At 36.9% G+C, this 72089-nt stretch overlaps 2 protein-coding genes and 1 long non-coding RNA gene across 6 annotated transcripts; all 3 read left to right on the top strand.

Moving 5' to 3' along the window:
- The first annotated feature begins 30335 nt into the window (after positions 1–30335).
- Positions 30336–33877, top strand: LOC137717381 (transcription factor bHLH143-like). Its single transcript, XM_068456740.1, has 4 exons — positions 30336–30481; positions 30645–31331; positions 31472–31620; positions 31731–33877. The coding sequence occupies exon 4, from the start codon at positions 31748–31750 to the stop codon at positions 32807–32809; it is 1062 nt and encodes a 353-aa protein (XP_068312841.1). The 5' UTR covers positions 30336–30481; positions 30645–31331; positions 31472–31620; positions 31731–31747; the 3' UTR covers positions 32810–33877.
- Positions 33878–34769: 892 nt separating this feature from the next.
- On the top strand, positions 34770–46795 carry LOC137718192 (protein ALTERED SEED GERMINATION 2-like). 4 transcript variants are annotated; one of them, XR_011065854.1, is made up of 21 exons: positions 34770–34983; positions 35097–35165; positions 36064–36141; positions 36656–36790; positions 36878–36985; positions 37134–37262; positions 38876–38991; positions 39085–39202; positions 39772–39877; positions 40193–40338; positions 40467–40634; positions 40730–40840; positions 41740–41851; positions 42554–42906; positions 43681–43771; positions 44912–45007; positions 45098–45168; positions 45269–45396; positions 45688–45793; positions 46264–46313; positions 46456–46795. XR_011065854.1 is itself a non-coding variant. In XM_068457693.1 (20 exons), exons 1-19 carry the CDS (start codon positions 34912–34914, stop codon positions 45767–45769), a joined length of 2289 nt encoding a protein of 762 aa, XP_068313794.1. In that variant the 5' UTR covers positions 34770–34911; the 3' UTR covers positions 45770–45793; positions 46456–46795. The 4 variants fall into 4 exon arrangements, 3 of the variants coding, with proteins under 3 accessions (XP_068313794.1, XP_068313793.1, XP_068313792.1); XM_068457693.1 differs by lacking the exon at positions 46264–46313; XM_068457692.1 differs by having other exon boundaries at positions 46298–46795.
- A 13889-nt stretch (positions 46796–60684) lies between these two features.
- Positions 60685–61753, top strand: LOC137718505 (uncharacterized). The gene is made up of 2 exons (XR_011065886.1): positions 60685–60915; positions 61029–61753. It is a non-coding gene; the product is annotated as an uncharacterized lncRNA (long non-coding RNA).
- Positions 61754–72089: the final 10336 nt, after the last annotated feature.

Genomic DNA, 72089 nt, shown 5'->3' with positions numbered 1-72089 from the left:
ACGAAACTATCACATATAAGAGCAGGCTGAGAAGGGTGATGGGGCTTCTAGTAGTGGGCGAAAAGGCATCCTATTAGGAAAGTAGATTGCCTATGATAAGTCATGGGAGCAAAGAGATGGTCGTTTGAGGAGAGATACAGAAAAAAAAGAGGTAACGTTTTGTGACACGTGAAACGAGAGGTAGAGAGAGGGGTATAGACTCCGAGACATGGAAATTCATCTCCACTATCGGACCTTCAAACCGGATCAACTTGTGAGTTCTTCTTGGAAGAAAAGGTTGTTACTAATACGGTACGAATAAAAAATAAATTGTGTATTCTCCTTTTATACATCTCACAAATCATGTTCCAAACAGTCAAACAGTTAAAATCTAGAGAGAGAGAGAGAGAGAGAGAGAGAGAGAGGACATACCACATAGCACATGTGGACAATGGGTCATTGAATAGTTTCAAGTTGCCTGAACTAAGTCTGAAGTGACAAAAACTCAACTGTCTATAAATATTGACGATACAAGAAAAGTGTATAGGAAGGTGAATTGGCACAAAGAATTATTTCTGATAATATATTTACCAAAAGGGTTAAACCAGTAGAGAGGAGAGCGTGACAGTAACCCTAAACTAAACCAATTCTATTTGATTTTGAGAGGCAAAACAACTGAATCTTATGATTATAGCACATGAACAGTTTTTACATCAATTTCGAAATAATTTAATTTGCTATCAACAATTTATCCATGTAAAAGCAAGTTAAAGACATACTTAATGGAAAAAAAGTACATTGTGAAAGGGTAAGTGGTGGAATTAGTAGTGAATGAGCGTGTGGATGACGAATGGTTAGGATCAACCCCAACACTCATGCGCTTGATTCTAGCATCTCCCTATTGTAAAAAATAGCTTGGGGTTCTTAACATCTTTCGGCCTACACTACACATATTATGTTTTGGGCCCTAAGAATAAACATGTAGGACATCCCTTTACATGTAATTAATGGATAGATCACAAAAGATAGATTATTTGCAAGAACAAAACATTAAAATTTGGTTCTCCCATCACTTGAATTAAGTACCGAATCCGATGAACCTGAATACACATACCATGCTCGCATCAATTTTGTTTTCCTGATTTGATTTTCCTGGAACGAAAGTTTCGATTAAATTGAAAATTGATTATCCATTAGTTTGATTCATATAGTAAATCAAATCCGATGAACTTAATCTGCATACTGACCTTCGTCGTCGATCAAAGAAGAAGCTCCCGGCGATCTCTCTCTCTCTCTCTCTCTCTCTCTCTCTCTCTCTCCCTCCCTCTCTCGTGCGGCGGGGCTCAAAGCTGGATGTGAGCTGGAAATGGCGGTGGAACTTATAAGCGTAAGAAAAGGCGGGACTGGTTATGGTTTGATTTCAAGAGACCTTCTGATGCTGATCTGGCTGCTTAAATTACTATTATGTCCCTGTTATTGGGTCCATGAATCTATTAACTTGGTTACTTGGCCCAAGTTTTGGTGTGGCACCACCATAGGGCCTAGTTTTGGGCTGAAGCCTATCATTCATTAACCATGGTCACGAGCCCATCAGGTCCAAATTTGTTTTGGTACAATCTCACGACTGTTGTAGACCCATTTTATAGACAACAGAATCGAGAGAAACGAGAGAGAGGGGGAGGGGGGAGAGAGGGAGAGAGAGAGAGAGAGAGAAGGTATTCGAGGAATTTTGTGATATGATTCTTCATGTTTTGTGTCTGTATTTATTGTAAATAGCAGACTTACTTATCTACAAGTAATATAAAGTTCAATAAGAAAGATGCAGTCAGTGCATCAAATCTTCAGACAAATGTAGAAGCAGTTGAAGAAGTCGAATTGTCTCATCGGTACAAGTGGTAAATGCGAGTTTATAATGGGGATTGCATGTAGAAGAAAGTCTCACCCAAACCTGGGTATAGTAAAACCTAGTGGGACAAGCTTATAGACATTGGAGAAAATGATGAGTTAATACAATATGTTGATACTTAACATCTTCAAGACGTTAAGTAGTAGAAAATGGTGAGTTAATACAACATGTTGATACTTAACATCTTTGGTCAGTTTTCGTTAGGTATTATTTATATTTAATTTTAAAATTTAAATTTTGAAATGATTTTTTACCGCACAAAGTATGATGAATTATTACAATCACGAAATCCCTATGATCCTTAGAAAAATGATCCGGCGAGGGTCCTTTTCCGATGACTATCACCCTATCATTGTACGTAGTGGTACTTTTAGGTACTTCTCTTCTGACTTGGATGGGTTAACCCCATGCGCAATTTAGCCTTTTCTTTTAAAGCTCATTATTTTTGTCTATTTATTCACTCATGCCCTTGCACTTCACCATTATTCTTTTCAACCGTAAATATTGGTGGGCTTTGCGGTCCATTTTCCCAGTCCTTTTATTTTGGTTTAACCATATAAGTCTTGTTTTCTTGATCACCTGATGACCAAAGGCTCACAGTTACTCACTATTCAGTTTGATATTAATAGTTGAAAATGAAAAATTATAAGTACATTTATTTATTGAGTAAACTGTCGATTTACCTTCTAAACTTTCACTTAGCTTTTGATTCCCCCCTAAACTTTTTTATTGAAAAATTAAAGACTCAAGCTAATTTTTTTAGCCGATTTGCCCCCTACTGTTAGTTTTTCATATATTCCATCCATATTTCTGTTAAGTGAGACCATGTGCACAACATGTGAGAGTAGTTAAGTCATTTCACTCTTAAAAATGATTAAAAAACTAAAACAAAACAAAACAAAACTTTCCCTTTATTTTTTCCCGTTAATTCCTATCCAAAATTTTATTTTTCCCTCTCATTCCTATGCATGAGTCATGACATATGGTATTATTGTCTTCATAAGTAGCTAAGTTAGTCTTTTTCTTGAAGCATGTACTACCTTTTTTATTTTCTCTAACAAATTAATAATTTGACAAATGCTCATGGTGTTATTTTCTCTAAAGCAATGCATTAATATAAGAAACATGTTCATAATACTCTTAAAAAATGCTCAAGATACTTACATACTTTTCATATTGTCATAATAATCCTAATACAATTCCACAAAATGATCTTTAAAAAGTTGGAAAGCATAAGAGATTTTACCATCCATAAGGTATATAACCCATAGAATCTCGATTACAAAATATGGGCATTCCACTTAACCAAACACAAGCAAAATAAGGTTTTAGTTATCAAAACAAGAGCACAAACATTCTTTTAGAGAAAATAAAAATGGTAGTACATGCTTCAAGAAAAAGACTAACTTAGCTACTTAAGAAGACAATAACACCATATGTCATTTCTCATGCATAGGAATGAGAGGGAAAAGTAAAATTGAGGATAGGAATTAGCGGGAAAAAATAGAGGGAAGGTTTCGTTTTTTTTATTTATTTTCACCTTTTTAAACATTTTTAAGAGTGAAAAACTAACCTCACATGTTGTGCACATAGTCTCACTTAACAAAAATATGGATGGAATATATGAAAAACTAGCGGTAGGGGGCAAATCGGCTAAAAAAATTAGTTTGAGTCCTTAATTTTCCAATAGAAAAGTTAGGGGGAAATCGAAAGTTAAGTGAAAGTTCAAGGGATAAATCGACAGTTTACACTTTATTTATTTGTCATCCTTCATATCAAATCTAAGGATCAGTGACCATACATTTTTTGATCACTTGGTGACTGAGAGAATAATTTTGTGAAGGTTTTTTTTTTCTTTTTTTTTAATTTTATATTTATTATTATTATTTTTAATCCAAAATGGTTCCTAAAATTGGTATAACTCCTCACTTTGGTTCTTGAGATTCGAAATCGATAGAAGTGATCCCCGAGTTTGTCAACTATCGATCATTTTGGTCATTCTATGAAAAATCTCTATTAAATATGGACCAAAATGATAACAAATAGTCTTAACTTAATAAACAATGGCCAAAATGATACAACAAAAATTGATGGTATTTTTGTCATTTTATCCTTATTTAATTGATATTTTTCACGGATTGACCAAAATGATTGATGACGGACAAACTTAGAAATCAGTTCAATCGATTCTAAATCTTAGTGACCAAAAGAAAAATTATGTTAATTTTAGAGACCATTTTGATTAAAAAAAAAATTTGTTAACTGCGAACCACGAATATATAGCGAAAGAAAAGGCGGGCCTGGTTGCGGTTTGATTTCAAGGGACCTTCTGATGCTGATCTGGCTGCTTAAATTACTATTGTGTCCCTGCTATTGAGTCCATAAATTTATTAACTTCGTTACTTGGCCCAAGTTTTAGCGTGGCACCACCTTAGGGCCTAGTTTTGGGCTGAAGCCCATCATTCAATATATACCTTATCAAATCCAGGGTCTCGAGCCCATCAGGTCCAAATTTGTTTTGGTGCGATCTCACGACTGTGTAGACCCATTTTATAGACAACAGAATCGAGAGAGAGAGAGAGAGAGAGAGAGAGAGGGAATTGAGGAATTTTATGATATGATTCTTCATGTTTTGTGCCTGTATTTATAGTAAATATAGCAGATTTATTTGTCTACAATAAATATAAAGTTCAGTAAGAAAGACGTAGTCGGTGCATCAAATCTTCAGGCAAATGTAAAATCAGTTGACGAAGTCGTCTTTTATCGTCGACACAATGGCAAACGCGAGTCTCTAATGGGGATAGCATGTAGAAGAAAGTCTCACCCAATCCTGGCTATAGTAAAACCCAATGGGACAAACTCATAGACAAAGGAGAAAATGGTGAGTTAATGCAACATGTTGATACTTAACATCTTCAGGACGTAAGTAGTAGAAAATGCACACAAGGCTATGACCAACTCAAAATAAGTGCCTCGTCAAAATCTCATCAAGTTAGTAAAAACTCGGTGGAAAAAATGTTCCTAATCTAAAAAAAAAAAAAAGAGTACATTTAGGTCAAATAATTATATTTCAGGAGACTTTCCTTGAGTTCGACAAAGGTAATTAAGCTCAATGAGGAAAACACATCTCATAACTGAGAAAACGGTCCATTTTGGCCGGAAACCGATACTAGAAACACATAAACGCTCTCAACTTCATTGTTTCTCAAAACTAAGTAATTATAATTAAAACAAAATTCAAATACGGGTCGAATTTAAAATCTGATAAATGAATAGTAAAATTTAGAAACTAGAAAGCCGAATATACCGAAAATTGCCTTTTGTGTTTTGGCAAGTCCCTATTACCGACTCGAACGAATCGAATGGCATGTCTCGAAACGGCCCACAAACTTTATCTTGATGGGTCTAATTGATCCATAATTTAGAGAAGGAAAGGTAATTAGAATTCCACAAGGGACAATCAAACAAGTTAACACCACAATGTGACACCAATGGACCACGAAACCACATAATTTTCTTTCCATTGGCCTTCTTTGCCTTTTTCTTCTTCAAAATATTATTCCATGCTTGCAAATATGCAATAGAGTGGAGTTTGACGTCTCGATACAAAAACAGAGGGAAATGATGTCTACACACCTTTATAAGCCTTTCATGCATTTTGTTTATATGTTTTAGTCATCAGATTAAATAGTCAAACGAAAATAACGATCTAAATTAAACAAAGATATGTGAGAGGGCAAAATAACGTGTTTATCATTTCTTGTAAGTAAAACATATTTTCCTATGGGTATCAATTTTTTTCCTTTTATAATTTATATTACTATTATAAGATAGATTGAGAAAATTAAGAACGTTTGAACACAATAAGCAATGCGTTGAAGAAAAAAACTTTAACTACCACAACAATCCATTATTTATTTATGGAATCAATTGACCACATTATGATTTCATAACTTAGATGCATTTGTTGTTGTTTCTTCTCACATCTGTCTCGCCTTGAAATCTACCAGTGTGATGATAAGTAGTTTGATTAAGTTGCCCCTTTATGTTTTCTTAATATTCTTTTACATTAAGGACCTTTGGAATGTTATTTCAAATATTAACTTTAATATTTGTATTAATTTTTAATGTTTAAATTTCTTATTGTAAAATATATCATTACACTAAAAGAAAAAAAAATATGACTAAAATTGTTACCATTTCGTCCAAAAAAAAAAAATTTCAAATGACAACATTTTTTTATGTCTCCAAGCAAAAAATAAAAAATAAAGCAAAATTGAACAGGTTATTGAACTCTGGTGTATTAAAAACAAAAAACAAAAAACAATTGATGGCAAGTTAAAGTTACTATTATTTACTCTTTTCGGACTCAAGAGAGGTTATATAAAATTTCATTCTAACCGTAACCACAGTTAAGTAGACTTACCAGCAGAGCATTGAATCCAAAACCTCTCATGTGTCGAACTGGGTTGTTGGGACCAGTGTAAAATACTGAGGTTGAGGATCCAGTACTAGTAGAATCTGATGCATCATGCATCACGGTTAATAAAGCACTTGATCACTATTACTCACCACGTAGTGGTACTTTTAGGTTCTTCTCTTCTGACTTGGATGGGTTGACCCCATGCGCAATTTATCCTTTTCATTTAAAGCTCATTATTTTTGTCTATTTATTCACTCATGCCCTAGCACTTAACCATTATTCTTTTCAACCATAAATATTGGTGGGCTTTGTACTCCATTTTCCCAATCCTTTTATTTTGGTTTAACCGTATAAGTCTCGTTTTCTTGATCATTTGATGATCAAAGGCTTATAATTACACATTATTTAGTTTGGTATTAATAGTTGAAAATTAAACATTAAAAGTACATTTATTTATTCGTCATCCTTCATATCAAATATAAGGATAAGTGATCATACATTTTTTTGATTACTTAGTGACTGAGAGAACAATTTTGTTAAAGCTTTTTTTTTTTTTTTTGGTATCCAAAATGGTTCATAAGGTATAACTCCTCATTTTAGCTCTTGAGATTTGAAATCGATAGAAGTGATCCTTGAGTTTGTCAATCATCGATTATTTTGATCATTCCACGAAAAATCTCTATTAAATATGGACCAAAATGATAAAAATACTCTCAACTTAATAAACAATGGGCCAAAATGAAACAACAAAAATTGATGGTATTTTTGTTATTTTATCCTTATTTAACTAATATTTTTCACGGATTGACCAAAATAATTGATGAAGAACAAACTTAAGAATCAGTTCTATCAATTCTAAATCTTAGTAACCAAAATGAAAATTATGTTAATTTTAGAGACTATTTTGACTAAAAATTTTTTGTTAACTGTGAACTAGGATATAAGATATTAATGTGGTAGAGAAGTTGAATAGCAGTTGTCAATGGAATGACTTGTTGGTATATTTATATAAAATTGCAGTTTCACTTTCAAGGTTGATCTCATTTTTCATGTTATAATTAGGGTTTAGCATTGCATAGATATGGTACCTGACAAACAATCATCAAGCTTAGTGGGAGAAAAAGAACAAAATATGTAAAAAAAAAAAAAAGTCAATAACAAGTACCTAATTAGTTTGTTTGGGTTCACAGATTCATGAATTAAACATGCATGCGTGCCTAATATGAACACGTGGCCTAAGGAATGTGAATATGTGGAGCTACTTAACTATAAAGCCTGGGTGTACTATATTCTAACAATTTGGCAACAACTAGTCATTAGGAATTTTTAAAATATAGTTAAAACTTTTGACCTAAAAGTATTTTGATTTAGGTAAATTTTGGCTTTTGATGAAGATTAAAAAAGGGTTTAGGAGAAGATGTACTAGAATTTAGTTTTGTGATATATGTTATAGTTGTTTACTAGTTTTTGTTTTTGTTTTTTGTTTTTTTTTCTGATGAAGATAGTTTAGAATCATTTTTCCGTACATACGAAGTCGTAAGATAAATTATGCATGCATCGTATGTGCAATTACTACAAACCATAGATATTGAACCACTTAAATGTTTAGATCCGTGAAGAACGTTCAATAAAAATCATGGTGTTTGTAGAAAGGACATTAATTTGGAAACCGTGCTGGGTGAAAATAGAGAAAACCTAGGAGCTCTTAGGGGTGAAAATGAAAAATCCCAAAAAAAAAGCAGACCAGGGGTCAAAACGCGAAATTCCAAAACACAAGGCACTAAACCCAAAAATAATAAAAAATTACCGCAAAACATGCAAAGAGGGTAGAAACTCACACGCTAGAAAGCACGCTTAACTGGCGGCTAACGCGTCCGCAATAATTCCCGCTGATGCGGTGGGTCCCGTTTCCGGAAATCCCATTCTCCACGCCACGTGGCGGGCATCCGACCAACTCCCCGTGCGGGCCCCCTGCGGAACATAAAAAAACAGACGGCAGAGCAGAGGCTCGCGTGCATGGGCTGAAAAGCCCATTTAACTATGGTTTGACCAAAAAACCCTCCTCCCCTTGTTGTGGAACCACGAGCCCAAAGCATGCGCCTATTTAATTTTCTTCTCCCCATGCGCCCAATGCGACTAGATCCCGACGCTGATACGGTGCGTATCGTACAGCACCCTCCTGCTTTTCACGCTCATCATTTCCTCTCGCTGTCACCTTAATCCTCACCCACCCGTAACGTCTTTATCCGGGCGTGACGAGAAGGATTTTTTCGGTATAAACATTGCTACTGTGCGGACTGTGTCACGGATACAGCGTTATGTGGTACACGTGATGGACATTTAAGGTTTACCATAGTCCATCACCAGTGATATTTTCAACTTAACCAATTATCATTTAATGTCGAATTTTATCATAAAAAACATCGATGACATTATAAGTAAAATATCACATATATTAATTGTGTATTATTATGTCATATGGTAACATATAATTTTATTCTCTAACACGTCTCCTCACAAGTGACCCCCACACAACAAGATTTACATGTGGGATCTATTACTTCAAGGATTAAACGACATGGATTACATTGATTTGCGGTAGTAAAATTTAGGGATAATGTTGGTCGTTGCCTATTTTAGGGATCAAGCTGATAAAATATGCGAAGAAAAACTCATAAAAGGCCCAAAAAGGAAATTTACATAGTGAACTTTTTTTTATGAAACAGATACAGATCCACTACGACGTTGTGTATAAACAATACATTATCATGCTGATATCACATGATATGACATTTTGTCATTGATACAAAATGATGTAGCAGCAGTAACTTTTTGTCATAAAAGTTACTATTTCCATGACTGGTTTTATTTTCATATGTACAAGATGTGGTATGTCATGTAGCGTTACGGGTTGAGACTTGGGAGCTCCTTCGAGCGTGCGTGATCCTTCTAAGGTCTGGTTTGATACTGATGTGATTCTAAAAAAAGTAGATATAAAAAAAAATTGGGAGCTGTTTTTGTGTTTGGTAAACATTCAGCTTCAGCTTTTTTTCACAGTTTTAGATGAAAAAAAAGCCAAAAACAAGAAGTTGCAAAACCTAGCTTTGAAAAACTGGCTTTTTTTACATCTGTTTTACATAAAAGTTTACCAAACACTATAATACTGCTTTTTTTTCAAAAGCACTTTTACAAAAAAATTTACCAAACACTCTGTTGTTTTATTTCATAGCTGCTTATTCTTGCAGCACAGCAAAAACAGTTTTTTTTAAAGCACATCAATACCAAATCAGTCTTAAGTCTGCCACGTAGGCAGTTGAGTTGAGAACAGTACATAAAATGTTGGCAGCAATGAGCAACACTGGTGGGGGGAGATAAGACGGCTTGTTAATTAAAGTTTGGGAGTCGCGTGACTAGCTTTTTCCTATAAAGTCTGCTGTTTTGTTGCTGTACGGAGATTTGGTTGTCTGGCATTTAGATTTTCTTCCCTTTTTAAATTCATCTCTCCTATTTTTATCTTCTCAAAATCTTCCAATCTTTTAGCGTATTTGCTTGCAAGGTCAGTGATTAATCTTATTTTACTATTTGGACAAGTTCTAGTTACATTTTTACCCTTCATTTTTTTAATATAGGAACTTTAACGAAAAACTTACGGTACTGTTCATTTTAACGAAAAATCATATTTTTACACTAAAAAGTTAATCCTGATACTATTCACTTTACCTTTTATTTTTTCATTTTCGTTAAATCTCAAAGTTTTTCAAACTATTTTCATTAGTTTCCTTTTTAATATAGAGTATTTTAAAGATAAAATCATTGCATTTTATAAGATAAGAAAGTTTGAACACGATATTGAAATGAGTTGAAAAAAAAAAAATCTAACCATTAGTGTAATCCACCGCTTGTTGTTTTTACAGGGCATTAAAGTAAGAAGAAAATTTAGAATGGAGCATGTGTTTTTTTTTTATCACAATAGAATGGAGCATGTGTTGAAGATGTTAACTTGGTTAAAGTATATTTTAATTTTACTATATTGTCCTTAATCCCATGTTTATTATTTAGTTTATTATTATATTTATTAAGGAAGTTTCTTATCAATAAGAAAAAAGCGTATACTATTACAATCAAAGCTTGATTTGAGGCGTCAACAAAACACTGCCGTCTCTTTCAAAAGCAAAAACCCTTTAACGACCCAAGTAAATGATATACGCGTGTAAATGAGCAGAGTGAAGCCAAATACTATAAGGGTTGATTTGGTATTATTGTATTTAAAAAAAAAAATTACTTTTATTATGCTGTGAGAATAAGCTCATTTTTGCTGTTTCACGTTTTTTACTTTTTTTTCAGTCAAAACTGTGAAAATAAACTATTTTAAGTGTTTAACAAATACAATTTTGAACTAAGCTTCTTTTTTTATTTATTTTTATTTTTTATTTTTATTTTTATTCTTTTTATAAAAACATTTCGATACCAAACTAGTTCTAACTTCACGTCCCGCTCAACTAAAAATTTCCTTGCTCAGTCTTGACTCAACTCATTTGAAATCGAACTTTAGCTTTTTGTTGGCTTGGCTCGGCTCATTTGTAAGATGAGCTTGGACTTGGATCATATGTGTGGCTACCCTTGGTGAAAATCACAAATTAATGAAACTGAATATAATAATTATTTCACCCATCGGACTGTCACTGCCACTCCTACATAGACCATCCGACTGTCACTGTCACTCCTACATAGAGCTTATTTGGAAATATTTTTAAAATAATAAAAAATACAATTGGTAAAAGTATTTTGTGGATTCTAAAAGCACTTTAGTTTCCTACAAGAATCACAAATTATATACTTTTTACAGTAGATGACACTTTAAGTGTTTTTTCAAGATTCACTTGCATTTTTACTAAAAATTGGTTCCAAAAATACTTTCATAAAAAACATTTTCAATCATTTTAAAAGTATTTCTAAACAAGCGCACAATCTACATTTCTCTTCCTCCTTATTTCACCCTCCACATTCTTCATACATTATGCACGTATGCATTATTGTGTCTGAATGGGGATTAGCCTAATAGGTGTTTACTTGGATGGGTCAAATTTATGATAATTACAGCACTACTACGGGTGGATTACCTTGACTTAGTGGTCCGAACCTAATTAACAGAAAGTAACCCAGATGTGGAATTTTACAATTACCTGGGCGAAAACATGTGAACCCTAAACAGCCAAATCATGTCTCGTGAACCAATTTTCAACCTTAGCATACAAGTTATGTGGAAGCATGAGCCATATATGTCACATTGGTGTTACCCTAATTATTACTTAGAAATGCACGCACGGTGCAATTCATTACAACTTAATTAGCGGTAATTAGTAATCAGTGCGCTACTAGTCTATAATGCCTTCCCCTTTGTCCACAAAAGAAAAGTTTCCCACTAGATTGCTTAACATTACTACCTTACAAGAAACCACAATGAATCGCACTTTATCAACTAACTGTAGAAATGTCACTTGATAGTGATATTACTCTTCACTTGTAAGTGAGAGGTCTTAGATTCGATTATCGTCAAAGACGAATTTAAATCATATTATTGCTAACCCATTGTGATGCTAAGTCCACCCCTCCCCCTTAGCACAAATAATTTCGTTTGTCCAAAAAAAAAAAACCTAACTATATATATAGGCCCTTTAAGGGAAGCGATCCATTTAAAAAAAAAAAAAAAAAAGGATTAGTTGTGAGACGCACTTTAGATCAAATTTCAACAATCTGAACCGTATATTTTGTAAGCTTCAATTCATTAATCATCATTGCAAAAATTTAATTCAATCTAAAACCATTTGCCTATTTAATTATCATAATGAAATTTCATTGTGTCTTATAAAACAAAGTGTTCGTCAATTTCTTTTAACTTAATTAGATGTCTCAAATATTTTCAATTTGGATAATATTTTTCAGGAATGATCTAAGAGGTGCAACTTGAAAAATAGATGGTTCAAATTGTTAAAATTCGATGTGGTGTGGGTCCACAACTATCCCCATTTAAAAAAATGAGGATCCCAACCCTTAAAGGATTAGGATTCTTAAGAAAATTGAAAATCAGAAAATGAAAACGACTTTCTTGAGTTTTCAATTTTTAGTTTTCAAAAAATTAAAACTAGAAATAATTATCAAATGAGTTTTCAATTATATTTTCCGAAAACACCAAAAAAAACATGTTAGTTACCCAAAGCCCTAAACCATGTCATGATGCTCTACTACATAAAATCGAAGTTTGCAACCATCCCTATTTGGTTCATCCATGGCCATATATACTGTTTTATTTTTTACTTGAGATACCTAATGCTCAAGGGATTTGTAGTGTGTTGGGTCCAGGAATACTTAACTCGCTGGTTCTGAAATTTCAAATACCATATAAGTAGAAAGTAGTGCTGCCTAAACGGGCACCAACAATTCTCTCCATTTGAACACTTAGCTCTAGCTAGTGGGTGGATGATAAGTTTATCTCTTCATCATCACATCTATAAGTAGGGATGGACAAATACCCATTAGTTATGGGTAACCACGGTTATCCGCCCATTTAAATTTGATAGTTACGGTTATGGGTAATCGTTTAAATAAATAAACGGTTATGGGTATAACCGTTTACCCGTGAAATTTAAATAGGCGGTTATGGGTATTATCCGCGGTTATAAACGGATACCCATTTAACCGTTTATTTTAATATATGTAAAACTTAAAAAAAAAAAAAAAAGTTTCTAACTAGGTTTAGTATCCCGAGATATATTTGGTTATAAAGGGCCATATAATATATGTATGTATGGATATGCCTCACTTGAGAAAAAAAAATATAGTTGATAGAATAGGCTAATGTTTAATACATGTGATTGAATGTGCTAAAGCATTAGAGTGTTCGACAGTTTTGTTTTGGAGTCTTTTGGAGTTTTGACCAATTCAAGATAATGATTACCTTGAACATTTAGAAACACGTTATTATCAAATGATGCGTACCTATATATATATATATATATATATATATATATATATATATATATATGACCCCAAAATTAGAAATCGATTAAATGGTTTGGATCGATGAACATATGTTTCTAAATAAAAATCTAAATATTTATCAAATTAACTTATTAGCAGACTGATTCGTACTTACATACATACATACATATATATATATATATATATATATATATATATGCATATAAGAATATTAATTAACCTACAACCATGCATGATTCTTGTAATAGATTGACCATCAAATAATTGGGAGACATCGCATATATTCATAAATAATATTACCGTTAATATAAAAATATATGTTAAATGTACTTATAAAGGTATTTAATAGTTAAAAAAAAAAGAAAATTATGACAATTTTTTTTTAATTTTCAAGTTGTTAAAAAAATAGGTAGATGGGTAACAAAAAAAAGTAAACGGGGTAAACGGGTACGCGGTTATGGGTAAATGGGTATGGTTAATCGTTTATAAACGGTTATGGGTATGGGTATACCCGTTTATGTAAATACCCAACGGGTAAACGGTTATGCGGGTAAAATCTTAAACGATTATGAGTAAATAATCACGGTTACCCGCCTGCCATAACCGTTGCCTATCCCTATCTATAAGACTCTAATGCGAAAGTTTCTATTTTCTTGCCATCGAAGGAACATAGACGTTCAACAAGATATTTCAAACCATGCTTGATAGTTCAAGCAAATATCTTATTGCGAAATTCTGTTAATTAAATAAAAATACTTATATTGTATGTCTCGAATAAAAATGTTTAATGCGATTGTTGCACTGACATGCATAGTTTTTCATTTATTTATATTATAATACATGAATTAGTAACGATAGAACGTAACAATCACATCTAAACTATGACTTTTTGTCTTGTTTTCAAATGTTTATTAGTGCCATGGATAAATAAAAAATAAAAAAAATCTCAAGCTTGAATTTTTAATGAGAGTTTTTATATATGCTTCTCATAAAAACGTCACTTACCTACAAATGATTAATAATTAGGTATGAAAACATGACTTATAAGCATCAAAGCTTACATCAGAAGGACCCAATAATTAGGGTTTGGAAGAAGACAATTGAAACTTGCCCATCATAATATTTTTTATTTTTTTTGTGATGGAAGCGTGCTTGGCTGCACGTGTTTGATGATGTAAATTTCAAGACTAACCACACCTACTAAAAATTCAATCGTGCGATCTCGAACTACTAATATTTATATAAACTTACAAAAACACCAACTTAAACAAAGAGATGGAGAGGGTTGACACTTTCTAAATAATGGGACATTTCTTTTTGGTAAAGTATATAATTAGTGCATTCATCTAAAGTGAGAGTGGAAAAAGTCTAAGAAAGTGGGTGGTATGTTGCCATAGAATATGGGAGGAGGAGGAGGGGAGGGCAACAGCAAATTAGCAATTTCCCTCCTTTTGTTCTTCCTTTATTTTTTTGTTGTGGGTTTTGGGTTCTTATTTTTAACAAAAAGAAGAGCATATGATTCTTTGAGTGCGGGCTGGTGGAGAGAGTATTGTTTTTGCTTTCCAAGCGTGGATGTGTTTGTTGGAGAATGCACAACCAAATGGCTCCATGGTCTTATGTCCCACGCTTCCCCACCGGACTCAAATATAGCTTATTATGTTAATCTGCCAATTAATGGTCATCAAAAGAAACTCTCCATCTCAGAATTTTTTTTATTGTGCCCGAAATATAGATGGTATACGTACCACGTGTCAGAGGAAAGTTTTATTTTTCAAGTTGTCAATATATAAGTAGCGCCGCTATTAGAATAACATAATTTTTTGAAGAAATGCAAGTACTTCTTGAAAATTCACTCGAAATGATTTATGAAAGCATTTTTTTTTTAAACATATGCACTTTTAATTTTTTTCAGCCAAACATTATTAGAAGCGTTTGTGGTTATTTTAAAAGCATTTATATACATGTCCTTAATATATAATACTGTAAAATTATATATATGAAGCAATCTAAGATGTTATGCTGTCAAACTAAATCAATATTGCATGGTCAAATATGATTCCACGTGATCAATGAACTTAATTACTCCGAAATTTGATGATCCATCGGTGCATATAGAAAAAAGATATAGTAACTTGCTCCACAATTGATACATGAACCAAAAACAGTTCAAGATCTATCATGCTTGACAGCACTCATCTTGCTTTCACCATAACTATGAGATTTGTGCTATATATGATTTGAAGGCAAGTTAAACCTAAAAGTATATGCATATGATTAACTGTTGAAACAAATCATTCATGTCAATCATAAAACCATGTACAACAACACTACCTTTACATATTAGTTATAACAAAAAAAATATTTTTATTAGACTGTTAATCAAGACCTTTACACTCAAATCCCTCCGTAAATTTGCTCATTTTCATCTCATTGGGTGTTAATTTTGAACACGACAAGCACTTAAACGAACATAAACAAGACGTTAAGGTATTTTACATTAGTTTTTGCAAGTTTGATTTACGTATATAAAAATCAGACTATCTGAGTTTTATCCTTAAAACGTTGTTTTTGTAGTGATGTCGTTTCATAGTTCTTAGAGTTATACTCGATAAAAATCAAACTCATATTAAACTCAACAATTGAACTCACCTTATCAAACTCAAATTTTCATCCTAGCATGTATACTTTAGAAAAACGAAAAAGGTGTATTTGACCAATTAACATTCAAAGATGCATGATTCTGCTTGGTGTTCACCCGTGAGCTCTTTAGCTGAATAACTTTAGAAAAGTTCACAGAATATATACTTGATTAAGATAATATATACAGGATAAGAGATGTGTTTTTGGAAAAAAGGGAGAAAAACATGATGAACATCCATAGAATATGGAGGGTCCACTATCAGTGATGACTGAGCTGAAATATTGAAGAATCATCCGTATAAGCTTGAATTTTAAAAACGAAATAAAAAGAAAAAGAAAAGGAAAAGGAAAACAATTTGTGTTGCAAGAGACTTTAGTCAAGTGGTCAATCCACAACAATTATTCTTTGTCATTGACACATTGTTACATTTTAATTCGACCATTCAACATTTTTATTCTTGAAAGATTATAAAGCTTTAGGACGTGCGGAGGAAAGCAAATATTTCTTCTTCTTTAAAAAAAAATACTTGTACATTCTCCGTTGTGTTGTTAACTAGCCGCTCATAGCCGAGTGAGGTGTTCTATTGACTTGAAAGCTTAGGACATGTTTAATGTGCCCTCACATACTATTCTGTTGAGAATAAATATCAAGTACTAATACCCACTAAATTTAAACCTTATCATTAATCAATCACTTTAATACCAAATTTAATAACAAATTCACGTTATCAGACTCGACATTCTTGTTATTTTAGATGAACATGGGACAAAAGAAACCTTGCTTTTCCTTATATATTTATTATTTAATTAAGGTTTGCTTTACATCTCATGTTGTAGTTTGTATATGGGAGAGTGTTTGAGTGCCACTAAAAGGGTCGACCTGATGAGATTGGAGGGGGAGGGAAGGACTTGACTGGGCGTGGCCATTTGTTCCCTCCACTCCAAACAAAGAGGGCGTGAAAGCTTGTATATAATTGACAGTTAAATAAGCTTAATACATATATACTTAGGTAATACGGATCTTCTTACCCGTGCTTTAGATCTCTTTCGAGTGATCAAGTCATGGGTCTACCGTTTATAATTATATTTTTGGTACGACCAAATGCCATGCCTGGCTCTCCACAGTCGGCACTAGAGTCTAGGGCACAAGTTCTCTTTGATTGCTCCACTTCTTTTTTCCTACATGTTTTTTAACTGCAGGCCCTGGTCTGGTTGCTTAAAGCGAGTCGCATATCAAATTAGAATCCTATGAAAAATTTGCATTTTATTAAATAAGGCAATACTTTGATTTATTATTTGTCCGGTTGTCTCGAGCATTTTATTTAACAAGTAAAGCAAAAACATAATCCTGTTTTACGATCACAATTTTTTTGAGTTGATGTGCTTTTGTTGTACTAATGCTAGAGGATGCGATAGAAGTTACCCCAAAACGAGAAAATAAGTGTGAGAGCGAGAATATGCAAAAGTGTATATTAGGGTTTATAGTTTAGCACAATATTATTATACCAATCACGAGAATATATTCTTATGAGAGGATCAATATAATCTTATTGTCATTTAATATTATGGTGATATAGTAATATTATTCTTCGTTTGTAAGAATAAAGTTTTAAGTTCGGATTTCATTGATGACAAGATCGATACCAAATTATTCAAAATTCTCATATCCCTATGTCATTATGTATTAGCTATTTAGTACAAAAATGCACTAAATAACCGGGTTCGTATTATTAAATTATATTCAACTCTTTATACGAGACCTAAGAATTTTAGATTGCGGCTATTTGGGTTTTAGGAGATAATCCTTGAACTTGATGCAGTTGATGTGGTGGCAGCGATGAATGCTAATGGGAAGTGCAATGGGATGGATGGGAACTAGTGAAGGATCTGGAGAGCATGTTACAAGATTTCTGAATTTCTTTTTGCTAGTTAGAGTGGCTAATCTTTTTTCATATTTGTATCTTGGAGACATAATTACATGGAACAGTTTATATCTTTTTATTATGGTGTTTTGTTTTAATAAAATAAAGAAAATAATGATGAGTGTAAGTTCTTCAACACATGACATTTTGTTATTTTATCGAGACATCACGTGATGATAAACTTATTTTACATAAGTTGTCTCTCGAGGATGGTGGCATTTCCATTTTTATTCTTTGCTTATGGATTTATAGTTGTATGTGGGTGTTGTTATACTCTTTTTCTTTATAGGATTTTTTTTTTCTTTTTAAATTTTACTTTGAGGGTTTTTTTAGGAAATTGTTATTGACACTCCAAATTTCTCATTCTACACTCCAAATTTTCTATTTTTAGAAAGAAAAATACACTTGTAAGGAGTGTAGAATGAGATTTTTGAAGTACTAATAACACTTCCCTTTTTTTATTGAGAAATTTTTAACGAGGGCGCGTTTGCATCTAGCGCTTTGTAGTTTGTAACCATCTTTTATGAATGAATAAAATCAAATTTTCTAATAAATGACAACAAAAAAGTTCCAATTTTGAAATTCACTTTCCTACCTGATCAAAGAAGAGAAACATATATCTTAAGTTAGTGATTTCACAATCATAGTAAGTGCCCCAGTGGTAAGGATGCGAACTGTGGCTTACCAATAAACAAAAAATGTGGGAGGTCCTATGTTTTTTTTTTTTTTTTCAGTGTTAGAAAAATAAACACACAAGATTTATTTTTATTTTTTTTTTATTTATAAATAATTTGAAGATGAGAGAATACTTGGAATGGTTATGGAATCCAAAAATGTAACATCCCGTCCCGAAACTAAAGAAACGTACGTGTGAAATTACTGTTTTACCCCCTAGTTCGTTTTTTTTCGGGTAGTTTTGTGTTGTGTGGGTTGTGGGACCACACACACTCATACACTCTCTTTTCTCCCGGGATTCTCTCCCTCATTCCCTCACTCTTTGTCTCTCTGTCTCAGTCTCTGTCTCAGTCTCTCTCTCTTCCTCCCCGAGTCCTCTCTTCTTCTTCCTTCTTCAACACACGGACATACACACAAACTTACTCAATACTTCACCAATCGAAAAACCAAGACTACCATCGTGTTCGTGGAGCTGAGAGGAGTCCAGTGGTGCCATTTTCAGGTAAGGAAAACACCATTTTCACGTCGATATCACGAGGTCCGATTTGAACACTGTTCATGCAAACCTAAACTAGCTTGTTTTTGGAATTTCTAAGCTTGTAGATGTGTTTGTGAGGTCCCAAGGAGCCTCGGAGTGGTTCGTTGGGTAAGTTTGGACGTCGGGATCGTCCTGTGCAAAGTTGGCCGAACTTGGATCGTTGTTGCAGGTGAGATTCCTTGATTTTTAGGCCTTAAAACTAGTCTAACGTGATTCTACTAGTCCTAAGCTTCATTTTGGTATAAAGAACGTGAAAAATGGTTGAAAAACGAAGGAGAAAACTTAGTTTGAAAATTACCCAGTTTTCCGGCGCCGTCGCCGGCGCCGAAGGTTCGCCGGAGAAGAAAGGGGAATATTCCGTTAAGTCTAACGGAATATTCCTAACGGCAGTGACAGAATCCGGTTAGATTTGACGGAATATTCCGTCAGTTAACGGAATATTCCTGACGGCGTCAACTGACGCCGTCAGTGTGCAGTGCACGTGGGCCGCGCGTGGGGGCGCGTAGGTCCGTGCGTGTACAGGCGCGTGGGGGCGCGTGCGTGGTCCAAAATTTTTTCTAAAAATATGGGCGTGATCCTGAGGTTGTGTAGGTCACGTTGGTATATTCAATTTTCCAAATTGAGCAATGTATGAGAAGTTATTACGAGAAGTTGCTTAGGTGCTTTTAAATTAATGTTTTCGTAACTTTGTCGCGTATAGGTGATTCGTTTTCCGAGGACGAGCGTACACACTCGAGGCAGGGGGGCTACGACCCTTCTAATTATCAGTGAGTGGGCTTTTGTTTTCCGTATATACCTATATACATATTAATTCCCAGAAATTAAATAGAAAAGGTTATATGTATTATGCCATGCATCATTTGAATATTGTTTACGCATCATCGCATGTTTTAGTAGTGGCATACATATATATGTGTATTTGGTGCTGTGGACGCACAGGTAAGTGCCAGGTAAGCGGTATTCATGTGGTTATGCATTCCTGTTTATTATGCAATGGTAGTTTGAGAGGTTTAGAGAGCTCATAATCTGCACCCCCGGTGTTAGTGCTCCCGCCCAGGGCCAGGGCACAGCCTTCACGTGTATGTTCACCAGCACCGCATGCTCGCCTTGGATCCAAGATAGGTGCAAGCCTGTCGTACAGACCACATTAGGTGGTTCCGACTTGTAGGTGACCCGCGATTATCGCACAGCTTCACGTGATCGTAGCACTAGAGCATACATATATATAATACACCCAGCTTGTCGTACAGACCACGTTAGGTGGTTCCGACTCGTGTGCAGATTCAGTTATTGAGTTGAGAGTGGAGCTCTAGATTCAGCCGTACAGGTCACGTTAGGTGACTCCCGGCTGCCATATTATATATATTCGATGTGAATTACGCTTGAGCATTTATATTTGATTATGAGATTCTGTTGTGGCATATTCTCAAGCATGAATGGCATATTGTGAGCATGAATGGCATATGTGGAGCATGATTGACATATCTATACATACGTATATATGTTCATTTTCTGGGAAGTATACAGGTTTTACGGCGAGGGGTTAGAATGTATTTTGCTAAAGAGTTTTCAAAGAACTTTGTTTTTGCCCACTCACGCTTTTGTTTTGCGCCCCTCCAGGTTCTAGTGGTCTAGAAGGTTCGGTGGTTTATCCCAGAGGGCGTCCCGGCAATTTCTGACAGACATTCACCATTGTAGGGTCACCTTCGGGTGTACTTATGTCGTATCTTTTCCTTTTGGACTGTTGTAGACTTGCTCTGAATTGTGTCTCACATACACTAGTACTTTGTATGTTATTAGGTTTTTAATTATTCGTACTTTTATTTTACCTTCTCATTAGCTTCCGCACGCGCACATGGTTACGTCACCTTCGTGTGACGGCCAGCACGCCCTGATCTCGGTCGGGGTGTGTCAGCTTGGTATCAGAGCCTAGGTTTGGCAGTCCTGTGTCTTTGTGAGTATTCTAATAGTTGGTGTCTTCTGTCAGAATCATGCCGCCTCGTCGGGAACCACGTCGCTCAGATGAGTCTAGTTTTCCTGCTCTTACTCAGTTGGGGGAAGTGATTGCCACATCCCTTCAAACAGTGATGCGCCCTCCCCAGAGGACCCCTCTGGAGACTATGTATAACCTGAAGTTGGATAAGTTTAAAGGTAACGAGGGTCACGAAGGCGCAGAACGTTGGTTGGAACACCTAGAGAAGACTTTCCGGGTGTTACATAACCAAGGGAACCTTCCGATGGAAAGGTGGGTTGAGACAACCTCTTGGTTTCTGGAGATGGAGTCTGCAGCTTGGTGGGAGCAAGAACTTCGTAGGTTGACTCCAGCTCAGAGGACCGATTGGAATGTTTTCAAGGACGTGTTTCAAAGGAGATTTGTACCCCCTGAGTATATCGACCGTAAGAAACAGGAATTCACTGAATTGAAACAGCGAAAGATGACGGCTAACGAGTATTATCGTAAGTTCACTGATTTGTCTCGTTACTATCCTGATGTCGCTGGTAATCCGGCGGAGATGCTTCGTCGTTTTCGCTTGGGCACTAAGAAGAGATGGCGTTCTATGGCGACTACGACTCACTGTGAGTCTTACCAGGAGTTCTATGAGATACTGTTGAGGGTAGAGGACTCAGAGAATATGTCGAGTGACAGTGATGAAAAGAAAGATGACAAAGGGAAAAGTCAAGTGTCGCTTGGACCTCGCCAAACTCAAAACTTCAAAAGGGGTGGTGCCAGTTCGAGTTCGTCTAGTGGTGGTTTCAGTGCCTCTGGACAAGGACGTGGAGGTAGGTTTTATGGAGGTGCTCGAGGCCAGAGACAAGGTGATGGTGGCCGAAACCGAATTCCATTTTGCCGTAGGTGTAATAACCGACACTTCGGCGAGTGCAGGCAGATTAGTGGTAGTTGTTTCACGTGTGGACAGGTGGGACATAGAGCGGTGAATTGTCCCCAGAGTCAGCAGCAGAAGCCGCAGCAGACCTTTATGCCGCCACCTGCACCGATTCGGCAAATCCAAGGTCCGAGTAATTATGGTCAAGCAGGTAGAGGTGGTGCCTATCACTATCAAGGTGATGTTGTTCCCTATGCTCCGGGACCGTATCAGTACCCCCAGGACCCGTATTCACAAGGTGGTTATCCCCCGTATCCCAGTAACTACATGCCGTATCCTCCAGCTCCAACGGGTGGTTCTCAATGGTACCAAGGAGGACAGTATCAGCAGGGTGAGAATGCTACTAGTAGTGCAGGGTCTTCGAGACAGATGGGTCAGCCCAGTCAGGGGCGTGGAGCTCAAGGTCACGGTGTTCAAGCGAGCAGAGGTCGTGGCGGACGACAGCAGGGCCAGGGGCGTATTCACAATATTTGCCTGCAGGATGCTCAGAACAACCCGGACTTGATAATGGGTACGTTAAACATTATTGGTTATTTTGCTAGAGTCTTAATTGATTGTGGAGCTACACATTCCGTTATTTCTCATACATTTGCTCAAGTAACGCAACCTCGCCCCACACCTCTAGGGTACGATTTAGAGTTCGCTATGCCTAGAGGAGAGAGATGTGTTGTAGATTGTATGTACCCAGGATGTCCAGTGATAGTAGAGGGTGTTGTTATGCCCGCTGATCTTATCCCGTTAGATATTGTCGATTTTGATGTGATTTTGGGCAACGATTGGTTGCACTTCTATCGTGCCAACATTGATTGTTACGGGAAAGTAGTTACGTTTCACCGTCCTGGATTACCTGAGGTTACTTTTGTGGGTGAGCAGAGTGGAGTAAGACATGGTGTTATTTCAGCTTTGCGAGCAAAGAAGTTGTTGTCTAAAGGTTGTCAGGGGTATCTAGCTCATGTGGTGCTAGAGGAGGCCGTTCCTAGCAGAATTGAGGATGTGAGAGTGGTTAGACACTTCCCTGATGTTTTTCCTGAAGATTTACCTGGTTTACCCCCAGATCGAGATGTGGATTTCACTATTGAGTTACTTCCAGGTACTAATCCTATTTCTTTAACTCCTTATCGTATGGCTCCTGCTGAGTTAAGGGAATTGAAAGTGCAGTTACAGGAATTAGTGGATAAGGGATTTATTCAGCCTAGTACTTCACCTTGGGGCGCTCCAGTGTTGTTTGTGAAAAAGAAAGATGGAACTTTGAGGCTATGTATCGACTACAGGCAATTGAATCGGGTGACGATTAAAAACCGTTATCCATTGCCTCGTATCGACGATTTGTTTGATCAGCTGAGAGGTGCTTGTGTGTTTTCTAAGATAGACTTGAGGTCTGGGTACTATCAGCTGAAGATTTGTAGGGATGATGTTCCTAAGACGGCGTTCAGGACTCGTTACGGTCATTACGAGTTTTTGGTTATGCCGTTTGGGTTGACGAATGCACCAGCAGCTTTTATGGATTTAATGAACCGGGTATTCCAGCCTTACCTGGATAGATTTGTTATTGTCTTCATTGACGATATTCTGGTGTATTCTAAGTCCAAAGCAGAGCATGTCCGACATCTTACTTTGGTGTTGAAGAGGTTAAGGGAACACCAATTGTATGCTAAGTTTAGCAAGTGCCAGTTCTGGTTAGATCAAGTCGCATTTTTGGGGCACATCATTTCTGCTCAAGGTATTCTTGTTGATCCTCAAAAGGTTGCAGCTGTGGAAAGTTGGGAGCAACCACGAACCGTCACTGAGGTGAGAAGTTTCATTGGTTTGGCGGGATATTATCGGAGATTCGTTAAGGACTTTTCGTTGATTGCCTTGCCACTGACGAGGTTAACAAGGAAAGATGTTAAGTTCGAGTGGAATGATAAGTGTGAGCAGAGTTTCCAGCAATTGAAGCATTGTCTTACTAATGCACCTGTTTTGACACTCCCGGACGATAGTGGTGATTTCGAGGTTTACAGCGATGCTTCCTTGAATGGTCTGGGATGTGTATTGATGCAGCATGGTAGGGTGATTGCTTATGCTTCGCGGCAGTTGAAAACCCATGAGATGAATTACCCTACACATGATTTGGAGTTAGCTGCTATCATCTTTGCGTTGAAGTTGTGGAGACACTATCTTTACGGAGAGAAGTGCAGGATCTTCACAGATCACAAGAGTCTTCAGTATCTCTTCACCCAGAAGGAACTAAATCTTCGTCAACGGAGGTGGTTGGAGTTGCTCAGCGATTACGATTGCACGATTGATTATCACCCTGGTCGTGCGAACGTAGTGGCCGATGCACTTAGCAGGAAGTCACATGGCCGTATCAATGCGTTGTACGCTAGTCGTATTCCTCTTTTGGTGGACTTGCGTGCTACAGGAGTAAGGTTAGAAGCAGAAGATCGAGAAGTGGCATTACTTGCTAATTTTCAAGTTAGGCCAATCTTGGTTGATCGGGTGCTTGAAGCTCAGGTAACTGATGAACAGATTCAAGAACTAATTCGAGCTCGAGATCAAGGAAGGAGGCGAGATCTCAGAGTCCGTGATTCTGATGGCATGTTGATGTTAGAGGGTAGAATGTTCGTGCCTAGTAATGTGGAATTGAAGAAGGAAATTCTTGATGAAGCACATATCTCGGCTTATGCCATGCACCCAGGGGCAACTAAAATGTATCATACTATTCGACCATTTTACTATTGGCCGGGTATAAAAAGGGAGATAGCTGAGTATGTAAGCAGTTGTGCGGTTTGTCAGCAGGTTAAAGCAGAAAGAAAGAAGCCGTTTGGGTTGTTGCAGCCGCTTCCCGTTCCAGAGTGGAAATGGGAAAATATCACTATGGATTTTGTGTACAAGTTGCCGCGTACACATAATGGCTTTGATGGCATTTGGGTGATCGTTGATCGACTCACTAAGTCAGCACATTTTATTCCAGTAAGAGAGAGATATTCTTTGAACCGATTAGCAGAATTGTTTATCTCAAAGGTTGTGAAATACCATGGTGTCCCTGTAAGTATTGTCTCAGATCGTGATCCACGATTCACATCGAAGTTTTGGGTAGCTTTTCAAGAAGCTTTGGGTACGAGACTACTTTACAGTACGGCATATCATCCACAGACGGACGGACAGTCCGAGAGAACTATTCAGACCTTGGAAGATATGCTGCGAGCATCAGTGTTACAGTTCAGTGATGCTTGGCACCAGCGGCTAGATTTGATGGAATTTGCTTACAACAACAGTTTCCATTCGAGCATTGGCATGGCGCCATTTGAAGCCTTGTACGGTAGATCTTGTCGCACTCCGTTATGTTGGTCAGAGGTTGGAGAAAGAGTCTTGATAGGACCAGAGATTGTCGAGGAGACTACTCAAAATGTTCAGGTAATTAGGTCTAACCTGAAAGCAGCTCAAGACAGGCAGAAAAGTTTAGCAGATCGGCATGCTACGGACAGAACGTATGAGGTCGGAGATTGGGTATTTCTGAAGCTTTCACCGTGGAGAGGTGTTGTGCGGTTTGGAAAGAAAGGGAAGTTGAGTCCCAGGTACATCGGACCGTACGTAGTCACAGAAAGAGTTGGTGAGGTAGCTTACAGGTTAGAGTTGCCTCCGGAGTTGGCTAAAGTACATAACGTTTTTCACGTGTCTATGCTCCGACATTATGTTGCCGATCCATTGCATGTGATACCTCCTCAACCGTTAGAGATAAATCCAGATTTGACGTACGACGAGGAACCATTAACGATCTTGGATTGGAAAGAGAAGGTTCTGAGGAACAAAACGGTGAATTTGGTGAAAGTTTTGTGGAGGAATCACTCGGTTGAAGAAACGACATGGGAGACAGAAAATAGGATGAGGGATTTGTATCCTAGATTGTTCTTTGACCGTTAGGGGTGTAATTAGTTATTTTGAATTTCGGGACGAAATTCTATTAAGGTGGGTAGGTTGTAACATCCCGTCCCGAAACTAAAGAAACGTACGTGTGAAATTACTGTTTTACCCCCTAGTTCGTTTTTTTTCGGGTAGTTTTGTGTTGTGTGGGTTGTGGGACCACACACACTCATACACTCTCTTTTCTCCCGGGATTCTCTCCCTCATTCCCTCACTCTTTGTCTCTCTGTCTCAGTCTCTGTCTCAGTCTCTCTCTCTTCCTCCCCGAGTCCTCTCTTCTTCTTCCTTCTTCAACACACGGACATACACACAAACTTACTCAATACTTCACCAATCGAAAAACCAAGACTACCATCGTGTTCGTGGAGCTGAGAGGAGTCCAGTGGTGCCATTTTCAGGTAAGGAAAACACCATTTTCACGTCGATATCACGAGGTCCGATTTGAACACTGTTCATGCAAACCTAAACTAGCTTGTTTTTGGAATTTCTAAGCTTGTAGATGTGTTTGTGAGGTCCCAAGGAGCCTCGGAGTGGTTCGTTGGGTAAGTTTGGACGTCGGGATCGTCCTGTGCAAAGTTGGCCGAACTTGGATCGTTGTTGCAGGTGAGATTCCTTGATTTTTAGGCCTTAAAACTAGTCTAACGTGATTCTACTAGTCCTAAGCTTCATTTTGGTATAAAGAACGTGAAAAATGGTTGAAAAACGAAGGAGAAAACTTAGTTTGAAAATTACCCAGTTTTCCGGCGCCGTCGCCGGCGCCGAAGGTTCGCCGGAGAAGAAAGGGGAATATTTCGTTAAGTCTAACGGAATATTCCTAACGGCAGTGACAGAATCCGGTTAGATTTGACGGAATATTCCGTCAGTTAACGGAATATTCCTGACGGCGTCAACTGACGCCGTCAGTGTGCAGTGCACGTGGGCCGCGCGTGGGGGCGCGTAGGTCCGTGCGTGTACAGGCGCGTGGGGGCGCGTGCGTGGTCCAAAATTTTTTCTAAAAATATGGGCGTGATCCTGAGGTTGTGTAGGTCACGTTGGTATATTCAATTTTCCAAATTGAGCAATGTATGAGAAGTTATTACGAGAAGTTGCTTAGGTGCTTTTAAATTAATGTTTTCGTAACTTTGTCGCGTATAGGTGATTCGTTTTCCGAGGACGAGCGTACACACTCGAGGCAGGGGGGCTACGACCCTTCTAATTATCAGTGAGTGGGCTTTTGTTTTCCGTATATACCTATATACATATTAATTCCCAGAAATTAAATAGAAAAGGTTATATGTATTATGCCATGCATCATTTGAATATTGTTTACGCATCATCGCATGTTTTAGTAGTGGCATACATATATATGTGTATTTGGTGCTGTGGACGCACAGGTAAGTGCCAGGTAAGCGGTATTCATGTGGTTATGCATTCCTGTTTATTATGCAATGGTAGTTTGAGAGGTTTAGAGAGCTCATAATCTGCACCCCCGGTGTTAGTGCTCCCGCCCAGGGCCAGGGCACAGCCTTCACGTGTATGTTCACCAGCACCGCATGCTCGCCTTGGATCCAAGATAGGTGCAAGCCTGTCGTACAGACCACATTAGGTGGTTCCGACTTGTAGGTGACCCGCGATTATCGCACAGCTTCACGTGATCGTAGCACTAGAGCATACATATATATAATACACCCAGCTTGTCGTACAGACCACGTTAGGTGGTTCCGACTCGTGTGCAGATTCAGTTATTGAGTTGAGAGTGGAGCTCTAGATTCAGCCGTACAGGTCACGTTAGGTGACTCCCGGCTGCCATATTATATATATTCGATGTGAATTACGCTTGAGCATTTATATTTGATTATGAGATTCTGTTGTGGCATATTCTCAAGCATGAATGACATATTGTGAGCATGAATGGCATATGTGGAGCATGATTGACATATCTATACATACGTATATATGTTCATTTTCTGGGAAGTATACAGGTTTTACGGCGAGGGGTTAGAATGTATTTTGCTAAAGAGTTTTCAAAGAACTTTGTTTTTGCCCACTCACGCTTTTGTTTTGCGCCCCTCCAGGTTCTAGTGGTCTAGAAGGTTCGGTGGTTTATCCCAGAGGGCGTCCCGGCAATTTCTGACAGACATTCACCATTGTAGGGTCACCTTCGGGTGTACTTATGTCGTATCTTTTCCTTTTGGACTGTTGTAGACTTGCTCTGAATTGTGTCTCACATACACTAGTACTTTGTATGTTATTAGGTTTTTAATTATTCGTACTTTTATTTTACCTTCTCATTAGCTTCCGCACGCGCACATGGTTACGTCACCTTCGTGTGACGGCCAGCACGCCCTGATCTCGGTCGGGGTGTGTCAAAAAACCCTTTTTACGTTCCACACTTCTCTTCGGTTTTTATTGTTGAATTGAATATATTGCAGAAAATCTAACAATGAAAATTAATATAGCGTATGAAGAAAAAAAAAAAAAAAAAAAACCTAGATGGCATCACATACTTGAAAAAATCGGAAATGAATTTTCTCTAGATCTCTTCCACCAAATCCACTAAATCAGGGGATCTGGACTATTAAAATTTGATCCAATAACTACAAACACGGACTCATTTTTAAAGTTATAATAACTTTGACCGTTTGATCAAATTTTAATAGCTCGAATCCTCTAATTTGAAAATTTTGATTAAAGGGATTCGGAAATGATCTATTTATGAAAACAACCATCTTTTAAATCATTTGCTGATTAAGCTTAATCAAATGCACCTGAAACACTCTTGGTTCTGGCCAACCATTGATGGCTACTTTTAAGGTCGAGACATATCCGTATGTCACATCAACCAAAAGTATTCTTGTACCCTATATACGGCGGGATACCCCTAGACCTATTGCCATCTTAACCTGCCAACCCTAAATGAGTAGGCCATCGATGATAATACTAGCAAATGAGATACAATTGTCAGGTGGAGTATGGTTTGAATGGTCAAGCTCCAAATAATTGGGGTTCATGTGAAACATTGGATACCAACTCCTTTTTACCTTATAAATCATGTATATACATTTGCCTAATTTTCCCTTTCGTTCTTCTTTTAGTTTTACCATCCCTTTTGCTCTTTCTGCATCATTTCCACGGTTTGTAACATAAAAGTGAGGAGCACCTAATTTTGAATTCGTGTTGCTATCTAAAATAGGAAGTGGTTCTCACTCTCATGATGCGTGGTCAAAATAAACTCGATTTTATTGGTTTTTAATAGTAAAAATGTAGCAAATTTTACACATGTGTAACATATATTTAGTAATTATTCGTCGTTGATGTATATAAATTTCATGTTAAGTACGCTAACATTAAAGAAACGCCTAATTATAAAGTTATTGGTGCTAACCGTGAAGACAATTGTTTTGTAGCAAGATGGAAGAGAGGAGAGTGAGAGGGAGACGAAGAGGAAATTGCTCTTACTCATCCTATTTCCAAACGAGTGGACTTATGAGAGCAATTTCATTGCTTTGCCCTTGCCCTTACCCCACCCTAAAACGGGACTTGCTCTTAGAACTGAGGATTTTCAAAGCTCAACATTTAAGGGATGACATTATAACTACACGGTGTTATAGTTTGTTCCAAATGATGATATAAGGTTATGTTGAAATTTCCTCCCTCACATTCTTTAGTGTAGATAATATCGTTTGTTAAAAAAAAAAAAGGTCATAAATTTTTTTTTGTAACTTGAGTTATGGTTATATGATTAAGGATGAAATACTATAAATCATAACGCATAATTATTTTCTAACATGGTGTATGCAATTTCTTCCATTCCCTATTATTATTTAACATCAAACTCATTGTTTATTTTCTCAGCATTTGAGATTTTCTTGACGAAAGTCTTTTACAAAGGCTCACAATTTATATTTTGTTTTCTCTGTGATATTTGTCTGATAGTATATCTTTTGTAAAATGCAATTTTTATTCTTGATATTCACGTCCGACTTTGATTAACATTTTTAATTGTCTTTTATACTATCCTATGGTGTTTTTTTATCGAGACATCTATTGTTTAGAAAAAATGAAAACTTAAAATTATACCAAAAAGGGCAAGCACGCCAAAAAGCTTATGAGAATGAAAATGAGAAGGGCAAAGCTCTAATAAAAATAAAATCAGGAGGGTATCTTGGTAATTTCGAATGTATAGTAGCATGACACGTGTGCAATGCAGAAGAAGCGTCCCGACTCTGAGACTAGCCAACCAGATTTACTGGCGCGGCTTCGTTCGAACCCAACGACGTCTTTAACACACCGCAAATAATGTCGTTGACTATTTGACCTGACTCCAATGGCACGCCCAGGTGGGGTGATGATAAAACCACGAGTCGGTGACGGGACGGGGTCACCCCATTATAGAAAAAGCAAAAAGAAAAGGGCAAAGAAGTCGATCCCCCAAGCAGGGATATTTCTGGAAACTCCGTTTCTATATAATCCCACCCTCCGTGTCCTCCTCACGTTTTAGCCTTCGACTGTGCCTTCAATCTATACTCTCTCTCTCTCTCTCTCTCCTGCTTGTTGTGAAAGCTTCCGGAGCGCTGTAGTTCAATCGCGTTCCCTCAAGCAATCTCGCTTTCGAATTGGGTTTTCTGCGCTGTAAGTTTTCTCTTCGATTTCACAGCTTTTGATGGCGGATTGGTCGATTTATTCATGTTTTTGGATCTCGACTTTCTGTTTGTTTCCCGAGAAAATGAACTGGAAAATTTCCGGGATGAAAAGGCTAACATTTTTTTGTCTGTCGCTTCGTTTTCCATTGCAGGGGATTAAGGAAAAGGTGTTGGAGATCCGTAGACTTGTACTGTGGGTAAATCCAGAACAGCATGCGGTGGTGGTTGAGTCTCTCTGTTGATATTGTTCGTAAAGTCATCTCTTTGAACCTTTACTGCAGAGTAATTCTGTAATTCTTCGTTTTACTGAGCAGTGAATATTTAAATTCCTGATAACCCTTCAATTTTCTTACCATTTATCTGAATATTTTCCATGGGATCCACTTTTTTCATCGTCGTTCCTTGTTATGTTCGTCAGATCAGTTGATTTGAATCCGAAAAGCCTAAATCTTTAGCTGAAATTCTGTTTAAATTCCCTCTCATTCGCTTGTATTTGGTTAATTTAGCTTAAATTCATCTACTCTTTTCGTGTTTTCTCCGTTTGGTTCTAGTTGATCAGCCTTCACTCTTTCGATTTTCGGGTTCACTTTTGTGTCAATCAATCAGCTCAGAGTTTCTCAGATTCGATTTGGGATTTAGTGTATTACTCTCTGTTGCAATAGTTGTTTGGAAGTTGTCATTCCAAAAAAATTGAAGTGCCGGGAAGTTGTTTAGTTATGGTGTGCCAAGCAGCGAGCCAAACAAGATTTCGGGCATTGAAACACGAAAATGGGATTGATGGGAGCGCCACCATAATTGTTAGAGTAATAGCATGCTTTCAACCTCTCCAGGATTGCCAGGTTAGTCAAGCTCAAGCATAATTTGCTACTTGTTATCCCAAAACTGTCATTTGAAGGATTAATTCGGGTTTATTCGTTCTGTTTTTTGCGCTTGATAATGGTTGATGGTGCCTAATATATGATTGTTGGGTATTTTCCAGGCTGAATATTTTCGACATTTGCTGAAACCCGTAACGTAGGAAGATTGCTGTGTATTGTGTTCAAGTTGAGCTGGATATTTTAGTTTATTTCATTCTTGCTGAAAGTGAGACATAAATCAACTATTTCTGTTTGTACATACGTCCTTCTGGTACGTTTTATATTTCCGATTTGATGGATTGTAGTTTATTGTTTTTGGTTTGTTTTTTCGGATTTCTCTTGAGTTTTTAGAAGTTTGTATATTTGTGTTTGGACTTGTAGGTGGTTGTTTTGGTTGGATGGGTGAAAATTTTGGAACCTGGATTCGTCAGCAGCATCTTGGCTGGCAACCACCCGATCCGAATGCCATTGTTGCTCCACTTGGCTTGGGGCAACAAAACTTCGTTTCTGCATATGGGAAACTAGGCACTAATACTATGCCACCATATGCATCTTCCGAGTTGCCTCATCCACAAGTCGGCAGACCAAATGAACCTCACGGCTCGTTCTATTGCTTACCCCGTATCAGACAGGCCTTCATGCCTGCCACCGACAATGGTCTCAAAGATAGAGTTTCTTCTGCCCATCATGGAATTCCTGGGGAGACATTTGTGCCGAATGCAGACAGTGCCTTTGAACAGAAGAGACTCCTTGTTAACAATCCTTGTGGGGATCAGGCAACTTTGATCTTTAGTTCTGGGATAGTGAATCCCATGCGGTGCCGTACTTCTTGGAATCCGTTCCAACAAGGAGCTTATTATTTGGATGGGGATGATCCTCGACATGATAGAGATTTTAAAAATTTATCGGGAGCAGTTTTGACCGATGAATTCAAAGGAAAGGATGAAAATGGTGCTGAAAGTGAGATGCATGAAGACACCGAAGAACTGAATGCCTTGCTCTACTCAGATGGTGATAGCGATTATACCGAGGACGATGAAGTTACTAGCACAGGCCATTCCCCTAGTACAATGACAGTTCATGACAAGCAAAATTGGTTTGAAGAAGTTGCTAGTTCTGATGGAATGAATAAAAAGCGGAAGCTATTTGATGAAGGTTATGATCATGTACCATCCATCATGGACACTGCGAGTTCCATGAAACACAACCGACCTCTGGAGTTGGAGGATGATGCCGAATCCAGTTGTGCCTGCAACAGAAGTTCTGGATTGAGAGAAGTGGATTCCTTTACCAGCAACAAGAAGATGAGAAAGGAAAAAATCCGCGAAACCATTAACATTCTGCAGAAAATAATTCCCGATGGTAAGGGAAAGGATGCGATGGTGGTGCTGGATGAAGCAATCCACTACTTAAAATCGTTGAAGCTCAAAGCCAAGGCTTTGGGACTCGACTCTCTCTGAGCTTCAATACGTCACTCACTTCCAGCAGTGCTTCTAGTAAGCACTTTGTATCACTCATCATCAGTTCTTGTCAATTAGTAATATAGTTAAAAGTGATTATGGAGAATAAGTCCTGTGTACATGTACTGCTTGCGGATGGCGTACGACGTGAAATAGGTTCCGGCTAGGGTGGCAAAAGCGGGAGCGACCCGGGAGAGGAAGAATCGAGCTCAAATCCCCTCTTGATGAAGCATTTGTTCAATGATTGAAGTGGTGAATGATTTGTTTATAGGGTTAAGAGAAAGTGACAAGCGCACCTGGGGGAGAAAGGAGAGCATGGCATGCATTGGCATGGGGACGGGGTGAATTCAAAGAGAAGAATGGGAGGGGCCCCACCGAAAGAGGAGAAAGAGTGCACGCCCCTTGTGTTTTTTAGGTCCCAACACTTGACTTTCCTCTCACTTTTTGTGTTTACTTGTTATCTCTCTCTCGGTGTACAGCTTTGCACGGCAAGAAGGCCTTCTCCAGCTCCATCATGCTGCCAGCTTGCCACAAGGGGTCCCAAAACCAACCATCCTGTGTTGTGCAGAAACAAAACATTCAATCCATGACAGCCAAGTGAGCAGAGGGAAACCCACATGGGGTTTTCAGTAAGGAGTAGTTACTGTTTACTGTTACTCGATGGCGAAATGACAGATTTACCCCATGAGAAGACGGGGTTACGTTGCGGCAACTAAAGAGACTGACCGCAATTGGTTTGACTTTGTTTCAGTTAGTTTAGCACGAGATCGCTTCACACCTCGCGGTGCTTACGCCTCTCGCCTATCGAAGTTGTGTTTTAGACTCTAGTGATGTTATTACTGTGGTTAATTTCAGTGTGGTTTTTGGGGGAGGGGGATGTAAATTACGTGTGTTAGGAGTTACTGTTGTCCTGATGTCTATGTATTTACGTCGCGTGCAAGCATTTATGATACGAGACAGCGATGTGTGTTTCAATATTTGTGTGTCGTGAATCATGTGATTGTGATTCCCCTTGGTTTTTGTTGTATGAGATGTTGTTGTCTCCGAAATTAGAAATATTTTCTTGCATTCAGTTGTGTAATTGAGAGGGACGAGCGTGCGTTTACGGGGGAGGGACCACTGGGTTTGCATTGTTAGGGAGAGGAAATATACGTGCGTGAAGGGCAGGCGTGAAGGGCAGGGGTAAGTTAAAGGGAAATTATTATAAACGATGACTATGATGTAATTGTTTTCTGAAAACCAAAAGTCTAGAATGCGTAGATGATGTTTTACTGCAGTGGTGGAAAGCGAACATGTCTATGCGCTATAGTACGAGTTCAATTCCCATCGAACCTTCTCTTCTCTAACAACTAATAATTTAATCTATTACCGCTATTGATTTTTAGAAAAATGAACATATCCAAAGATCCTCAAAATGAAGGCAGGGAGTCATCCTTAAAACAAGTGAGGGTGCGTACAGGTAGGACGCCACATGTTTATGGATTAAGCCACGTGTGATTTGGAATATTTTAGTGAGGCGTATCTACGTATTAGGGGATCCAAGAGTAAATTGGAGTGTCCAAATCAACAAAGGTGTCCAAAAACAGGTACTTAAATTAAAACCACTCCTCACTAAAGTATTCCAAATCTCATGCGAAGACAAATTTTCTTTGTAATGGAAATTGGAGCCCAAGTTCACTTTAGCCCGCAAGAGAGAACGGCCCATCCTCTGAGTTTCAAACGCAGCTCAAGCCTTGTCGTAGAGTCCATAAACCATGACTTACGAAAACGACATGCCGTATTCCTGACGACGATACAACGTGACCCACGGCTCAACCATATTAATCACCGCCAAAAAAGTGATCAACGGTGGTTAAACACCACGCGGACGTCTCACAGCCGTCGATCTCACTTGATAGTAGAAAGTAGAAATAAATAAATAAATTTGTTAAAAAAAATAAATTAAAATCGTAAAGGAAAAGACCGGGTGTTCGTGTTCCTGAAAATTGGACAAGGAGGAGAATCGAGAAGCTTTTCTTCTTCTGCAAGTAGCTTACTGAAGATTATCGGACCGGTACACTCGATCGCGTTTCGGTTTCGGGTTTTCGGCTCTTCCATCTTCAATGGAGGGTGTGCCTTTTCACGACGGCAACATCCACGACTTGATTGAGAGACGATACGTCGACGTTCGGCACGTATGTTCTTCGTCCTTCCCTCTGTTGAGTTTTGGAAATTTTGGCTCGCAATTTGGCATGGATTTTCGTGTTTTTGTGAGGATTGCGTGACTAATTTTGCTTTCTGTTTACAGGATGCCAATCACAGGTTGCAGATGCACTCGTCGTTGGTGCGAAGGCTTTCGCAGGAAAGGGAATTGGAGGTTGGTTGGTTTCGATTTCAGTTCCGGCATTTCATTTCGCTTCCAGTTAATGTAGTAAATGCGAATTCATGTGATGTGAGGTGGAAAATGTGATAATCAATGGCAGTTGGAAAATTGTTAGTTGAATTATCCATCTGGTTCTTCAGTTGTTAATTGTGTGTTTAGGGTTAGAGGGAACGCGGTTCGACCGGAAACTAGGTTCTTGATGATGCTACTATTGACTTATGAGTTAAAAAATTGTATCGGCACTTCATTTGAAATATGATCAAGTTGTTTTTTCAGGATTTTAATTTATGGACTATGTTGAACTAAATTGCTGATTGGGCGAAACACTACCGCAATTGTACTCTTCTTTTTGAATATGAGTTTGAGACTGTAATGACACTAGTCGGGCAGCTCAGTGAACTTTTAGTGTAGTGGGGGAACAACTGACAGTCAAACTTCTGCACATGGGGCTGAAGTCGTGATTTTTTTAGTTTCTACGATTCAGGGCACCTAATTTTCTTACTGAGGTTCAGACTGTAATGACACTTCATTCTTTGCTTTTATGTGCATGAACAAGTGTGAAAATCTGATTGGTACTCAAATTTATTTGGTACATCAAACTAATATGATTTCTATTGTTGAGCTTCCGGTGCGGAGGTATGGTTTGGAAATATGAAATTTGGCTGTTGCATAATCAATTTGAAGAGACATGTCATAGTCTTATGTTTTAGCTCATTTCCTATGTTTACTTTTCTTCTTTGGACGTGATTATGGAAAAAAAAAAAAATTCCACTGAGTTCAAAATTGTTAAAGTTATATATATATATATATATATATATATATATATATATGTTTACATTTCTATAATTATCATTTTATGATTCTCTCTCTTTCTCTCTCTCTCTCTCTCTAGGGGCATCAAGGTTGTGTTAATTCCATTGCTTGGAATTCGAATGGCTCGCTTTTAATATCTGGATCAGATGACACACGGGTTTGTTAATTACTTAATTCCATGATATTACTTATAAATTTATAACATTTCCCAAGTGATTCATAGTTAGCACAGAAATAGAAGAACGATACATGAAGTAAGGGGGATTGTAAAATTTTACATAATATGATATTTTCGTGGTGTGTGCAATGTTATTCTACATGGTTAAGATGCAGACACTTTCAGAACCATCCTATTGACTTGGATACATGTGTTGAATTTTATTGAAATTATATATCTCATGGATCACATATATTTTTTCATCGAGAATTGTTTTCACATTGCATTACACTGCTCCCTAAGTCACTACTTCTGCAAAGATGAAGAAATATGGATGGGATAGATGGTGCTTGAACAGAAGTTAAGCATTCTTTTCCGTTGGAATAGTCTTTTGTTGTCGCAGTCAAAAGCTTGGTAACACTTTGTAAAGGGAAAGTGAAGATGTATATTTGTGAAATGCAGCTGTATATGTACTGCATTGTGACCATGTTATTAATGCCTCCGTATTTTGCAGATAAATATCTGGAACTACTCTAGTCGGAAGCTTTTGCATTCTATAGAGACTGGGCATTGTACGAACATATTTTGTACAAAATTTGTCCCTGAAACTTCTGATGAGCTCGTGGTCTCTGGAGCTGGAGATGCAGAAGTAATGATTAAACATTTATAAATTGTGAATGGAACACCCTATGCTTACACTTAATACTAAACATAAGTTAAACTTATCTTTTCACAGGTTCGATTATTTAATTTGTCTCGTTTAAATGGGAGAGGAACTGATGATAATGCTATTTCTCCATCAGCTGTGTATCAATGCCACACTAGAAGAGTAAAAAAGTTAGCTGTAAGATTCCAGATTGTAGAGAAATTTCACGTCAAATTTTTGTGTGGTATCTTTAATGACTCGAGAAGAAAATTATGTTTTGTGGGGTTGTTCTCGGTTTTATGAGTATCAAACATGTCTCATAGTTTCTGCCTGCTACTTATTGCAGGTTGAAGTTGGAAATCCCAATGTGGTATGGAGTGCAAGTGAAGATGGAACTTTGAGACAGCATGACTTCCGAGAGGGTACTTCTTGCCCACCTGCTGGATCCACTAATCAAGAATGTCGCAATGTTTTGGTAAGTACTTACGTTAATTAGATCTTATACTTCATTTAATATAACATGAAAACATCAATTTGTCATGTTGTAAACTCAGGTATAAACTCAGGTTATAAACTCGGGTAGTTAAAATTAGACGGAACTCTGAAGGGGATCAGGGAATGTTAAACTGGGGTTTATTTTGATGGATAAAAAAACTAATAGCAAGTCAAAAGTGTGAGTAGCAGGACAGATGTGGAAAGCATAAAGGAATATGGAAAAATTTGGAGATGAAACTATTGGTTTTCTATTATAGTTTAGAAGGGAAGCATATATTTTTTGTGCCCTCAATAGGGTTTTATAGGACTTTTTTTTATTGAATTTCAACAGTTAGATTAACGCTTCATGCTCACTACATATGCCAAATTTTTGGTCATTCTAATCACTAACATTCCTTCTATATTATATTAGCATTAGGAGTTTTTGACTTTTCTATCTTAGAAATCAAACCTTCTTACTGGAATAAGTCTACATCGAATTGCTTGAAATTCGACTTCGAAAAATTAAATCCAACGAATGGATTAACAAATTAAATTTATTAAAAAGTCATTCCGTGATGTAAAATATAGAAACAGAAAGCTTCCTCTGTAAGTTTTCCAATTGTATTGAATGAAGCCTTAGCTGCCTTAGGCTAGTTACAAGAATACCCTCAACTACCTTAACTAATTACAGTTACTAACAGAACTAATTACATTTAGCTTTAATAAACTATTTAACAGTAACTGTATTGGATGACTTGTCATTCTCCCTAATATAAAACTCATTAACTTTTTTCTTTTTATTTTATAAGGAATAAAAACCATTAGTTTTATGTTCGTGTTAATTGATCATGCTCCATAGTCCATATAACATTTTCCTATAGTGATGATTTCTTGAGAATGGATATCTAGCTAATGTTGTCAAGGAAATATGGCACTTCATTATTTTGTGACAATTTCATCAAACTTCTTGTAAATTATTCGTTACATCTTGTCAAGCAGCCACAGAGAAGGAAGTTATAATAATGAAGATTAATGTTCTTAAGGGATTTCATCTTGAATTGATACTCGACCAGTAAATAAAGCCATTGGCAAGCTGTAGAATCCAACTTTATCTAGACTACTATGTATTACAATTTACGAGGAATAGATATGTATAAACTCCTGATGTGTCCTTGTACCTAGTATTCTGTGTATATTTGTGTAAAAACTAAATTTTATTTCCATATTTTCAATACATGGTAGTAGCAATCTTTACTTGGCACCAGGGTAGGAACTTAGATGTGTAATCTTTCTTTTAACTGGGAGTTTGTTTCTCAAATGTGCCATGTCCATGATTGACTGGTAATTTGTCTAGGTTGATGAACTTCTATTTAAAATCTTCATGTCAGTGAATATTTCTTTTCTTCTCTCTAATACTCTCAAAATGTATTTACAATACAGTATTGATGAACTTTCTCCATTGAGTCGCATTAAAAATTTACTTTAGCAAAAAAACTTGTGTAGATTTGATAGTTAACCATTCTTTTGCAGCCTGGACCGTTGGGTGCTTTCTATTTCCCTCTCTCCTAATTCTTTGGAAATCATTGTTTACAAATATATTCGTAATGGCAGCTTGACTTGCGGTGTGGAGCAAAGAAGTCACTGGCTGATCCCCCCAAACAAAATTTTTCTTTAAAATCTTGTGATATCAGTTCCACTAGACCTCATTTACTCCTAGTTGGCGGGAGGTACTTTGCTGTTGTTGGTTCTTAATGCAATGAGTTTATATAACTTCCTTCTGCTCTTCAATTTCAACTGAATCTCGTCTTGAATGTTTGCAGTGATGCATTTGCACGTTTATATGATAGAAGGATGCTGCCACCACTGACATCCTGTCGGAAACGGACAGCGCCACCTCCTTGTGTTAACTATTTTTGTCCAATGCATCTCTCTGACCGTGTTAGTTCAAAGTTCTTAATACTCAATTGCATCCTGTCTTCATAAGAACTCAAATTCTAGTTTTTGTTTGGTAAAAAGTATGCTGGTTGTGCTTGCATCAAACTATTTGATACAATGTTTGGACGTTTTGTTCTTTCTTTTATGGATTACAGTTTAAGTCAGAGATGTTACAGCGTTTAGCAGGAAAATTTATGTAAATCTTGCTCAGGTTTTTGTGGATATGCTTTGGAGCACCATTTTCTTTCAATTGTAACTTCTTTTCTCTGACCCCAGAACATTTTTACTCTTTTAGTTGTTATTTATCCTTTTACCTTTTAACAGATAACTCTTTCATGTCTCTGACCCCAGAACATTTTGACTCTTTTAGTTGTTATTTATCCTTTTACCTTATAATGGATAAACTCTTTCATGCTATCCTAATTATCTTCCCTCCACATACAACCTCTTCTAGGGCAGGCAAGAAGAAGTTGTTGATGGAAGTTTTGGATGTTTGATTAGTATGCCTGATTTTAATGTATAACCAGTTGGTTTATCACATATATATTGAAGAAACTTGTATATTTTTTCAGGGACGTGCTAGCTTGCATTTGACTCATGTTGCATTTAGTCCAGATGGAGAAGAGGTTCTACTTAGTTATAGTGGGGAGCATGTATATTTGATGAATGTAAATCATGGTATGTTAATTATCCTTCAAACCATTTTGCTTATGCAGTTAAATGTTGTAATTTACATAGCAAAGGTGTAGTTTATTTTAGGATGAAAATATTGTTGGTTAATTTATCATTGATTCAGATGAAGATCCAATTATGATTGGACTATTTATGACAACAAATATATATATATATATATATTTTTTTTTACACAAAGTGTGACAACAAAAATCTTAGATTTCACTTTCTTATTCCGTTATTCGTCAGTTTTCTCTTCATCTGGTTGTATCATATTAGTAAATTCCAGCTAAAAAATATAGATTGGTTTTGCAATTCCAGCTGGTGAGAGTGTTATGCAGTATACTCCTGGAGATGTTTCGAAACTAACGAGCTTCAGTCCTCTACTCAATGGTGTCGAACTGCATCAACCAGCATCCAATGTCTTCAGAAATGATGTTCCTAAAGGGGGCAACATTGCTGCTAGGGTGTGCGTCTTTTCTTATTTAGTTGTTGCATCCTTATCATTTTTATTTTGTCTGAAAGGAATTGGTAGTAGCTGGTATTCTCTTGCAAATCCATTTGTGGCTTATCTAATATAATATAGTTGTTTCAGTTTGAGAAGTGCAGGAATCTAATTCAAATTGCTGAAAGATCCTTGGAGTGGACAGATTATTTTTATGGCATTGAAGTATGCAATGAGGTGTTGGATGGAAACAGTTGTGGTATTTGGCCTACACTGAAGCATGATTGCCTTTGTATTCGTGCGGGATTGTTGCTTAAGGTAATTTTTTATTGTGTGAAGTTACTTGGTTGGAAACATATTCATTAGTTGAAGTTTTCTGGCGCTTGATTTTCCCTTTTTTTTTCCTTTTCCAGCGCAAGTGGAAAAATGATGTTCATATGGCTATAAGAGATTGTTATAATGCTAGGAGGCTCAATAGCTCCTCTTTCAGTGCTCATTACTATATGTCTGAAGCTTTATCGCAGGTAAATTTTGTAGTGCTTCCTGCAGTTGACTGATTACTAATCAAGCCTTTATTACCATCATCTCTGCAGTCATCTTGATATTCCCAATTGGCCATTTTACATTTTTTTTTCCTCCTTTAGTTAGGTTGAGTCATTGTAATGTTCTACAAATTATTTCATGTCACTATATAGTCTTCTGTAGGACAGGATGGATTGAGATTAAGAGGATCAAATTTTTACCAGGTTAACGTGTGTTACAGAAGTTGCAATATTGCAATACAACCTTTTTTTTATTTATTGGAATGTGTTTAAACTTGTTGCCTTTTCCTATATAGTCGTGATATCCTTGCTAGGATTGTAAATCTGATTTTCAAATTTATGGGTGTGTACACCAGTTTCTGTTGTTTGTTTATGTATCACCTATAAATTATTGGTCCCCAATATACTTTGACAACAAGTGCAATTTATATACGCTAGGTTATGTCACTCCAGTGATGGGAGTTACTACAATATATTGAAAGTTGCACAGGAGAAAAAAAAATAGGGCGGGGAAGAGAGAAATTGGTAGATAGAAGTTGAGCATAATTATTATAAAATATTATATTAACCTTAGTTTTTAAATCTGTGGTTATACTTTCTTTGAAAAGAAATCTATGATCATACATGTTTAACATAAAAGGGGTATAATTGGCATGGTTCTTAGACTGTAAACCTTTGTCGGCCTGGGTTTATAATTTACTTATGAAAGTTATTGTAGACCATTCATTTATGTTGTTCTCTTGAGGGCCTAAATTTTACTCCTATAATGCTGAGAAACTGTTTGTTAGTTTATGACTGAAACAAGGAAATGCGATGAGCTTGTACCTGTCTTTTTGTTTGTGTTTGTGACTTATTGGTTGGTAATTTCTGTTTCCTTGCAGTTGGCTAAACATAAAGAAGCTCTGGAATTTGCTATCGCAGCCCAATCTTTGGCTCCATCAAATTCTCAAGTAGCAGAACGATTGGAGCATGTAAAAAGGGATCTTGCTGCAGGTTTGTGACTTTCAGTGTTTTTGCCTTGTGCAATCCTTTGGTCCCCAAATAGTTTTTCAATTGATCAGCTTCTAATTTTATTCAGTACAGTAGTGTTGGCTTGACCATTTTAAGTAGACTAGAACTAAAACATTTGGTGTTTCCCTCTTAACCTATTGTTCCTGTTTTTTGAATAACTACAGCATACTGGAATGACAACAATATTTTTTAATAATTCGATATGTTGTATAATTTGGGGATGCATACATGGGTTGTAGACATGCCAACTTCCAAAATCTCGATGTTTTTACTTTTTTTTTCTTTTTTTTCTTTCCTTTTTCATCTGCACAAAGGCATTTTTTGTTGTTACTTGGGGAAAACCATATTTGGAAAAATTAAAATAATTGACAATATAAGAACTGTTGTAGTTTTCTATCTAAATCTTTAACAGTTCAACACCTTCATTTCTTCTAAATGAATAATGTGAATTGGGGATTGATTTCTAGCCATTAATTTAACTAATCAAAGAAGAATTAAGGGCCAAAATTAGTGACTATGAGATTCAATGTACTTCGCTGATGGTAGTTGGATTGCTGAGCCAATTGCCAATCATCCTATAAAATGAATGCGTTGTAAATTGACATGATTTGTAAAGTAATATTTATGGCATCTTTTGTATTGATTCTTTATTGTGCAGTTCTAATTGTTTGTTTTAATGTCTAGCTGAATCTGAAAGAAATGGTAAGCCAAATGATGGAGCACCCAGGTCTGAACCTCGAGGCGAAAGAGTACTATCACTGAGTGAAATACTCTACCGATCAGAGGGTAATAGTGATGTTTCACAAGATGGTCCAAGATCTGAAAGAGAAGATTCTGATTATGATGAGGAATTGGAGTCGGACTTTGAAACGTCGATCTCAGGTGATGAAGAGCATGACATTGAGCCCAATATTCTACAAGGAAGCTTAAACTTGAGAATTCATCGAAGAAGTGATTCTGCTAGAGAAGTTGGTGGTGCAAACTGCTCATCTGGATCCCCTTCTTCGTCGTCTCAAAATGAAAGACTAACATATCAGGTTGCTTTCATACTTCTGATGCGACTCTGGTGTTTTCAGATTGATGACATGCAATGCTGTTGTCAGCCTTATCTTATATGCCATTGTGCTGATTTTTATCTTGTTGCATTCCTTCTTTGTTTACTTGTTGAGGATTGATTATGATTTCTTTTTTGATTGTTTGTGAAATTGGTCCAAGTATAGGTTCACTTTGTTGGATGGTATAAAAACGTTGTTGACTTCTATGTGATCTGTTCTATAATTTATTCCTCATTCTAGGTATTCATTGCCCAGCCACTGATTCTTTCTATGCCCTTTTCTGTGATAAGTCTTCATAAATCCTTTAATGAAGCAAGAAGAAAATTTATTTTTTATGGCTTAAGCACCAGCTTAGAAAATTAATGTAGAGGTTAACTATATGTTTAAATGCAATTATGATAACTTGGCTTCTTACTATTTAATTTAGGTTTCCTGTTATATGAGGACATGTTGGTATATGAGATTGCCTTTCTATTATAGGAGAAAATGTTGGATATGAGATTGCCAATATAAAGATTGGAGTGGAAGTTGTTCTTAGTTTAATTTTAGTTCTATCTTAATTTTCTCTGTTCTTAATTTTACATCACCATTCAGAAAAGTCAAATTTTTATGCACTGATTCTTTTATTTTATTGGTTGAATAGCATTAACTTTGTGCTCAGCTCCAAATTCGATCCTTTTGTTTTTTCTTTAGTGTCAATAAAATAATTTCTTTAATTTAATACATTCTTGTTTTCTTCTCAAATTTACATTTCAGCCTGAGGCAGCGATTGATATGAAACAGAGATATGTTGGACATTGTAATGTTGGAACGGACATAAAACAAGCCAGCTTTCTTGGGCAGCGAGGTAATTTGGTTTGGTGTTGATCTTACTTAAGAGTACGATGCTATTGAGGGGTGAAATTATTAGTCCTTGGTCATTGTTGGTATCGAATGATAGTATCACAGGTAAAAAAATCTGCATCTTTTTGTGGAATGTTATCCTTTTTTCTATATTCATGAGCTGTGGTAGTGTGTGGTTACTTCCCTTAGATGAATCTACATAGCAGAGTTACCTCAATGGCTCGTCATACAAATGCTACATGGCATCCTCAAATGTATTGGATTTGATCTTAGTCACATCAATATTATTCAGTTTCATTTTTGTTGCTTGACAGGGTGGTTTGTAGGTCTCAAGTGTCAAGTATGGTAACCATTTCATTTGTAGTGTTTAGTTCACTTTTTGTGCTTGAGATATGAAGAAAGTATGGTGTTTGGGGGGTGGTGTGGGGTTTTTTGTGGGGGTTTTGCTGGGTGGGGGGGGGGGGGGGGGGTGTTGTCAAGAAGGGTGATGGGAGGAGGGGAGAAGAAATAAAGAATGAACTAAAGCAAAATCTGAAGTAAAACAACTTATATAGATTTTAGTTTTTATTTTTGTCTTTCCTTGGACATTTCCTCTACATCTCTCCTACCATCGTTCCTTCACTCCTGTAAAACTAAAACAAAAAATGAACTGGTTATCAAGCGGGCCTAAGGTGTTGATACAGAGTCCTATCCTTTATACCTGTTTTGTTATATCTTTCAGTCTTTGCATGATTTCGACTAATGGATGGACTTTTTATTACTTTCTCCTTGTGCATTCTAGTGACAGTCCCTTCAATTTGATTTGTACTTTTTTTATTGGAGGTTAGTCATGAGCTAGAAATAATTCTGGCTTATTTGTTGAGTATAAATGGCTCTTCATGTCTTTCTTATAATTCATCTTGATTTAAAGGATAAAAGTTTGTGTTTCTACCGACATTGCCATGCATGATGCCCTGCATACAGACATTGCCATGCATGATGCCCTGCATACAGACATTGCCATGCATGATGGGCGTTTTTATTTATTTTAGTGAAACATATGTGTGCACTTAACAGTTGGTCCATTTATCTTAACTAGAAGGACGAGCTTGAGTTTCAAAAAGACTGGTTTCATGGTCATGTTGTTATCTCTATTGATTTGCAGGAGAATATGTTGCTAGTGGAAGTGATGATGGCAGATGGTTTGTCTGGGAGAAGCGAACTGGTAGACTGATAAAAATGCTTCAAGGAGATGAAGCCGGTATTGTTTTCCCCTGCCACGGAAAATAATGAGGTTACCAACTTCCCATAGTAGCATGATTTAGTAACATCTTTTTGTCTCTCTCTGCAGTTGTGAACTGTATACAGTGCCATCCATTTGATTGTGTTGTGGCAACTAGTGGAATTGACAACACAATAAAAGTGGGTATTATGAAGTCAACTCTATTTTCTTTCTTTTTTGGGTGGGTTGGGGTGGGGGATTACAGTATTATATTTAATTTGTTATGCTTCATTATTCTAGATTTGGACGCCAAGTGCCTCAGTCCCATCTATTGTAGCTGGTGGAGCAGCAGGACCAGAAAATGCTGACGTTTCGGTAGTCATGGAATCCAATCAGCGCAGATTAAGCCATGATCGCGAGACTATCCTGTAAGATGTGAAAATCCATGACTCTATATGATTATCCCATTTGTTGCAAAACATGCTTTAGTGACAACTATATTTAATTTTAACAAACGTAGTCTCAACATGATGCATTAAATACTGAAACTAATACAAGCATGTGGTGGATAAAATGAATTCATGATTGTGCATATGGCATTTTTGATCTTCTTACTAGTCTAATTCATGGTTTCATTTTAGATTATATATGCATTGTTGATTTTGTGGCTTTGCATCCTCTCTTCTTCGAGTGACTAATGCTGTTTATCTTGGGTACAGCCGTTCTGAAATTTTGGAGCATTTTCGAATGCACGAGTTTGCTGAAGGAAGCTTGCACCCATTTGAGTGCGCTCAGAGCTGACAAGGTCTAGTGGATGTAATGGAGGTAACGATCATGTCTTACGTCAAACCTCTTTGTTTCTTGTTCTTCCCGGACTCCATTTACATGATTGAGCATTTGATAATTGTGAATTAAAATTTCCGTGCAGTGTCTTTGGCTTCATGTTGTCACAGTTTTCTTTTGAGTGTAGAATATTTTGGATTTGGTATCCTGGGACTCACGTGTGTCTCCACAGGAACAAGACATATTAACGTAAATCGATAAAACTACTTCCAAAATTTTTGAATTAAACTTACAAGGCATACATCTACGGTTCTGTTATATTTGAATACAAAAATCTTAAATGTAAACCCAAGTTTTTCGCTAAAACTTCCATGTAGAATTTTAATGCAAGTATAGGACAATCGTCTGTATGGCTTGCCTCAATTTTTAAATTAAACTTACAAGGCATACAGCTACAATATTTTGACGCTGACGGTCAATTCTTTAATAAGCAAAATGCTATGGATATACAGACTACGCTCTCGTCATACTTCGTGGTTGCTTCAGGACTCTGCAGGTTGTGGTATGTGTCCTTCTAGACCTACACTTCGATGCTAATAGATACTGAAGTTTGCAATGTTTTTGTTTTGGACAATGGAGGAGGAAGTTGCTGATTTCATGACATGATACGTATGACTGGTTCTGATCTTTCTTTGTTATTACAGATGCGTTATGGTAGGGATTTTAAACGAAGGGCAATCAGGTTTTTGTTTTCTGTAATGCCAGAAGTTGATCCGATACAACCGATATTGGTGTTGGCAGAAATCTTGTAGGTTATACAGAAGGATTATCGTATCCCTAAATTTGTTGAAAACATAGAGATGTTATTATCCGGTTTTCAACTGTAAAGTTTTTCCAGTTGAAATTTTCTGTTTATCCCGTCTTCGTTTTGTTTTCGTGACTCTCTAAAGTTGAGGAATGAGCCTTCATTTTATTTTTGTGTATTCACTTGCTTTCCTGTTTCATGTACAGAATAAGAAAGTGAAAGCTCCTCCATTGGCCGTACCTGTTTCCATGTGACATTTGATGTTTCTGTCATTGCATTTTTTAAGGGCTTTTTTTGGATGCAACGATTGTGGAGGGTTTAGGTTAAATCCGACAATAGCTTCGACGTATAACGTGGAATCAAACTCGCCTTCTATGGGAGTTAAATTCAAAACCTCACTTACAAATGAAAGAAAACCAGGTTGGGTTTTAATGTCCAGTTCCAGTTCACTGCTTTGTTGATTCTGTGTTATTTAATCACTAAAGCAATATACGCATGACAACAATGGTAGCTTAAATTCGACGTTGCTTAGGCCACTTAGGGCAATGTATCCGTCTCTTTTACCCAAGTTCGAAAGTAGAAGAAAACGAAAGTTGATGTGGTTACCTTCCGTTGTGTTGCTTGTTAGTTTATGTAGCCACGGGTGCCTAATGTTACCTCCGTCTCCAAAACTGCATTTCATTAGAAATAGTTTGGTCATTGGATTTTTACGCTATTGGAGTTTTGGGTCATTAACTAAAAATTCGTAAGTATTAGCCCTTGAAGTTGTTATAATGTGGAGCAATGGTTTTTTTAGATAACTCCGTTAGAACTCCTTTTTTATTTACCCCTGAAAATCATTTGCTTTAGGTAAAATTTGTAACAGAGTTGCCTAAAAGTAAGTACGATTGCTACACATTGTGACAAGTATATGCATCGATACATATTTTTGTAGACCAAAGACCTATTTGAGTCAAAGTTTAGGAACCAATGTTTTAATTTTCTCCATTTGATTATTGTAATGTTACAGAGTGAGTAGAATTAAGGGTGCACGTTGAATTGAAATTTATAATTTTACCGTTAAAATTTTCGTTCCAGATCTAAAAATTTCTAAAACTATTGGATAAAAATTCAAATACCCGAACTTCTGAAATTTTTATTCAAATTTCTTCCAAAATGTTCCAAACTAATTCCGACAAAAATCTAAAATATTCAATTTTTTTTAATTATAGTTATGTATCAACTTTCATGTTTTTATTAAGTCCATTGTCCATAGTATTTGTATTTAATTATATACTTATGTATTAAAATGATAAATATACTAGTATACTCCAAAATTAATAGAATTTATACATAAACATATATACAAGTATACTCCAAAATTAATAAAATGATAAATATACTAGTATAATACCACATTTCAATACACAAAAAGTTCAAGAATTCCAAAACTTGTAAAATAGATGGATTTCGAATAATCCAAAAAATTTGATCCGACTCGAAATCTTGGAATAGAAATTGAAAACCTTGTTTCTGAACCAAGCCGACTAAAAATAACCCCTAATCCAAATTCAATTGGTTTTGCTCCTAAATCGTAACCAGACCAGATACCTACCTACCGATTCAAAATGGCGTGTTACATACCCGGTGCCCCAACACCACCTTGAATCGGATACCTACCTACCTACCTACCCAACCTAGGCACCTACCTGCCTGATAGCAGAAACACGTGTACAACCTGACAGACAGATGATTACTGCTCACTTGTCGGTGTCTTAGGATCCTCATGATTAAGGGATGTGGGCCGTTGGATGAAAATCCAATGGTTATAATTATTATAACTTTAAAGGGATCCTCCTGTTTGTAGCCATTGAATTTTCATCCAACGGCCCATATCTCTTGGTCATGAGGATCCTTTCCTAAGATTAGGAGAGGATACTGGTCCGGTGTGTTATGTTTTCATTCTACCAAGAATAGGATTCTCTCCCTTTTATTTTCATCCGACTAAAAAGTCTATAGCAATAATAATAACAAAAAACACATAGCATTAGTGATTTCCAATCGAAATGTTAATTTTTATATGGTATGTGTGGATTGGTAGCAAAGGTGTTGTTGTGAAACTTTAAATCTATTTCTAGTGATTAATAAATGATTTTCTGTTTTATAAATACCTATTACAATTTTTTTGTTTTGTCCAATGATAGATTTGTTAGATTAAATGTTAGATTAGGGAGCAGACAAGATTCGAACTCAGGCTGTAGTGCAAGGGTAACACTCATCTCCATCACTATGGTAGTGGGTCATTTGCAAAAATACCTATTACAATTATGAAAAGTAAATAATATAAATAATAGGTTAAATTTGACATATTGATTGGAAAAAAAAAAGAAAAAAAAAGGGAAGAAGATCAAAGTGCCACATAAGCTTTCAAATTTAAATTTTATGGTTAAAATTTGACATTTCTTTTGAAGATAGTGTTGTAGTTATGGAAGTGCAAATAACGTTGTTTGAGCATGCGCACACAAAACATCTTTTATCTTTACGTTTATGTATTTTTAATTTATTGAATATTTTTCTTCAAGTTTCATCTCCTCGTGTCTATTACCTATATAATGTTATAGATTGTTGAACCAAAACAAAAAAGCACTAGAGATTCTAACATTGCCATTAGACTGAATTTTGTGAATTAGGGTTGGGCATTATAATTAGTGGGGAAGAAATTTAGTGTAGTTGATCTTAACAAGTTGAAAATTAGGGCTGCTGAAATTTGAATCATGCTTTCTTCAACCGCAAGAATGAAGGAGAGTTCAATTGGTTGAATCTAGATGTGGTCTTTAATTATCAATTTATAACTCACTCAATTGTTTATTTCATGAGTGGGTAGTATTTAAGCCGACCATTTGGTTTGGACAGTTAAGATAATAATAATGGTTAGTTTCACCATTTATTTTAGGGAGTTTTAACGAAATACTTCCGGTATTGTTTACTTTTAACGAAAAATCATATTTTTATCTTTTCCTGATATTATTTACCTAACATTTATTTGTCATTTTTCATTAAAATTAAATTTTTTTTTTGGACTTTTGATTAGCTTTCCTTTTATTTTAAGGTTTAGGCAGCTGAGTAATCCATGCCCCATTTGGTGGGCAAGATGTGATGGGTTATTTCTAATTAAGTTGGATTTGTAGCCAAACCAATATTTGGTGAGAAAAATTATAGCACAGACCGGATTGACTACACATCCGAAATAAAAGAAAATATGGTGGGTTATGTAACCCAACCACACACATAGGTTATGTAACTCATCTCTGCCAATCCAATTCTATCTCCAAGATTCAATCTTATCCAGCCCGCCAAACGACTCCTAGGAGTAGGAAGGAGGACTTGAATATGAATTGCATATGTTTTATTGCAGCTGGACATTGTTGAGTGGTTCCGGCCTTCCAGATCGAATTCATTACATTCTATTTGTATTGCGCTTTATATCATTCAAACTACATTTTTGTATCACCACTAGTTTTGATAAATGATGAATATAATAGGAGGAATGGAAGATCACTTGCATGGTTTTGGTATTCCCATCCATAAGGCAATTTCAACATATTTTGTTGATCTAAAAAGTTTGTGCCACGTGGACGAGAAGGCAAATAAATAAAGTTCTTTTGATAGCTTGCCAGTGAGCATTTCCAAGATTATTTTGATAGTAGCCTACCATGTCCACAACATGGCAAATGTAGAAACGCGTGCAAAACATTGCATACACTATCACAGAGGTATATGGTACGTTTGCCATTTTTTTCCTTGTCTTAGGACACTGGTCTAATGACATTAGGTACCCTTTTCTCATAGGGCTATCTATGGGTTTGCATTTTTAACATTTGAAGCCGTTTGAGTACCTTCTTAATGTAAGTCTCTTGAGACAAACTTAGAAGTTTGTTTGAACAGTCCCTTTTGATTTCAACTTTAAGTACATAATGTGCTTCACCCATACCCATCATCACGAAATGAGATGAACGCCTAGCTAGCTTTTGTTGTTTCTATGAAAGTCTTGTCATTTCCTATTATGAGGATGTCGTCAACATACAAAGAAAACTTAATGATAGTTTTCTAGATTTCTTAAGATACCACAGTGATCCTCTTCAATTACCTTAAACCCGACAAGTTGATCCATGTAGATTTCTTCGTCAAGTTCTTAACGGTTCAATGGTTTAGCTTGACATGGAGGATGAAACTAATGCAACCTAACATTGAGGTAAGCTGCTTGACATGCTTGGTTGGATTGGTTCAAGAAAAATTGTAATGCGCGCTTTATTATGTTAAGTAGCACTCATGATGATTTGATTGGTGAGTATGAAGGTTACTCAATTGCCAAGGAAGTGTGGGAATAATTGAAATTTGTTTTCAGTGGCACCTTCAACACTAGACTGCGAAGTCTAATGCTGAAATTTAAGGTTTATAGGAAGGACCTTGGCACTCTATCCTTGAACATTTGGGAAAGATGTCTAGGATGGTACCAAATTTGAAATCTACCAGGAGTATCCTCACCAATGAACAAGAAGTTCAAGCTGTGATAAGATATCTACTAGACCTATGGAATTCCCTAAAGAACATAATGACACACAATGTCAAATTAAAAAAAATTCATGATATTTCACGCAATGTTCTAAAAATCGATGGGTGTTTAGTCAGATGGTAAGGAGAAGAATATCCACCTTTTTTGAGCATTTATGTATCCTAAATCTGCATAATCACTTACAGCACTATGGAGAACATCTATTCTTTGGTCAAGCCTCATGCAATCCTATCGATTTTTTGATCAATCGATATTATCTACATTAAGGGGGAGGGGATGGGCTTAACCTTACAATGGGCTAGCAATAATGTGGTTCAAATTCGCTTTTGGTGAGAATTGAACCTAAGATCTCTCACTTGCAAGTGAAGAGGAATACCACTAGACCATAATACTAAGTAATTGCAATCCTATTGATTTATCTACTTACTAAGCTCCGAAGATCATGCAAATAGATTTGTAAAACGATGCTTAAGAATTTAACAATAGATGAAAACTCAATAGGCCACCAGTTAAAATTAAGGTACATTCATATTGGGCTTCGTCTAAGCCCTAACAAAATAAATTAGTTCCAACTAAAAGTAAAAGAAAGATAAAATCCAGAATCCATGGTGATGCATGTCCAAAACTCTTCTTCCATGAGCATTGTGTATTGAATATGGGATATGGTAATGCAGAGAGAGCTTGGGCATGCTTATATGGTAGAGAATAACAAAAAATCTACTAAAAAAAGTCTAGGAAAATTCTCCTAAAACAAAACAAAATCCTAAGGACTTGAGAACAAACTAGGAAAGAACTCCTTTTGACTTGGGAAACACATTAGCCACTTTGCACGCCAAATTTGAGATTGTTCCAGCTTTTAGAAAATTCTGGAAGGTATGAAACTTGTAGATCTATGTCTTAGTTTTCCATAAATATATCACATTATTTAATCAAATCAGGAACGGCTTCAAATATCCATTCTTTTATACCTACGTAATTCTGAGGGGAATGCAACTTTCGCCTGATTGACTTGCAAAATTGGAATGTTTGGCTCGTAGAAAATTAAGAAATTTAGATACAACGGTCTTCAACCTCTTAGATATCTCCTTCAATTGGTCTTGCATCAAAACCATTACGGAAAGTCAATTAAGTGTGCATATTTGTTGAAAAGATAGAAAACAAAGTAATAAGGCTCTTTTAATTAAATTTTCATAACAAAACCTAAAGATAAATGATATGGTAATATGAGAAATAATGCACCTATCACAAGCAATGATCTTTCTTGCAAGTCCAAAACCTCGCAGATCGTCAAGTTGGCTACGAAAAGGAGTTGTCTTTTAGAATTTTCACCTCCTAAGCCCTTCGGTTGAGATGATAACCTTAGAGATTAAACTTAAAAAAAAAAAGAACTATAAGAGTAGAGAGCTTTATCTCTCTTGTCTAATACTGACATAATGCTTTTTTTTTTTTTTTTTTAGTGTCTTCTTCCTTCTCCAAACCCTCCTTAACTAGCAGTTGGGGAGAGAGTAGAATGATGGATATGCCCCAAAAATCTTGAGAATATTTCTTTAGGGATTTTTCCCAATTTTCTTTAATTATAACAAAAATAATTGAGATATTTTCACAATCAAATATCCTTACTTGAGTGGACTAAATATTGTGATTTATTTAATCAATACTAGCATATGGGCATACACAAAGTGTGTGAGAAAATTTTTTATTTTTGTTTTTGAATTAGAAGGAAAGAGGAAAAGAGTGATAGAGAATGTGGGAGTGAGAATTTTTTTAATTTTTTTAATTAGAGATATGTTAGGATTACATGTAAGTGAAGAGAAAAAAAAAAGCAAAATTTGGTTGTATAAAATTATATTTTTACCCCATATTTCTTATTCATATTTTGTTTTGATTAGAGGGTTAAACTGATATTTTCATACGATTTTGATTGACAATAAATATTTTATTAATTAGTAGAGATATAGATATATCGCCCAAATGGCATGTATGACGAAGCAGAAAATCTAGAATTATTATCCTTCTTTGTGACGAAATAAAAAAGAATTATGAAAAACCGTGTTTATTCATAAAAAAGGGACAATTATTGGGTTTTCCCTCCTTTGTGACAGCCTTGTAAAAGGTCAAACTTTTTTCTTGAGCAAAATAATACTCTTTTCAGAAGAGCGATATCGTGAATGAATTCAATAATTAATTATTCAAATAATAATAATAATAATTAATGAAGATCAAATTCGTATAAAAATATATAAATTGTTGTAGGCTTAATTAACTGACCTATCTAAGGAAGAGGGGGTCGGCGGCAACAAGAGAGAAAAAGAGAGATTTAATTCTGAGGTGTGTGTTGTATCATCTCTTTATGCATTTATTTATAATAGTTGGGGTAGAATCCTTACCCTTATATGATTACATCTCTTAATAGGTAACTACAAGATACTCCTAGATATACTATGATTTACACAATCACATTCCTAATCTGATAGGATTGCAACACTCCCTTTTGAGTGTGTAAATACTCAAACAAAATGTTGCATTAGGTCTTCAGCAGATGAGGTAGAACAATTGATGAAGTCGTCGGCATAAAGGGTGAGTGTGAGTCTTAAACACAAGTAACGTAAGTATGCATTGGTAGTAAAACTCATAAAACCTTGCTATGGTAAAACCCAAGGCATGGGGGAAACCAATAGACTAAGAAGAAAAGGTGAGAAGTATGCATAATGTCTAAAACAAACGTCAAATAGGACGAAAGTAGTGAACTCAAGGGAGTATGATCATCCCAGGATAGGTGCCTCGTTAAAACCTCGTTAGGTAGCAAAAACCCAGTGGGAAAAATGCTCCTAATCGTAGGAAAAAAGTACATTAAAATTAAGTGAGTATGCTTCAGGATACTCCCCCTGAGTTAGACATAACTTACAAATAAGACTACAAGCGATTCAATTCAGATAATTTACACATACTGTTTCCGTGGACGAGCTTTTGAAAAGTAGACTTGGGCAGTGACTTCGTGAAAAGGTCGGTCGGGTTGTCTTGGGAACGGATTTGCTTGACTTTAATGTTTTGATGTTGTTGTTGCTGGTGAGAGTAAAAGAACTTCGGCGCTATGTGCTTGGTGTTGTCTTCCTTGATGTATCCCTTTTTTAATTGCTCGATACATGCTACATTGTCTTCAAAGATCGTCGTAGGAAGATCAATGGCGGAAGAAAGACCACTAGTGCTTCGAATATGTTCCATAACTGCTCTCAGCCAAAAGCACTCTTGCGAGGCTTCATGTTGGGCGAGAATCTCAGGGTGGTTCGAAGAAATCGCAACTAACATTTGCTTAGTAGTCCTCCAAGATATAGCGGTGTCTCCAACGGTAAAGACATAACCTGTTTGGGAACGTGCCCTATGAGGGTTAAACAGATAACCAGTATCTGTGTACCTTTGAGGTAGTGGGTGGGTGTAGAACAAGCCCAAATTCATCGTACCTTTGAGGTAGTGAAAAATGTCTTTAACACCATTCCAGTGTCTGCATGTAGGTGCATTGCTGTATATAGCCACAAGAATAACAACAAAGGAGATGTCGGGTCTAGTGCATTGAGCCAAGTACAATAAAGCACCAATTGCACTTAGGTTTGGAACTTCAGGCTCCAAAATCTCTTCCTCATCCTCCTTCGGACGGAAGGGATCTCGTTTAGCATCTAGAGTCCGAACGACCATAGGAGTACTCGAAGGCTTCTCTTTATCCTTATTAAAACATCGCAACACCTTATAGGTGTAGTTCGATTGATGTACTAGGATTCCATCCGAATAATGCTCAATCTCCAGGCCGAGACAATATGTAGTTTTTCTAAAATCTTTCATCTCAAATTCTGATTTCAAGTGCGTGGCAATTTCCTCATGCTCTGCGGGAGTTCTAATAAGGTTCATATTGTCGACATAAACTGCAACGATCACAAATCCGGAATGTGACTTCTTAATGAACACGCATGGGCATAGTTCGTTGTTCACATAACCTTGACTTGTCAAATATTCACTCAGACGGTTATACCACATCCGCCCAATCCATAGAGTGACCTCCTCAATCTAATCTAGTGAGTGATTCTTGGTCTAAAACTATTTGAACTAGTCAATGGAAGTCATTCTGGAACTTTCATGTACATTTTTGTATCTAGATCCCTATAAAGATACGCTGTTACCACGTCCATAAGCTGCATATTCAGTTTTTCGAAAACTACCAAACTGATAAGGTAGCAGAACGTTATGACGTCCATTACGGGGGAATACATCTCCTCGTAATCAATCACAAAGCGTTGAGAGAAGCCTTGCGCTACGAGGTGTGCTTTGTATCGTCTATTTCATTCTTTTCATTAGGATTCCTCATGAAAACCCACTTATAGCCCACGGGCATCACATATGGTGGAGTAGGAGCTACGAGCCCAAACACCTTTTGTTTCGTGAGCTAATCGCGTTCGACTTGGATTGCTTGTTTCCAGTTTGACCAATTCGTTTTACGTTGACATTCATCACCAGATTGTGGTTCAATGTCATTGCTAAGCATGATATTGGAAGCAACGGTATACATGAATGCATCATCGACTATCACATCATTCTGATTCTAAACCTTATCCAATACGGTGTAATGGACCGAAATCTCATGATTCTCGAAAGGCTAACATGTTTCATCTGAAGCAATACCGTAATCTAGAATAACCTTATGCGTTGGAACGAATGAGTAAGCAATGGTCAAATTCAGACTAGGTTCACTAGTTTACGCCGTTTTCCTCTTTCGGGGTTGTGAATCATTTGAACCAGGAGGCTTGCCACGCTTCAGGGTAAGAGTAGGTGATTGACTAGCTGTCATTGTACCTTGCTATATGGGAGGTGCGGCCACCCCACCCTCGGGGATGGTTTAACCTTCCACGGCGGTGTTACGACGTACGATCAGTACATCTATCCTTACAGGTGCGTTTGCAGCGGGTATATGTGATATCGTCACCTTCGTTAGATTAGTAAAAGCATTCGGCATGCTTTAAGCATGCTCTGAAGATCTAGAATGTGTCGCACTTTAGTTTTGGATAGAGGAGTGCAGGGATCTAAATGAGACATAGTGGGAGTAATCCACGACAATTCACGACGTTTTACAGGAACGTTAGTGATCTTATCTCTTTCTAATGACGGGAAGACCGTCTGTCGAAGTGATAATCCGTAAAATGTGCGGTAAATAGATCTCCTGTCAATGGTTCTAAGTAGTGTATAATCGATGGTGAATCATAACCGACATAGATTCTCATTTTTCTCTGAGGACCCATTTTGGTATGTAGTGGCGGCGCTATTGGCACATAGACTGCACACCCAAATACACATAAATGCAAAACGTCAGGCTCGTATCCAGTAACCAACTGTAACGGTAAATGAGGTTAGGTAACGGTGGGCCTTAGGCAGACCAACATAGCTGTGTGCAATATTGCACGGCCTTAGGCAGATATCGGCAAATTGGTTCTCATAATGAAAGTTCGAGCTATCGTTTGAAGGCGCTTTATGAAAGCTTTTGCCAGGTCGTTTTGGCTGTGAACATGGGGTACATGATGTTTAACTTCAATCCCAACTGACATACAATAATCATCAAATGTTTGTGACGTAAACTCTCCAGCATTATCTAGTCGAATCGACTTGATTGGATAATCAGGGTGGTGAGCCCTAAGCTTAATAATTTGTACTAGTAGTTTCGCAAATGTAGCATTGCGTGTGGACAATAAGTAGACATGTGACCATCGTGTCGATGCACCAACCAACGCCATGAAGTATCTAAAAACACGTTGGTTGGATAGGTCCAGAAATATTGCCTTGAATCCTCTGAAGAAACTTAGGGAGGTCGTGAATAATCTTTGTAATTGAGGTTTGCATGTTAAATTTCCCCAAGGAATATGCTTTGAAAAAACGGATGGTCGAGATAAGATTTCAAGTGATGTCTATGAGATGCTTTGAGGATATGGCGCATCATATCTTGTCCGGGGTGTCTCATTCGATCATGCAAAAGCAGTACAGTGTCCTGAAACCCAGCATTAGGGCTGGCCACATGGTGTATCTCTACGGCTCGAATGGTTGTTATGTACAACCCACTCAAGAGACGTTCCAGCTTCTCATGAATACGCTTTCGGCCATATTCGTAAGAAGTGATATAAAGAAATTCAGAACCATTCTCTTCAGTGGTTTCAACATGATCTTGATTATCTCGAATGTCTCTAAAACTCAGCAACTTTCTTCCGGAACGTGAAGAATAGAGTGCATCTTTAATGGTTAATTCAATACAATTGGACAACTTTATACGGGCCTTGTCGTATCCTTCTATCATGTTGGATGGGCCTGAGAGGGCTGTCAGAGGTGCATTCTTAGGTACGAAGTTAGTAAAGTAGTGTTTCTCACATAAAATGGTGTGCTTGGTTGCACAATTAGCCATATAACTAACTTCCCCACTAGTCATACCTGGAAATAAATTAATTGAGTTGTAAATATAATTCCATTCATTTAATTAATCAATTCAAGAAATAATATCCAAAGTTCAAAACAAACTAAACCAAACAAATAATTCCAAGGACATAGAAAAATTGTTCAAAATTACACGATAAACCTAGAAATTAAAGGGGGGGAGGGGTTTGGCCACTAGGGATTAAACGCCCTAAAAAACATGTCTAAATTTATTCTTCCATAGGAGATAATGCCTCTTGAAAATCTGAAACCTCCAGAGATGTAGTAGCCGCTTCGAGGATTTCTACATGCTCAAAGTTGGACTCACAATGGGAATGATACTTGGCAATAGCCTTGGGGGTAGCTCGGCATACGCGTGACCAATTATTCCTTGATTCACAGCGGTAGCACATGTCTAGTTCAGTGGAATCCGATTGAACGGTAGCTTTTCCTTTGTTCTTGAAGTTTGGGGCTATCGAGGCAAGGGGTTGGCACTTCTGGGTCAAGTTTCCTCCCTTGGATAGGCCTTTGTTCGGTGGACCTTGGGCCTGTGATGGGGCTTGCCGCCCCTTTCCCATGGCCACAATGAGATCTCTGTCGGTTGTGACTGTTCGAAGTTGTCGCGTGCGTTTTAGGCGCAGCGTTCGAGTCAGTAGGTTGAGCTTGATGATTCTTCATCAAAAGCTAGTTTTGCTTTTCAGCAAGAAGTAGAACATATATCAAATCCGAAAATTTTGTGAACTTCTATGCCTTATATTGTTGATGCAGGACAATATTAGTGGCATTTAAGGTCGAATAGGTTTTCTCCAAGAGATCTTGTTCGTTTAAGTCCTCGTTACAGAACTTAAGTAGTGATCGGATTCTACAAACTTCAGAGTTGTATTCATTCATAGACTTAAAGTCTTGGAAGCATAAATGTTTTCAGGCAAGAAGATGTCTTTCTGGTGATCAAAACGATTCGCCAGAGCGAGCCAGAGGGTACGGGGATCCTCATCTGCGAGGTACTTTGTCTGCAGTGCATTATGGATGTGTCTTCGAATAAAGATTATAGCAGTAACTTTCTGAGCTTCGTCGACGAGTGCATCGTCGATTGGTTCCTCGATGGTAGCTCTAAGACTTTTTGCAGTAGGGTGGAGCTTCACGTCTTGAACCCACTTCAGGTAGTTTCTTCCGGAGACTTCCAGAGCGGTGAAATCGAGCTTGTTCAAGTTCGACATGTCCCGAAACAGAGGGTACAACAAAACGTGGTTATTTATATGGAAAGCCATAGGCATACTTGTAGAACGTTCAGGTTCTATAGACATGTATTGGTTTAATTTATGCATGAAAGCTACATGTTTCATGTGGTAAGTTTTGAATGAAAAGTTCGGGTTTCAAATGCACTAAATTCGAAACTACATGGTCGGTTTAGTTATGAACGTTTAGTTCATATACAGGGGTACTTGCAAGAACATAGAATACAATATAAAATAAAGTGTAGTGGATTTATGGATTGCTTCAGGAACCCAAGTGTGAGTGCTTCGGGACTATGAAAGAGAGTCAATGGTTCAAAGAGACGAAATAATTTATTGAATCGTTAATGCCAAAAAGTGAGCTTTAGGCCAATAATTTTGGATTAATTGTCATATTAGTGGACTGCTGGTCACTTTAATTAATTTAATAGATTGAGACCATTCGGGGTCGATCGTAGAAGAAAAAATATTGATTACATTTGGGTTAAAATTATTTGGAATGCCAAAAAATAGCATTGGATTCGAATCCGGAGCCCAAACAAGGTGGGCATGGGTGCTATGAGTAGGGCAAGGCCTTATAGGCATTTTGGGTTAGGGTTAGTTGCAGGAGCAGCCTACAGGTTGAGGAAAAAAAAAAACCCTAGTAGCAAAGCTCTTGACATTTGGACCAAGACCAGCACGGGAACAAGCCCAGCCCAAAGGCTCGCTTATGAGTTTGGTGAGGAAACCCTAGCCGAGGCTAGGTTTCGATTTTGGGCCGCAAGGGTAAGCCCAGCCTCATGGGCTGGTTGATTGGAATGTGGGCCTTGGCTAAGCCTAACAGCACAGCTGCTGGTGTGGGCTGAGACGAGGGACTAGCCTAGCTTGCACTGGCTCGGGTCGGGGCGTCAAGCCCGTGGTGCGAAACCAAACTAGGCTTACGACCTGGTGTCAACAGTATGCAACGAAGCCCAAAGGCTTCGGCAAAGGTCCAAGATGTTGAATGACATCGTCTTGAGGGGGTCTATCTCGCGGCTAGGCTTCAAGCCAGGGCGGTGGTCCTTGTGGTGGTGCGGCGGTGCCACAAAAAAAAACCCAAAATTTTCCTTTTTATTTTTTTATTTTTTATTTTTTCGAATTCTAGGGTTGAAAACCTTAAGTGCTTCTAAATTAATTTCGATTCCTTGACTCACAATTCCGCATAGCATATATGTGTAATGCATGAACAATTATATATATTGACAAAATATATGAACATATATACGATATATATAATTGGAAGGAAAATATAAATATAAATATAGGGGATTCATGTATCATGGAGAATGTTTTCATACTTCAAGGTTTTTTTCAAATATTTTAATTTATTTTAGAAGAACCTGATTGGCAGAAAACGATTGAAAACCTATGAATTTGTAGAAGATAGTTTCCTCCTACAGTGCGTCAATTCCTCAGCTTCTGGTAAGAGCGTGCTGATAACGTGTTGTAGGGCTAATTAACTGAGTGAGCTAAGGCATAAAGAAGAGAGAGGGGGCTAGCGGCAACAAGAGAGAAAGAGAGATCTAATTCTGAGGTGTACATTGTATCACCTCCTTATATTTTTATTTATAGTAGTAGGAATGGTAGAATCCTTACCCTTATAGGGTTACATCTATTAACTATAAGATACTTTTAGATATACTAAGATTTACATAATCACATTCTTAATCCGATAGGACTGCAACATAAACATTTTTATTTTTCTTCATTGCCGTACCAAAAAAGAGCGTGAGAGGCGCGTGGAAATCATCTTTCTAATACGTTTTACACACGGCCATAGCAAAAATGAAAATGATGTGTATATTTTATTTAATTATATATCACAATAAAACACTCTACACGTCTTGTGGCTTTTGTTGTGTGGCCGTCGGCCAACCCAAAAAAAAAAAAAAAAAAAATCCCTCATCCCCTTCTCTCTCTCTCTCTCTGTCTCACTCTCCCCCTCCCTCCTCTGCAACAACAACAATATGACAACAAGCAGCAAAGGAAACACCACCACCACACCATCAGTAGTCCAAGTGGAAGCAGCAGGCAGCCGTGAGTGCTGCATGTGTGGGGATTTTGGCTTCTCCTATGAGCTCTTCCTTTGCAAGGTTTGCCAATTCAGATCTCAGCACAGGTCCCCAATTCAACAAAACCATCTACTCTTTTTATATTTTTCATTAGATACATATATTCAATTTCATCCTTCAATTTCTGGGTTATGACCAAATCAAAATTCCATATGTGCAGGTACTGCAGCAATCTTTACCCAAACGCTGAGTCCTACAGAATCTGCAATTGGTGCCTCACCCAGAAGGAGGACACAAAGGAGAAGTCCCAAAACTCCTCAAATTCTTCCTCCTCATGCAAAAAGGAAACCCAAGATCAAGACCATCCAATTACCAAGATCACTAAGAAAAAGAATAATCCATCAAAAAATAGTAATAATTCATTTGGTGGGTGTCTGAGGGGCACTATGCAGCTGCAACCTAGTGGGCCCATCAAGAAACAGAGATCACTTGATCTTCATCATCTTCCTCGTCATTCATCAGCAGTATCTCCATCACCTTCACCATCTCCAAAATCTGCACCAGTTGTTACCAGAAAGAGGATCATCACAAAAGGGGAAAAGGAGGCTGAGAGGATCAAGAGGACAAGGTCAGAGGACATATCAAACACAAACAACACTAGTACTATTGGGATCACAAGGCAAGTCTTCAGGAACAAGGTCAGAAGATACAAGCTTCTGGATGAAGTTTCAAGTCAATGACTTGTTGACTACAACCAGCTATATATTCCAATTTTTGTTTTTCTTTTGTATGTAATATAAATACAGATAAAATTTGGTCTATGTACATAACCTACATGTGATGGACAAGGCTAGTTTTAGCATATCGTAATTTTCAATTAAGGTAGAAAAATAATAAGAAGGGCATTTCAGTTAAAATGGTTAAAGAAATTGATATAATTCTTTATTTTGCTTCTTGAGATTTAGAATCAACAAAAGTTGTGCTTGAGTTTGTCCACTGTCAATTATTTTGGTTCTTTTCTAAAGAAATCTTTGTTAAATTAGGACTAAATGATAAAAATACTCCTAGCTTAATAAACGATAAAAAATATTTAACAAAATTAAGAATATTTGTATCATTTCATTCTTATTTAATGGAAATTTTTCATGTAATGATTAAAATAATTAACGGTGCACAAACTTAGAAACCAGTTTAATAGATTTTAAATATCAAGAACCAAATGATAAGTTATACCAATCTCAAAGACCATTTTGGCTTAAAATCCTAATAAGATTAACTTTGTGAACCAAATGTGTATAATTGAGTTCTTTTTAAGTTGGATCCATTTTTACTCACAAACCTCAGGTAGTGATAATGCTCACCATCATACTTATTATTATTGGATGGGTTTAAATTTTGATATTTGTATCTATTTACTACACAGATTTCGAAATTTAAACTCATCTTACATTAATAAATAAAATGATGAGCATCACCATCACTTAAAAATGATGAGCATCGCTATCACTTAAAAGTGATGAGAAAAATATTGCCGATTTAGTTAAGAAACATATATTTGGTTATGTTTATTTCTCTCGTTATTACGCGATGAAAGAGCTTTATGTGAATAAAGAATACTCGACAGAATACTCCAAACTCCAAGCTCTCTAGGATCAGACCGTTACAAGCCTAGATAAGTATGCGTGTGTTTATTTTTTCTCTTTTGAAGAAACAATACATCGACCATAAAAATAAAGAAACAATATAATATTATTGAAAATCAAAGATTATAGGATTCGATGCCAAATATGTTTAAATAGTTTTAGCGACCAATTTCAACATAAGAGCTGGTATGATTTAGAGAGAGAAATAAAACCTTCTTATTTAGCTACCAATATGACAATGACTATAAATACAGTTGCAAATCGGCATAACATAACAAATTTATACTGAGAGCACACTTGAGAACTCATACTCGATCAAAACAAAATTATATAATACAGACAACTAAATCTACGTTTTTGAAATTATTATAAGGACAAAACCACAAGCATAGTAAGAACACCACTTGCTACCGTGAGGCATGCCAAAACTTAAGGACGAAACACCGTAACCATGTGCCTTCACCTCGAACAAGCAAGCTAGATCACGATCCGCCGAAAATCACTTGGACCAGAGACAACGTCATCAATTATGAAGAGAAGAACAATAGCACAACACAAGTTCTGGCCAAAAAAATAAATTGAAGCTTCGTTCACCTATAGGAAGATGAAAAAAAAAACCCTAAGAAAGCAACCATATCTGACTTCAACCCTTGATAAAGAGTTGGTTCTTTTTCAAAAGTTAGAAGGTTACTCACAGGTTTACTTGCTATGAGAAACTATTATTTAAACCACATTTTGTAAAGTGAGTGTTGATGGTTGGTCTTTTTTATTTATTTATTTAAATTCTTTAAATAATGAAGTCTTACTTTATTGCGACAAAATGTAGTTTAAAAAGATAGTCTCTTTAACATTTTTTGATTAATTAATGGAAAATGGTAGGGATATTACATTTTTGTACCACATTAGTACCATATGATGTGTCTTTATTTTTTATTTTTTATACTACAAAATGTGTCTTTTTCAAAAAAAAGAATGAGATCATCTAGTGACAAAGCCACAACAGTCCACTATTTTAAGGGTCGGGAAGATTTATAGAGGTATGTTAGCCTCTCCCTGTCCACCATTAATGTGTGATCTGTCAAGTGATGTGTACTTGTCATGGCAATAAATGAATTTATCTCATTGAATATTAATTGTACGCATAATTTGTCACTTTATATAATATTCTAATGTGGTAAAAAAAAAATCTAAATTTAGAACTCCCAACTACGTAAAATAAATAAAAATTTGTTAACGAACAAATTAATAGGTAGACCTAAACCTAGCTACATTTCTCAATGTCTCTTTCAATAAAAAAGCAAAATAACACTTTTATACTCAAAATGGGATGCCTGCTTGTCTATAGATTCAAAATTGCTAAGTTACAAGGAATATATCGAACTCTCCGGATTTAATTGGAAAAGTTTGACAGATGCCGCTGGAGAAAGATCAGAATGCTTGCACGTTGGAAAATAATATGTAATCAGTTCTTCTGGCTATTTATTTGTAATTATATAATATAATCCTCAAAAAGTAAGGTGAAAAATCTTTGGAATAAGTTGACTTGGGAAAAGGCGTGGAACATAATCTGTGATTGGAAAACCGTTCTATATATACTTTCAATTTGCCCATTTTTAATACAAAACTTGAGCTATAAGGAACTTGGAGCCAAGTTGTGACAGTTTCGCACAACTTCAATAGTTCTTCCGTTTTTATGATATTGTATTTTTGTCCTGAAAGAAAAATTTCAATCGAATTTTATATTAAATATGTCGCAAGAGTTTAGCTCAAGTTTTTTGGCAAATGATGACACATGTAGGTTGATAACGAACACTAAAGTGAAGTGAATGAGAAAACGTGAATAAGTAAATATAATGTGAGAAATTACGTAAATATGAGTTAGGAATTTGAAAGAATAACTTGGTTCTTTAAAAAAACCAATTTGTTTTTATGTTAAAAAAATTCATTTGTTCTCAGCTAGCCGTTAATTACTTTTTATGTAAAGTTTAAAAGCTAAACCATAGCAATTGTCTATGCGCAAGAAGTAAACAGAAGGCACTGAGAAAATATTACTCCTACTTTTCTTCAACTTTAATCTCAATTACTGTTATGGCTAATTGTATCACGGTATATAATCGTCATTTTGCTGAGATTTTTTTAATGTGCTCGGAACACAGGCTCATACGTTATATGTCATATACAAATAGAGAAACATTTATATAAAGAAATTCCCCTCACTTGTATAATAACATATGGTATACTGCCTCGTATTCCAACAAACTGAAAAATCTCAAATCATTTTGGTCTTAGACTTTAGGTTTTTTAAGTCTTGGATTCGTGAATCCCTTCAATTATAGCTTTTATGTCTCAAAGTTTGGGCATTAATTTGACTTTATTTATAATACATTCGATATTATCTATACTGATGGATAAATGAATACTTACAATGGACTTGCCATAATAATTTGGTTCGAATTCGTCTTTGATGAGAATCGAATATAAGATATCTCACTTACATATAAAGAGAAATAGTACTAAATCGTAATACTAAGTGGCTAATTACTTAAAACCTTAAATTGAAGCTTTAAATGACCATTATATACCTCAAATAATAAAACATGTCAACAAATAGAGCATAGTTGATGATAAACTAAGTAAAAGTGAGGTTTACTCAATTCCTACTGCCCATGCATGCTGTCTTTAGGAAAGACATGACGTCATGTACAAAAAATCTCTCTACCATAAATCCAAACGCAAAAAAATGAACAAAACAAAAATCAAAACGGTTACATTGGTAAACTTAATATAACAGTATTGTTGGCCTTAAATCTAGCACTTGGGCCAACCAAGGCCCGCAATATTCAATATGCAAAACAATTTGAGACCATGTACATTACAGTTGGCATAGCCCAAGACCTCTCCCAATTTTGCTCTGACTTACTCTTCTATGAAGATGCCAACTTTTATACGCATATTTGTGACATGGTATTTACTCTTTTTAATGAAACATTACACATATTCATGGTACATTAGATTTTTTACGTTTTATTAATAAGTATCGTTTATGAAATTTGAATTCAAAGTATTTTTTAATAAAATGGAGAATGAGTGTCGTTTAATCAATCAGCCATTTTGCACTAGATTATTTTTTGGTCAAAAGAGTTTGATTTCCTTATCCAAAATCTCCACTTGGGTTTTAGGAGAGGAAAGTGTCACGATTCATAGCCCAGGATTGCAAAAATGGGCCGGATAAGGAGCGAGCGGCCATTTATCATTAGGCTTTGTTGAGGTGTTTCACAAATGTAACCTAGCAAATTCAAAACAAAGGCACTCAAAATTGAAGGGAAATATTAGGACCTTTCGCGCAAACGTATGTGAGTTGATTCCTTATCCGTCGTGCATGCACTCGTGACTTATTCTGGCGTCTCCGTCCCTTAAACATTTTATCAAAGGTGAATCATGGAGTTAAAACGGGTTTGTTTGAAATCTTGGATATCCCTTATATATTGCCAGAAAGGTGATGTTATCCACACATTTTTCTTTTATTTTTCATACACCCCTTATTAATTTATGTCTTTTGATATTTTTCAATTCATTTAGTCTTACGCCCGAAAAGTAAAAAAAAATGTGTGAAAGAAAAAATGAGGTGTGTAAATAGCAGTGCCCTTGTTAGAATTGACAGTTGATCAACTAAATTATTGTATGTGTTGGCGTGAGTCAACTATATGTTTTAGTAATGTAATCAGAATAGGATCATTGATTCATTGTATACTTGGGATTCTTATTTCCTAAAACTATAGGACCTCTTGTACAATTATATATATGCCTCCTAGAGAGAGGAATAAATAGAACAATTAAACCCTAAACACATAGACTTTTATCTTGGGATCAGAGTAGGTTTCGGTTTGTCTCTTCCCAAACAAAACCCCAAAACCAGGCAAACGTGCAAACCGCAACCAAGGTTGCATCAGAAACAACTTCTGGTGTTCTTAAAATTTGAACCCAGGAATCCAAAATCTCTGTGGCGTTGTGATCATCAAGGCTGCATCAAATTCAACCTTATTAAATTAAAAACCAATTTGGTTCGATAGCTGAAGAAAGAAAAACTGGTGAGTTGGTTACCATCCAATCCGTGTCCATTCCGAATGAGTCTACCAACATCAGCGGCATTTCGTTTGGATACAGATTGAATGACACAAACTGGAAAGTGTGGTCGAAGATGATGGAGGTCCATGCTTCAGGCCTCGGCAAGCAGGGGTATTTGACTGGAAAAATCCCAGTTATCGCAGAAGACTCTTCGGGATACCCCAAGTGGGTCACCGAAGATGCTATTGTGCGAGGGTGGCTATTGAAAACCATGGAACTGCACCTGTTGAGTCTTTTCATCGATTTGTCGACAGCCAAGGACATCTGGGAAAATGCAAGCCAGATGTTCTATGATGGATCCGACGAGTCTCAGTATTATGAACTGAGATGCAAGGCTACACGGACTAGACAAGACGGTGGTCTGGTAAATTTGTATTTTATAGAACTGAAAGGGAGTGTGGCAAGATCTTGATAAAAGGCGTCCTATCAAGATGGTGTGTGTAATTGACCTTCGGATCCGCAAGGAAGAACTATCAAAGGACAGGGTGTATGATTTCCTTGCTGGATTAGATAATGGCTTCGACCAAGTTCGGAGTGAGATCCTAAGAATGAAACCTATTCCTGGGATTGAAGAGTGCTTCAGTTTGGTTAGACGTGAAGCACAAAGACAGACCACCATGCTTGGAACAAAAGCCACCACATCAAGCTCTTCTATGGCAATGGTCATCAAGTCCCCATTATCATTCCTACGTCCATCAACCATCGGAGCACCTTGCCCAAATCGTACCCAAGAAGAAATTGACAAGGACAAGCTTCATTGCAATCACTGCAATGGAAAAAGGCACATTGAAGAAACTTGTTTTGAGATCCACAGGTACCCAGAATGGTATTGGGAAAGAAAAAAGGAATTAAAGGCAAAGGGGAGATGCACGGGTCAGGCCAAATTGGCCAAGTCTGGAGTTGGAGGGGCTGCTGTGGTAGCGGGCCAAGCAAGACCCAATTATGATGTTGGGAAAGCTGCTGTTGCAGCAAGTTGTCCTGGGCCCAAGTCAAATGTTGATGTCCACAACATGGAGGGAAAATGGGGTCAAGGCCTTGAAAAAAGGTTATAGCATATAGTGCCTCAAGAAGAAAAGGACCAGATGCTATCTTTAATTAAGCAAATTTCAAATGGGGATCCAGGTAAAATCGGTACTACTCATGACATCCACAAAACGAGATTCTGGTTGGATAATAGACTTCGGGGCTACTGACCATATGACATACAACGAATCTTTGTTTCACCACATGACTTCCTCACCAAAAGAGAATGTTATCACAGCCAATTGTGAAGTTGTTCCTGTTACGGGCGCTGGCTCAATAGCCCTTACTCCTTCTCTATCTTTGCACAATACACTACTTGTTCCATCATTATCAAATCATTTACTTTCTGTTGGTCAAGTTATGGAACAGTTGCATTGTGTAGTATTGATGTTTCCTACTTTTGCTTACTTCAGGATATCCAGACACAGGTGATCTTGGGCGTGGTACTAAGAGGAGGGGGTTGTACTATGTGGATGATGTGGTGCCAGGCTGAGTCAATCAAGTGCGTAGCAGTTACAATAATAAGACCAAGACAATTTGGTTATGGCATCGTCGACTAGGACATGCATCTTTTGGTTATTTGAAAAAATTACTTCCGTCTTTATTTAGCGGTGTTTCAGAATCTGATTTTCATTGTACTGATTGCACTCTCACGAAGAGTCATCGATCCTCGTACCATTTGAGTTTGAATAAAAGAATAGTGCCTTTTGAATTAGTTCACTCTGATGTGTGGGGTCCTTCACCAATAGCTACGCAACATGGTATTCGTTGGTTTGTTATTTTTGTGGATGATTGCACTCGAATGACATGGCTCTATACAATGAAGCAGAAAAGTGATGTTGGTCAAATATTCCAACAATTTTACCGTATCATTAGAAATCAGTTCTCCCTTCCTATTAAGGTCCTCATGTTAGACAATGGTGGAGAATATCTTAATTCAGAACTCTTTTTTTTTTTTTTTTTTTCACAGAGCATGGCATTCTCCATGAGACAACTTGCCCTCAAACTTCGCAACAAAACTGTGTGGCAGAGTGAAAAAACATGCATATCTTCGAAACCACTCAAGCACTTCTTATTGGAGCTCAAGTCCTTACACATATTGGGCGGATGCTATTACCTATTCCGTTTATCTCCTTAACTGAATCCCTGAATCCCTTCCAGGATTCATAGTTTTTGCACACTTATGGAAGTCTTGACAAATCATGTCTCGCTTCCATCTTCTCTCACATTATCACCTCGCATTTTTGGATGTGTGGCGTATGTGCATCTTCAAAAAAATCAACGCAGTAAATTGGACCCATGTGTGGTTCATTGTGTGTTTTTGGGATTTAATAGCCAACAAAAGGGATACTGGTGTTATCATCCACCGACTAAGCGTTTATACATCACCATGGATGTCACCTTCTCCGAAACCGAGATGTTCTTCATTATTGATCAAACACACTCTACTCGTGAAGGGGAGTTGAGTAATATCCAGGACGAATATAAGTGGTTTGATATGCCACTGGAGTTGATCAACTTGCTGCGAGCCCACTTAGTAACAGCCCCTATACCGGTCCACTTTGCAGTAGCCTAATCATCGATTGTGCTGAACCCTTAGCTGATCAAGTTGACCGAGATGAGCAGGCTGCAGAAGGTAGCATTGGACCGAGAGAGGAATCTCGAACTCAGACGAATAATGTGCCTGAATTGTTTGGGTCAAAAAGCAGACACGTTGACAGCACCGAAATAGCAATTCCAGCTAATAATAACCTTTGTCCACCTTTGTCAGTACATGCTCATGTCCCCGAGGATATCCTAGAGGTACATTCTCCTAGTTTGGATATTATTGGAAATTTTAATGTCTTACCTCCTAGACAAAATTGTAGGAAACCACCTAATAGGTTTTCTCCGGATGCAAAAGTGAAATATGCAATTGCATAATGTGTGTCAACACATCGATTATCACCTAAGTATCAAGCTTTGGTGAATCAAATGGCGGGAATCAAGATCCCAACCAAAGTGGAAGAGGCCTTGCAAGACCTTCTGATGCAAGATTTATACGCACACAAATTAAACCCTCTTTTTATCAATTGTAGTAAGTATGTAAGTAGGGATCGTTCTGGACCGAGGATTAGGAGGGATTGTTAATCACTTGGATTTGACTCAAAAACGTAAAAACACAATATAAAACACTATACTAGACTCAAAGAATTCAAAAATACTTTAAAACATAAACTAAACAGATTCTAAGCACTAAAGAACAAGAAAGTAAAGGGGGGGGGGTTTGATTTGACGAAATTAACTAAAATGCACAAATTGTAATTAAAGGCAAAACGTAAATATGAATGTGATGAAAATATGGATGATGGAATAGCCAAGGGGTTCTTCTCCACACATGTTACACTTGCATACAAGATTGATTCTCAGTTGGTCTTTCGATAAATTATGAAACTCAACACTCCGGGTTAATTAGGTCCGCTTAAATTAACCGTCAAGTTTTCCTTAAGTTAATGAATTGGATGGGTTTGCGCAATGCAATTCACAACATTCTCCAAAAGTCCTTTACGTGAACATCACAATAAAGATACAATCAAAGATCATTAAGCATTATGAAAACTATAAGTGTTGACGAGACATTCGTTACTATGATGAGCATGAAACTCGTGCCAAGAATTCATTTAACGTGATTGTTTATAAGCAACCTCCACTACTTGTGAATATAAGTTCATAACGATTAGGTGAAACTCACTTATATTCTAGCGTCATATTCATGCATGAAAATTAAGCGCGCATTATCAATAAACATACATAAATAAGTTATCAATCAAACGGTTAAACAAATTGAATCCACAACTTATGAAATTCCAACCAAAGTTAATCAATTCATATTGCAAGCATAAACATAGTTTCGAATCACCCCCTAGCTAAAGGGGGTTTAGTTCCTCATAACTTTGAAATCAAAGAAACACCTAAACATTCCAACAACTCAAACTTGAATTGTATGAACGTTTAGGCACTCTTCTCTTCCATTCCTCATACGTACAAAACAAAGAGAATTGAATTTAAACATTGAAATAAAAGAAACACCTAAACATTCCAACAACTCAAACTTGAATTGTATGAACGTTTAGGCACTCTTCTCTTCCTCGTTGTTGTAGCACAAGGTCTAAGGAGATGTTTAGGGCTTTAGGTGTATGTGGAATGGAGTGGGGAATGGTTGGAGTGGCTGCAATGGAGGGGAAGAAATGGTGTAGAAATGGAAGGGGATTTGCATGGCACAATGGTGTTTGTGTTGTGTGTTGTGTTGTGGTGAATGGAATGAATGAATTGTGGCTGCAATGGATGCTTATTTATAGGTAAATAAGAGGGAACATGACAACTAGGAAGTGGGTGGAAATGTGGCTGCAAGGTGAGTGAATGATTATGAATGAATGCATGTGAAAAACAGCTAGGAAACTTGGTGGAATGCTGGAATTGCAAGGGTGGCCACGGCATGGGTTGTTTTTGTGTGTTGTGGCTGATTTGTTTGTTGGTTAAAGATGCATGTGGATGAATTATACAATGGGAAAGTATGTGATTGACAACTAGGGTGAATGGTGGCTGCAATGATGAAGTGTGATGGCTGAAAATGGCAAGGGAAGTGCACGACATTGTTGTGTTTTTGGTGCATGTGGCTGCAATGTTGTGCAATGATGGAGGAATAAGTGCATGTGGTTGAATTGGTGGTGAATGTGCATGGCAAAGAATGGATTTGGCTGCAATGGTGTGTAATTGGGCTAGGGTTTAAGTGCATAAAATGGACCCAAATTGCTCCCCCTTGCATGGCAAGGAATGGTGTTTGTGTTAAGCCCATGGCAAGGTGTTATGTAATTGGGTTAGGGCCATTGTTTTGTGTCCTCAAGTGCATACAAGGCCTTCAATTTCATCCAACACTTGGGCTCCAAGCATATGCAATCCATTTAATGCCCCAAACTACTCCAAAATGCATCCTTTCGTCAAACACATCTTATGATCCTGAAAACACACAAAAGAAGCATAAAGGACTAAAATAACTAAAGAAACATAACGTAAATGTACGAGAACAAGCCATTTAAGTCGCATGAATATGCTCCTATCACCTTCGTTCGACAGAAGCTATGGAGGTCGAGATGGAGGCCCTATAAAGGAATGGAACATGGAACGTGGTACCTCTGCTATGTGGGAAGAGACCGGTGGGATTTAAATGGGTATTCACCATAAAGCACAAGGCAGACGGATCCATAGATAGATACAAGGCAAGATTAGTAGCTAAATGGTACACACAGACATTTGGAGTTGATTATCAGGAAACATTTACTCCAGTTGCAAAAATGAATACTGTTCGAGTACTTCTGTCCTTAGTTGCTAACCTTGATTGGCCTTTGAAACAGTTTAATGTGAAAAATGCTTTTTTGCATGAAGATTTGGAAGAATAAATGTACATGGATTTTCCACCCGGATACAAAGTGCCAAATGGTGCAGGAAAAATG

Source organism: Pyrus communis, chromosome 15 (genome assembly GCF_963583255.1).
Source record: "Pyrus communis chromosome 15, drPyrComm1.1, whole genome shotgun sequence".
In the NCBI taxonomy this organism is placed as follows: domain Eukaryota; kingdom Viridiplantae; phylum Streptophyta; class Magnoliopsida; order Rosales; family Rosaceae; genus Pyrus; species Pyrus communis.
This window is presented reverse-complemented; position numbering and strand designations above follow the sequence as displayed.

Bases quoted from the DNA above. Each gene is read 5' to 3' on its own strand.
- LOC137717381 (XM_068456740.1), top strand. From the start codon at position 31,748: ATGGGTGAAAATTTTGGAACCTGGATTCGTCAGCAGCATCTTGGCTGG.
- LOC137718192 (XM_068457693.1), top strand. From the start codon at position 34,912: ATGGAGGGTGTGCCTTTTCACGACGGCAACATCCACGACTTGATTGAG. The intron at 40,635-40,729 runs GTAATTTTTTAT...TTCCTTTTCCAG, and splicing joins GTGCGGGATTGTTGCTTAAG to CGCAAGTGGAAAAATGATGT. The intron at 45,008-45,097 runs GTATTGTTTTCC...CTCTCTCTGCAG, and splicing joins GCTTCAAGGAGATGAAGCCG to TTGTGAACTGTATACAGTGC.